Consider the following 71,045-nt stretch of genomic DNA (forward strand, 5'->3'; position numbering starts at 1 on the left):
TTTATGTATATATATTTTTTTCTCATTTATAATTTAATATTTTTTTTAATTTTAATACATTTAAATTAATAATTATAAGTGTGTTAAGATGAGTATATTAGAGAATATATTTCTAATACTCTTTTATCACAACATTATTTTTTAATAAACAATTATTTCTATGAAAAGAGAAAATTAATTTGTACATGATAAACTAATTGAAGCATGTTTTAATGGCTTAAAAGTGTTTTTACCTTTCTATTTTACCAATTGATAAATTCTTTGAAAAACAAATGAAAAAAAGTATACATCAAAGATTTTTCATTTTATAAAATACTTTAATTTAAATAAAATTGAGATGTATATTATTTTCAACGAGTATTACTATATTTCTGAAAATGTTTGACCTTTTAAGTTATTATAGTCAAACTTTGATATTGAAGTAATTAAAAATATTTAATTAAGTAATCAATTTAATTATACTTATAATCATTTTAATTAGTGTGTGATTTTAGTGTCTCCAGAAAAGTTTAATATATTTCTCCTTTTTATGACTGCTGCAATTAAATCTCTTTATCACATTCCATTTAATAAAATATATTCTTAAATTTTACGTTTTAAAATATCTTTTACCCAAGACATATAAATTAAATTTTACGTTTTAAAATCAAATTTTTACAAATTTCTCACTCAAACTTTTAAAATTCTTTTATATATTAAATTCATCCTAACCATTTGAATAAAAATATTAAGAGTTTTACACAGGAAAATATATACAAGAGGACTATATTGTTATTTATATTAATTTTAAAAATTGATAAAAATTATTATGCCTAATGTCTAAATTAAAACAAATTAAAAAGGTAATCAAATCTTAAAAAATATATGTTTTAACATCATCTGTAGTGTGTACCCTTCTTTTAGAAAAGAAATTGTCATTCTAGTTTCAAACCTTGCTCCAAATATTCCTTTTTTTTTTTGTTTATAATTATACCAAGTGTATGTTTACAAAAAATTACTTTAAAATAATTTGAACTAAACAGATGAATGTTATGAACATACTTGACTAAATTTGATTAAAAATTGTAAAAACATGAGAGAGAATGATTAAATTAAGAATGTCAATCATTAAATTAATTGTGAGGTTCACATGATTTTTAATAAAATTTAGTCTATAATTAAGATTATACTAAAAAAACTATATTACTAACATTTTTCAACATATAAATTGAAAAAGAAAATATTAATTGATTGTATCAACCTAATGGCCAGTAACATGATTTTTGCAGAGCCCATCTTAATAGACATAACATATACTATTCAACAGACCAAGCACATAAAATAACTGAGTATTAAAAGAATCAAAATAGATAATTAATCTAAGGGGAGATAAAATTAAAATATTTAAGAACTTTTTCAACATTGTGACTGGAAAATAATAATTAAAAGGAGAAAAAAAAAGTAAAAGTTGATAATCAACCTTCGTCAATGCAATAAGCTGCTTTTGGTTGTTCTGCCTCCATGACTTTGTCTCTTCACCACACTACAAATCCAACCCCCCCTTTAAAGTATGAAATAGGTAAAACAAGAGAGATGAAGAATAAAAATTAAATACTTATTTATAGTAAAATAAAAATTAAATATTTATAATCCCAAACAACACACTACTTTATTGCAGTAAAGCTATCAAATATGAATATGCAATAAAATTAATAGTTATATAGTTTATTGTAATATGTTTTTATTTAACAATAATTATATAATATTAGTCAATAATATGAGTAAATTAAAATCTCAACCATAATATTAAAATCCAACCATTATACTTACAACCGTAGAGAGTGACCCCATTTATTACAAAGACAAATCATCATAGCTTTTTAAGTATAAAACATATTAACGTTTTTTTGTTTATTTCATTTTGAAAGTTATATCAATGCCTAATCAGTAATCAAACTTTGGTAAGTATATTTAAGATGTTCATTTAACCTAATAATAAGATAAGAAAATAATAAAATATAAAAATTAGAGAATAAATAATAATATATAAGATAAGAGAAAATTATTTTTTCTGGTGTATATTAAAATAAGAAATTAAGTATATTATACTGTCCTATTCTATATACTCTTAAACTAAGTTCTCACAGAACCAAATTTACCCATGAAATAAGGATAGTATAAGTTTGTAAGATAACATTGTTATATTTTATTGATTAAATAAAAATAAGAATAAAATAAGATATGAACTTTTTTTATAATATTATTTTATAAAATGTGACAAATCTTGTTGGCATGTTAATATTAAATGATTTTTTAATCTTGTAACACACATTAAAAAACTAATAATAAATTTTTAAATAAAAATATTTTTATTTAAAAATTATCAAATGACTATTGTATACTTTTTATGATAATTTAAAATATTTAATATATTTTTTAACATACACTTAACCCATATTAGAAAAGTCAAATATTAAACTGTAAGTAATGAGTATAAAAACAATAAATATAATAAAAATACTTGGAAAGTGACAATGTTCAGTGTAATATTAATGGAAAAATTAAGTAATTTAATCAGTAGACCACAAATTTAAACGAATTTGACTTAAAAGGTTGGGAATGTTCTTATCACACAATTTGATTTGTCAAAAAAGGAACAAAGTTAGACTTTTTTTTATGTATATATTTTAAAAAGATAATCAATGCTAAAAAAAAAGGAAAAAAAGTCATTATTTTGGTCTAGATTTTTTTTAATCTAATTATCACCTCAATCTTTAAGATTAATCTAAACAAACAATGAAAAAAGAAAAGCAATAAAATAATTACCATAACGCACAATAAAGAAAAACTTTAATACATATTAAATATAAAACAACACAGGAAATTAAAAGTGATTACCAAAATCATAACAATGACATGTTAAGTATGGTATGAAATATAAATATATATTAGCAGTAGTAGGACACGACAGGTATAGTGTAAGCATCAAAGCCAAATTCAAATGCGGCTTTTGCATGCAAGATTTGGGGTTAAGAACTTAAATTAACACCATAAAAGTTAAAATGAATTAAAATAAGAAAAATGTATAAATATAAATATAAATATAAATATAAATATAATATTGCAGAAAGAACACAAATACCCATAGCTTTGGTCCACCACCAACACCACCATTCACCACCTCAATTCTTCAGCGAAGAGGGAAGGGACAAGAGAAGAAGAGAGCGTAACCCGCTAAACCCTTTACACGCAAAACAACAAACAAAATAGCCACTGCTACAGGTGCTTTTTCTTTGCTTCTGTATTTTTATTTATTTATATATTTATTTTATCTTAATTATTTTTTTTTTCAAATTTTCATTCTTTTGCCATTTTTATGGGACCCCATTTTCTCTTCTTGTTTCATCAGAACCTGGAAAATCGTTCTGGAACGTAAATGCCAGATCTTGATGGCAATTGGGTTTTTCCTCTGAAAAATCCCCATTTGCAAAAACCTTGCATTTTTTAATTTTTGGTGAAAATTTGTGGTACCCTTTTCGTTGATTGGTTCTGGGTGTTTGAGGTTTTCTGCAGTAGTCTTGGATCGGTGATTGGGAAAATCTCGAGAAGCTTTGGCCTGCACCTCGTTTTTGTGTTGTTCTTGGAACCATCCCCTAAGTTTCGTTGTTTTCAAGGAACAAAAAAAGTTGGCAAATTTCTTGGCTTTGGTTGCTGAAGATTTTTTGTTCAGAAAGAAACAAGCGTTTACGCTTCTGGGTTTGTTTCAGTTTTCTGTTTTATTCGGGTTAAATACAAAGGAGGCATAATGCCACCACTTGGTTATGCTTGATACGAGGTGCGTAAGCTTTTTGATTTCTCTCTAACATGGTCAAAATTTCTTTTCTGTTTTGTGTGTATATCTATTAGGAAATAATGGTTGCCATTGGAATGTGCATTGTCTCTTTTTGTTTTTTAGGTCTTTATTTGGAACGAAAGCTATTTTGTTTTTTCTGAAACCTGTTATGTGTTTTTGTGTACTGGGTTGAGTTTAGGTTGGTAGGGGTTTGAAAATGGCAGACACAAATTCAGTTGAGGTGATTTTGGAATTTCTGAGGAGGAATCGGTTCACACGAGCCGAGGCAGCTTTGCGCAGTGAGCTCAGTAACTGTTCTGATGTGAATGGGTTCCTTCAGAAGCTCACGTTGGAAGAAAAGGACTTGTGTGGTATGCTGCAGAAGGATAAGGGGAAGCCTGTGGTAGGGAATCAAGGATTGGATTGTCGTGACAGTGTTGAAGTTTCTAAAGAACTGATTGTGAAGGAAATAGAGTGTGGGAATGGTAGAAATGCTGCTGAAGGCAAATGTAAAACTGCTGCTCCTACTGTGGAAAGGAATAAACCTGATGAAATGGTTGGGACAAGTGATAAAAACTTCACTTTTTCCAAGAGTTCGGGGGACAATGTTCTTGATTTATACTCATGGAAGTTGAATCTCAGCAATGGTCCCGTGGAGTCTTACCAAAACGACGGTGGAAGTAGGCCTAATAATACTTCGAATGCCCCGATATCACAACAATCAAAATATCAAACAGGTGAAGGTCTTGATGCAGCAAACATTAACGCAAAATCTAAGGAGGAAAATAAGGTGTCTGTTGAAAAAACATCCTTGTGGCTTGGAAGTGATGGAAAAGTGTCTACGGAACCAAAGTATGACCTTATGCAAAACAAAGAACCTTGGGAACTTGACCGACAGCTTAAGTTTAAAAGTTCATCTCTGAAAGAGAACTTGACGGATAATGTTTTGTCAAGAACTGATGAGAATGTGAATTCATCTTCTGATCTATGGAAAGATTGTTCTGTCAAGACTGTTTTCCCTTTCTCGAAGGGGGATATGTCTACAAGTTATAATAACAGTTCAACTTATTCAGACAAAAAAGAGGAAAAGAGAAGGGCTGAAATCAGTGATGATAGGGCATCAATAAAAGAACAAGTGGATGAAGTGGGAAGAGCTCTTTACTTAGGGAAGTTGCAAGGCAGTTCTGGCAGCTTAAGTTTTCCTCTTGGACCGGAGAATCAAAAGGAAGAGTTTCCTAGGCTTCCTCCTGTAAAAATCAAGTCAGAAGATAAATTGACTCTTAATTGGGGGGAGAAGTTTGAGTGTGATGGACTGGCTGCGAAACTTGCTGGCGTTGACAACACATTACTTATTGGGTCATATCTAGATGTTCCTATTGGACAAGAAATTAAAACTACAGGTTAGTTTTTTACACATATTATTAAATTATTGAAGTGGATGCATATGCTCTCAAATGCTCTTGGCATTTTAATTAGATGTTTACTCTTTGAGCTCAAATTAGCTCTATCATTTGCTAGTTTGTTATGATGATAGTTTTGTGTGCTAAGTGGGACTTGTGTATCTTCTTTTTTACATAAGGTGTTTCAAATATTGATACATTAATTTGGCTTCTTTCTGAATATTTTTCTTAATTCTTATCTGTTTCAACTAGGAAGAATTTCCCTTTGCGTTAATTGATCATGAAAAGTAAGGCTACTAATAAAGTCAATCCTATTATTTGACCTGTTACCCACTAGAACTAACACCAGCAATTTGTGCATATTCAAAGGCTTCTATTGCTATGATATATTTATTTGTGATTTTTGTATTGATTGTGCATAGCCACATACTTTGTTCCAAAGACTTTTGACATTGACTTTTTCATGAACGTTTCAGGAATGAGGAAGGCTATTGGGGGCAGTTGGCTTTCTGTAAGTCAAGGGATTTCAGAGGATACATCTGATCTTGTATCAGGTTTTGCAACAGTCGGGGATGGGTTGAGTGAATCTGTTGATTATCCTAATGAATATTGGGACTCTGATGAATATGACGACGAGGATGATGTTGGGTACATGAGACAACCTATTGAGGATGAGGCCTGGTTTTTGGCACATGAAATTGATTACCCTAGTGACAACGAGAAGGGGACTGGGCATGGAAGTGTTCCAGATCCTCAGGAAAGAGGTCCAGCCAAAGATGAAGATGATGATCAATCTTTTGCTGAGGAGGATTCTTACTTCTCTGGTGAGCAATATCTTCAAGCAAAGAATGTTGAGCCAGTCACAGGTTCAGATGATCATATTGGTCTAACGATTAAGGAAATGTATGGAAGAACTAATGGTAATGATTTAATGGCTCAATATGATGGACAATTGATGGATGTTGAAGAACTGAATCTAATGCATATGGAATCTGTCAGACCGGGCTTTGTCACTCAGAAAAATGATCTCATCTTGCTCGGAGATGGGAAGGTTCTCAATCATAGTGGAAGGTCACGAATAGAGGACATGGAAGATGATCAGCATGGTTCAGTTAGATCAATTGGGGTGGGGATCAACAGTGATGCTGCTGATATTGGCAGTGAAGTACATGGAAGTTTGGTTGGTGGTAGTAGTGAGGGGGATTTAGAATATTACCGAGATCATGATACTACGCTTGGTGGCTCCAAACAATCTCATCATGATTTGGATAAGAATTCTATTAACAAGTCCTTCAAAAATAATAAGAAAAATGACAGGATTGAGTCAAATAAATATGTCATTGACAGTAATAGAGATGCATGCTCACAGGTAAAAACACACACTGATGCAAACTTCTCATTTCCTCAATCTTTTAGAGAGGGCCAGATGATTCAAGTTGGCTCCAGTAAGTCCCTATGGTCAAGTAATTGTAATGTAGATGAAACAGATGACTGTATTAATGCATTTGTGGGATCTGATGACATGCTTTCATCTTGGAGGCGGAAGAGTAGTGATTCTTCACCTGTTAAAAGTTGTAGGGATGAGAGTAATGCTATTGTGGTAAGATCCGCAAACTCTTCTCCAACTACAGTCTCAAATAATGGGTATACAGATAGAGAGCATGTTAAGATAGAAAAGGATGAAAAGGTTAGCATTGTAAGGGAAGATGATCTAGGTGCATCACTAGAGGATGAAGAGGCAGCTGCTGTGCAAGAGCAGGTAAGGCAAATAATGGCTCAGGAGGAGGAATTTGAAACCTTCAATCTAAAGATTGTGCACAGAAAAAACAGGCATGTCTTAGATATATCTATTTATTGATTTCATTAATTTGTAAAGTATTTGAGGAATTAGTCCTATAGCTTATTTTTTTAATATATATTACAGAAGAAATTTAAGATTATTGAAAATGCAGTAACTGCTTTGTGCATCCTTCCATTATATTACATATAATTTTTATATGTTAACAACTTTATCATTTTGTTTCACTGTATCTCTGATCACTTGTGCATTATATTAATTATTAATCTTTGGGTTGCATAACAGTCATCATTTTTAATCTTTAGACATTTTAACATTCATAATAGCAAACATAAACAAAATTTTGTGCAACTTTTGGTGCTGATAACAATAGAAAGTGAGATTACATCACCATGAAGGCTGATCTATGATTTCCTTTTTGAAATGTTCATCACTTATTACTGTTGTCATGAAATGAGCTCTGTCAAAACATCTGTGTATAATAATGTTTTCTTTGGGAATAATAACATACTTGATCATGTGATTGAGAATAATCCCATGCTTTGAACTAGTTGATAATTGTTTTAATTCTTTTATTTTTACATTTCTTGAAATGAAGAAGTAAATATACTTGAGACAGTATAACATACATGTCTTTGTTGTGATAATTCTATAAAAGATGTTGTTGAAATGATGAGATGAGATGAGATTCTTCCCCCTCCTTGTAGGTGAGTTATATGCTGATGTATAGTATATACTAAACTTTTTATGAATATTTGTGTTTTAATTTTTGGGCTATATTGGGAGTCCATGATGAGTTTGTCATTGTAGGTAATATTGTTATGTTGTAGAGTTAGTGTTCTTGTCATTGTTCTGTGTTCTTCCTCCTTTTGTCCTTGACATGCTCTCTGAACCCATGTTTTGTTACTCAGAACTGGCTTTGAAGAGGACAAGAATTTCCATGTTGTTTTAAATTCTGTAATAGCTGGGCGCTATCATGTCACTGAGTATCTGGGATCTGCTGCATTTAGCAAAGCTATACAAGCTCATGATCTGCACACTGGCATGGATGTTTGTGTTAAAATTATAAAGAACAACAAGGATTTCTTTGACCAAAGCCTTGATGAGATCAAGCTTCTCAAGTATGTCAATAAGCATGATCCTGCAGACAAGTATCACATTCTGAGACTATATGATTACTTCTATTATAGAGTAAGTGATTCTGGACGTGCTATTGATCTATTTATTAACCATTATATTTTTCTTTTAAGTTTCAGTCAATAGTTGATTTAGGCATATTTGTTTATTTCTTGTTACTTATTTATTATATTATATTTTCCCCCCTTCTCTTACTAACATGTTTCTTTTCATCATCCCATTATCTTCAAATGATTCCCACTATGTACTAACGTATTGACATGTCTTCAATATTGGCTAGTCAAAGTTATGTGCTTCTAAAAGTAACAAGGGGATGTTACGAAAGTATCTTGATTTTGTTGTATTCATTTTGATTTTCATTTATAATATTTTAAGTAAATAGATATAGTTTATTTTGGATACTAATGGTATTTATTTATTGATTCTTCTTTGTTTTTTATGTGGTAGATAATGATGCCAAATTTATTGGTTTGTGTTTAATCTTAACAACTAAAGCCACTGAACTTAATGCTTGTAACCCTGGAAGGTTTCAATGTATTCCAGGATATGTTATAATTATAACTATTCACACTGGTGTCATATTTAAAATATTAAATTTCATCTGACTTTTTAAACTATAGTAAAAGTGATGTCGAGAAATATCTGTTAACTAGTGATCATCTGACTTTACTACTCTTTATTCCTTTCCGTTGTACTGCAGGAACATTTGTTAATAGTATGTGAACTACTTAAAGCCAACTTATATGAGTTTCATAAATTTAATCGAGAATCAGGGGGGGAAGTGTACTTCACGATGCCAAGATTGCAGGTTTGTGATGTGCAGTTTATACTGTGATCTTTAGTTTTCATCCTTTCTGCTATTTTACTAGTGTCATTATAAACTTTTCTCAACTTATCCTTGCAGTCAATTACCATTCAATGTTTGGAAGCACTTCAGTTTTTGCATAGCCTTGGACTAATACATTGTGACTTGAAGCCAGAGAATATATTGGTTAAAAGCTATAGCAGATGTGAGGTGAAGGTCATTGATCTTGGAAGTAGTTGTTTTGAGACGGATCACCTTTGCTCATATGTCCAGTCCAGGTCTTATCGTGCTCCTGAGGTTATCTTGGGGCTTCCATATGACAAGAAAATTGATATCTGGTCACTTGGATGCATCTTGGCAGAACTTTGTACTGGCAATGTAAGATCAATAGATGGTTGATTTCTTTATAGTATCATTGTTAGATAAACTTGATCAAGTATCTTTTAGATGTGAAAAGTGATTTGATACGTCATGTGCATTGACTTTTAACTTTTCCATTTAAGTTTTTCACTTTTTTATGTGACACTCAACTATGCATGATGTAGGTCCTCTTCCAAAATGACTCCCCCGCAACATTACTTGCTCGGGTGATTGGGATCATTGGCCCAATTGATCAAAGTTTGCTTGCTAAAGGACGGGATACTCATAAGTACTTCTCAAAAAATCATATGCTTTATGAACGGAATCAGGTACAGATTTTATTTCTAATTTTCTTAGTATATGAAATGGACTAACGAGCAATATGAAATCTTGATGTGTAGTTTGATTTCATTTGCTTGTCTTTAAAACTAGAGGTTCCTAAAATTTCTAAAATTTGAGCATTTTCATTCATTCATATTTATATCAGATATTTTTTATGGAAGACAGACATATTGGCTTGCTGCACTTTAACCACTCAATATTTTAGTTCTTATCTTGTTATTATGAAATTGCTACATTACCTCAGCATTTTACTTTCTTGAATTAATTTATAATAATAATATGCAGGAAAGCAACAGGTTAGAATACCTGATTCCGAAAAAGACATCTTTGAGGCATAGATTGCCAATGGGGGACCAAGGCTTCATTGATTTTGTAGCTCATTTGCTTGAGGTTAACCCGAAGAAACGGCCTTCTGCATCTGATGCCCTGAAGCACCCGTGGTTATCATACCCTTATGAACCAATATCATCTTGAAGTATTTGGAGATTTTTCTCTTGGTGATGTTGTCAATATTACCCTAACCTGGGTAAGATAAATTGTTAAAATGGAAGGGCACCACCATACATACTGCTTTTCATTATCTATTTTAGAGATGATATGGAAAGAGTTGTGCACTTTCACATTCCTGCATAATGCATTGAAAGGTGTTTAGTTTTGTGGGTGTATGTTTCCCTTCCCTCTCCAAATTGTATTCTAGTTAACCGTCGTCAAGGATGTAATTTTAGCATGAATGGTGTAATGTTATGCTGTTGATTTCTTTGCTTTGTTTGGTCAGTTGCAAAGGGAAAATCCTTGAAATCTTGGTTGTACATGATGTGGGATGATTCTTTTAGTCTTCATAGTAGTATTTTGTGAAGTAGCTTTTTATCAGATTTTGTATGGGGTTTGATACCACTCTTGGAAGTACCAGTTACAGCAAGGCTTGTGACTGTGTGAAACTCACTTAGCACGTGGCTTTGTGCAAAATTGCTCTCCTTTTTGGTTGGAAGCAACCAAATTGTAACTTGATGGTGTAGTGGAGCTTCATTTGGTAGTGTAGTATCAAATTGATTCAACAAAAGTGTGGTCTTTTGGATGGCACCTTTGGCATGTGGTTATCAAATATTTGGGCCTTTGTGCATCTAGAATTTATGAATTTGCTGTGTCTATTTCTTCTCTTATTCCATTATTGCACCCAGTTATCTAGTGGTCTTTATCAACGTTATTTTCCACGTAAATATTATTTACAATCATGGCTGTGATACCTTGGTGTGGAAAAGCAATAGTTACTTTCCATAATTTTGAAATATACTCAATTTTCTAATTAAAGAAGACTCCTGATATTTGCAATAACTACAAGGACAAAATTTAAATGCAGTACTATAGGTACTGGTGGTGCTATTTTGCAATTAGAATTATGTTAAAAAAGAATTAGTTACGAATAGATTGGAAATTCAAGGGTTGATTCTTGTGTTTGACTATTAAGAGTAAGTCATGATGTTGATGCTATGTTAAATAAAAATGTTTAACTAAAATTTTAGGTTTTTATTTAGCTTTAGCTTCGAAGTATTTTAATAGGAAAATGAGAAGCCAAATGTTGCCTTAGAAAAAATGATTTTATACATAGAATAGAATACATACTTAATCCGTTATTGAAAATATATATTTCAAAATAAAATATTAGTCTTATTCAAGGTTGAAGAATTAGTTGATAAAATATGAATAAGATATTCGGCTTAAAAGATTTGAATTGATTTATTCTATGTTTTAACAACTTATTAACATTTAAATGAGAGTTTTAAAATAAAAGCAACTATTTTCTTTTAAAATTTAATGAACACATATATAGTTACCTCGTCTTATGACATATTTGCCCTACCATGCTACTTTCTTCTTAACAGTGTAGATTAATTTTAAAATTAAACATAGTCTTTTTTACAAATAGCATATGGAATTTAAAATTTCGAAATATATTGAACATAATTCTAAAAATAAATTCCAAAACTAATAAAAAAGGGAATAGAAATAACAATTCGTTTGTTTTAACGGTAAAAAAAGTGGTAGTGGGCTAGCGTTGGTCCTGAACAGGGCCCAATTGACCCATGTAGAATCCAACACTCCTACTACACATTGCTTGCAGCATTTTGTTTTAGAACACAACCATAAGTGCTGACTAGAAAAAAAAAAAAAAGAACATTAGTTATTCTTTGCTCTTAGCCTTCCCATTTTTCAAAATGGAGGATAAACCGCCGCTGCCGGCCGAAAGACCGGTGGCGCCGCCTTCCACCGGCGAAACAAAACCTTCTTTGTTTCCTCTTTTTCCCCTAACAGACTCCTCCTCTCTTCAAACCTCCACCACTGCTTCGGCTCCTCAATGGCTCTCTAACTCCAGCTTCACCACCGATATCTCCGTCATAAACGACGCCGTCACCTCACAACTCAACCGCGAAGCCACTCAATCACCACTGCAAAACCATGACGAAGACGACGAAGAAAAGAATCGAGCTCAGGTGAAGCACCTTGCTTCTTCCTACGAGATTCTGGAATCTTCCGAATCCGATGGAGACGGAGGAGAGAGGGAGAAGAAGGAGAAGAGGAGGAGAAGGAAGAAGAAGCGGAAGCGCAATCGTTCCTCGGAGAGAGGAGGATTCGACGGTTTTGGTTCGAGGAAGTCGCGCGTTCGAGCTTGGGCTGATTCGGAGGCCAACGTTACCAAGGATTATTACTTCGATTCTCATGGAGATCGCGATAATCTGGCGTTTGGATGCATCTACAGGTATTTTTGGATTGAGTTGAATTTAATGATTGCTCATTTCAATTTGCAAGTATTTTTGTTAAGATTGTGAAGGGTTAATGTTTGTGAGTGTGTTAAATCGTGGAGATTGTGTGGTAAAAGTTTTGGTGCTGTTAGGGCTATTGATGCATTAATTTGGATTTAGGATCCTAATGAAGCGTTCTGCGAGCATTTTTTTTCTTTGTGATGGACAATATTTGGTTTTGTTGACGAAGTATACGGGTTTGAGATTTAGGGTTTAGGACATATGAACTATGATTTCTTGTGTATTTGGTTCTGTTGACTACACAGAGAGAAACTGGTTTTATAATATATGTTACCAATATTACTCTTATATCAGAACTTGTTGGCCACTAGTGACTTCTTAGTTTGCTTGGTATATATTCATTTACATCTGTGAAGAATTGATCTTTTCATGATTTTTAGCCAGTTTGGAAGTTTCTCCATGGGGACTAACGGGAGTTCGGGTAGAGGATCCGAGTTAATGTACCCATGAAAATAAAATAAAATTAGTTGTTAGAGTAGAGAAAGAAATGAGGTAGGCAATCTAAATTTCGTTGTTGTTCTCTTAAATTTCAGAAATGTAATGATGAAACTGATGTGACACAGTGACAGCAAAGGTAATTTAGTTCCAGCTGAACTTTGGCTTTTTATTCTCAGGTGTCCCTGTCCTTACAAAACGGTTATGGCCTTATGGGTTCTTGTTATTTTGTTTCATTAGTAATGAATGATGACAATTTTTATGAATACCATGCAGAATGGACATTGCCCGGTACAAACCTTACAATCCTATGAAACTGTCTGGGCTACATGTTAAAGGTTTGTATTGGTGGAATCGGAGTGGTTCACTTTGGGAAAGAGATGGTGATGTTGATGCATTGGATGGTAAAATGAAATCTGCTAGTCGTTACTGGTCTGGAAAGTATATGGCTTTGGAACGACATAAGAGCTTTAAGCGTATTCGTCTTATTGCTCCAAAATTGTCTAATGTCACTATGCAAGATGAATTCATACCTTTGTCAGATGCTGGGACATCTCATGAAGCTGTTGACAGTGATTCTGTCACTAAAACTTCAGCATTACTTGAAGAATCTTGGGAAGATGAAATGTTAAACAAAACAAGGGAGTTCAACAAACTAACAAGGGAACACCCCCATGATGAAAAAGTTTGGTTGGCTTTTGCAGAGTTCCAAGATAGGGTTGCAGGGATGCAACGGCAGAAAGGTGCTCGCTTGCAAACTCTTGAAAAGAAGATTAGCATTCTGGAGAAGGCAGTTGAGCTTAATCCAAATAATGAAGAACTATTGCTTTGTCTTTTGAAAGCTTATCAAATGAGAGACAGCTCAGATGTGCTACTTGGGAGATGGGAAAAGATACTTTTGCAACACTCTGGAAGTTATAAGTTATGGATCGAATTCTTGCGCATTGTTCAGAGAAATTTCTCCAGATTTAAGGTTTCAGAGGTTAGGAAGATGTATGCACATGCAATTGAAGCTCTATCTGCTTCATGCAGCAAGCACTCTAGGCAGGTTCTCAATTTTTTATGCTTTATCCTCTTTATTTTGTGCTCAAGAACGAATATTAGTCCATCTATTTTAAATGTATTATCTGGTTTGCACAGGTGATTTTATTTTCTAGAAAGGGAATATGATCAGATCCCCTAATTTGGATGCATGATAGTAGAATAGGGAGACAGAAAAGAGGGAGGGATGCTGTTCCTTGAGCAACCGTTTTTCATTCTTTCTTTTTTCTCCCTTCCCTCTTGAAGTGGTTGGAAGGAGATGGAATAAATAGGCTGATGATGAAATCTTATGTACTGTCATTTTTATGTAGGGGTGTATGAACAAACAAAGTTGAACCATCCTTTCATTTTTCTTACATTTTTGAGGTGAATAAATTAGTTACTTATATATGAGGTGTCATGAAGTTGATATTCTTGAGAATTTAACAACTTCCCATCATTTGCATGACTGTTTTCACTTATTAATTTCACATGTCATGTGAATATTTTGGAAGATCCGGGAACTGTTTTTAAAAAAGAAGAAAATTTGTTTTTAGCAGGTTCTTCAAGCTGCTGATCCTTCTTCAACGGATCCTCTACTTGTTCAGCTAGAACTTGGTCTTGTGGATATATTTCTTAGTCTTTGCAGATTTGAATGGCAGGCTGGTTATCGAGAATTGGCCACTGCTTTATTTCAGGCTGAAATTGAGTTTAGTTTGTTTTGTCCTCCTTTGCTGCTCACAGAACAGAGTAAGCATAGACTGTTTGAGCATTTTTGGAATAGTGATGGTGCTAGAATTGGAGAAGAAGGGGCTCTTGGTTGGTCCACATGGTTGGAGAAAGAGGAGGAAACTAGGCAACAAGTTATGAAAGAGGAGCTCTCACAGGAAAATGAAGGTGGTGGTTGGACTGGTTGGTCAGAACCATTGTCTAAAGATAAAGAGAGTGTTGCCAATGTTGAAAGTGAAATCAACAATGATTTGGTTATGGAAGATAATCAAGATGATGATGATACTGAAGATGTTGAGCCAGAAGTTGATACTGATAATTTACTGAAGATGCTAGGAGTTGATATCAGTGCTGGGGATGGTGCTGAGGTTAATGAAGCTTCGACTTGGATCAAATGGGCAGAAGAAGAGTCTTCTAGAGATTGTTATCAGTGGATGCCAGTTCGTAGGGAATCAGGTAGGAGTTTCTCTCTATGCATTCACAACTATGCTTCTGTCTGAATGGATTTGTGTGTGTGTGTATGATAAGAACCTTATGAGAACTACACTACAAAAGCTAGCCATTATAGTTAGAGAGCCCAAGACCTTATAAACCCGACACTAAATCCCATACTTCTACTGTTGAGACTCTTGTCCCATACCTAATTGGATCCTGTGTAATGGGCTTTTCTTGAATTTTGCTGTATTGCTTTCAAATGCAATACAATTTCATTGCAAACAAGCTGCTTATACAAGTGTACTGATTAACCATAAACAGATATGTCATCTGCTGCTAGTGAAGCACACAAAACAGATGAGGATGAGCAGCTTTTGAGAGTTGTATTGTATGAAGATGTGAATGAATACATGTTCTCCCTGAGCACGATGGAGGCTCGACTATCTTTGGTGTCTCAATTCATTGATTTCTATGGTGGGAAGTTGTCTCAAACGTAAGTTTTCTGGTAATGATGCACTTTCCTGCACCCCATGTTGATATCATTAATTGTAGTGGGAATCAGTTTTCAAAAGCTGGGAAGGATGTGCTATAGTATATTAACTAACTAGGAGTCCCATGTGCCATGCTGGTGAAATTTTCAAAGATTAACATGATTTCTTTACTTTTCACATCCGATAGATAATAGATATGCATGTCATAACCACATGTTTTGCTCTAGATACAATCATTAATGGCTCTGTCCTTCCTTGGTGCCTTATGGCTTATTTGTGTTATAATGTGTTGATGCAGTTTTTTTTATCTCATCTTTCTTTTGTAGGTTTTGCTCAAACAGTCCAACTTGGGCAGAGAATATCCTTAGCTTGGAGGATCTGCCAGATTCTATGTTAGATAAGTTGAAATGGATCCATGGAGTTTTGACAAAAACACAGAACAGTCCAACTGGTTCCAGTTTTGAATTCCTATCAGGAAGTTTCTCGAGGAATGCTGATATTATGAAATTTATACGAAATGCTGTCTTACTCTGTTTAACTGTTTTTCCACGTAATTACATCCTTGAAGAAGCTGTTCTCATTTCTGAAGAGCTTTATGTTACAAATATGAATTCTTCTAACTGTGTGGTTGCACCATGTCAAGCTTTAGCAAAGTCTCTTTTAAAAAGTGATCGACAGGTATTCATTTTCTGTGCTGTCTCTCTTACTCCTTTCTGTAACATATATAAATGTCTTTTTTTAACAAAAGAACTGTAGTATCTAGAACTAGATGGTAGCTTGCTGCTATTCTCTCATTTGTTTAAATGATTGAACAACTATTTTCATTAGAGTAACATTTGCATTTGATTCTATTAGTCTTATCTTTTATTTGCTGTTGTAATTTGTAGGCTTCTCATATTATTTCTGACTTCTTGTTATTTTGGTTATTGTAGGATGTATTGCTATGTGGTGTATATGCACGAAGAGAGGCTAATTATGGTAACATTGATCATGCAAGAAAAGTGTTTGACATGGCATTGTTATCTGTAGAAGGGCTTCCTGTGGTATGTACTGGTTTCCTGCTTCAATGTATCTTTCCTTTTTCCGAGAGGTTTTGGTTAACTCTTTTAGTGGCAATTTCAAACTTCTGGTACCTTTTGTTTGGAGCACAACTCTTGAACTTTTAAGAAGGTTTCTTTTGCACAACACTTGATTTGTGATATTAGGCATTTTGCATCTATTTGGTTTTAAAAGCACATGGCCTTAATAGGTATTTCTAACAGATCTCTCACAAATCTTATAATTGAACTAAATAAAGCACAAACAAATGGCCCCTTTCCTGATGTTTTATTCCTTTTCATAATTGCATTTTTTTTTTAAACTTGAGTAGGAACTGCGGTCCAGTGCTCCTCTTCTATATTTCTGGTATGCTGAGGTGGAGCTTGCACATACATCTGATAATGATTGTGAATCTTCATATCGTGCAATACATATATTATCATGCTTAGGAAGTGGAACCAAATACAACCCATTTAAAAGTCAAGCATCAAGTTTGCAACTGCTTAGAGCACATCAGGGATTTAAAGAAAAACTTAGAACAGTATGGTCATCTTGGGTTCGTGGTATAATAAATGACCAATCTGTGGCTCTAATATGCTCTGCTGCATTGTTTGAGGAGCTAACCACTGGATGGGATGCTGGCATTGAAGTTTTGGATCAAGCTTTTTCAATGGTGCTTCCAGGTTATGTCTCTTCAGTAATTGATTTTCTTTTTAGAAAAGATAAGACCTGTAAGACAAGTATGCTTTTGTTTTAAAATTCCAGTAGACATTCTTAATTGACTTTTCTAACATTACTCAATCTGCCCCCAACCATCTTCTTTTGTCACTTGTTGATAAATGTAAGTTTACTAAGCAGAAATTCAAAACTTCAAGTGAAGCTTATACTGTTGTTTGTGACGATTAAGTGAAAAAAATTTAGGTGGTTGATGAAATTTAATGTTTACTATCATGAAGTATGTTAAACTTGTATTGATCTCAATAATTATGATTTAAATTGGAATAAGTTATCTCACCTTCCATAGGGATACAGCTAGGAATGGGTATCTGTTGTATCTTGATGACGCATGCCTATTTCTCCTAATATTGTATGATTTCAGTTTGACCTGTGGACATACAGGTAAATGTGTATTACATGCTTTTGATGAAAAGGAATTTAGTGTGGTTGCAATTGAAACATGGTCTTTAATTACTAATATTTGCACTGGCTTGTAAACACACATGAAGTTTACAATACAATGTACTACAATGCTCTGTTTCATTATCTTTGTAGAAGCAATTTTCCATGTGAACAGTTTCTGTTGATGCATAACTGTTGATTTTGTTACTTATCTTGTCTATCTGAATGCTTGCAACATGCAGAAAGGAGAAGTCACAGCTATCAGCTTGAATTTTTGTTTGACTATTACATAAAGATGCTTCAGAGACAATCAAGTCTGATGAAAGTTTGGGAGTCTATCTTGCTCGGCATCCAGATTTATCCCTTCAGTTCTGAACTTCTAAAAGGTGTAGTGGAGGTCGGCCATCTTTACACAACATCTAATAAATTGCGGCGGTTTCTAGATGACTGTTGTTACAAGTATGTTCCTTATCCATACATATAGCTTCATGATCTTGTCATGGCTTGAAAAGACTGAAATTTCAAGACAACATTGGAAAGGTTGAAAAAGGTTTTAAAATGGTGTCTTACCAGAGTCAACTAGCTTGAGTTAATTGTCATTTCTCAGATAATTTGAAGACCATTAGTGAAAATTTGTAACTTTTATTCCACAACTAAAATTAAATTTAAAGTTCTTTTTACTGGTGTAATATATGATGAAAAATTGTTAAAAACGAATGATATCTGTTTCTAATAGGGAGGAGAATAAAGGGTGGAGAGTATATTCTAGAAGAAACAAGCAGGTAGAAGACCAGTGAGTTAGTTACAGCAGTTCGGAGGTTAGGGGACCATTCTGAGAAAAAATGTGGGGTGGGGGGTAGGAGGGGGTGATTGTTATTGAAGACTGATACATTCTCGGTGAGGTGTATTTCTCCTGTCAGAGGACACTTCCTCTTGTAAACTTACATTCTGAATAAAATCCTTTCATTCCGTTTTCTTTTGTTCTGTCTTGCACTATTCTGCATGCCCATAATCACAGAATCTAACAGTTTCCAAGACTATTCTGTGTATGAATTTGATGGTAAACAAAAACTTTTTTTTTTTTTCATGTCATATTTTGTTTTGACCAAGCAGAAGGAACTGTAGCCTCTTTTAAGGCAGATTGCTTTGTCTTTTCTACCTAAAACATTTGATGGAAATGAGAAATTTGTTTCATTACTCAAAATGTTTAGTTTTTCACTTTCAAGCATTATCTTGATGTTCCAAGAACATTGTAAATATGTTGCAACAAGCCCAAGTGGAGTGCTTAAAACCATGATAAGATTGTACTTGTACATCAAGAAGAGAAATGAAATGTCCTAGCTTTATAAATAAAAAGTGCTGTTTCTAAATTTACTTGACTCCTATCTGTTACTACTTATCTTTTTCTTTCCCACTTTGTTTTAAATTCCAAATGTTCCTGTTATTTTCTATAAGCAAATTCTCAAATATAAACTATGCAATAATTTCTTCTTTTATGGTACACTTTCAGGAAACCATCTGTAGTTCTCTGCCTTTTTGCCTTGTCATACGAAATGTCTAGAGGTGGGTCACACCACAGAATCCGTGGAATGTTTGAGAAGGCATTGGGTAATGACAGGCTTTGCAGCTCAGTTATACTTTGGCGTTGCTACATTGTATTTGAGATGGAAATGGCACATGATCCTTCTGCTGCTCGACGTGTTTTCTTCCGGGCTATCCATGCCTGCCCCTGGTAAGAACTATGTTTTATATGGGTGAATGATATTTCCTTAAAGGTAAATTGATTTTGCCATAGTTGAGGTAGAAAGAAATATCAAATTTTAGAGATGGAGTGTTGTGGACTACAGTTTTAACCCAGAAGTCACTTGCAGTCCATTATGGATGTGGTGGGGACTTGGATTTCTAGTTCTAATGCTCACAAAATGTTCCCTGTCCCCAAAAATTTAGCAAAAACAATTATTGCAAGGTATAGACAAGGACTATGTGAGTGGACACATTAACAATTCTATGAAGAATCCCTCTTGATTTAGTTTTTCTTATTTCTACAAAAATATTAGAAGGTAAAACTTTGTTCAAAGAGGGGGTCTGTAGGAACAGCTGCATCATTGCATCCTTCCAAACCATCATAACCAATTCTCTCCATCCTCATCTCTTTCCTTTCGTCCAACCTAGTGTGTTAAGAACAGAGCAATTGCAAGTATTGTTTAGTCTCCAACATTTAAACATACTTAAATATGGGGAGAGGGAGTTTTGTTTCCAGCTTGCAATTCATTCTTTCCAGTGATCCTTTACCGACAATGGAGTGAATTTGGGCCATTTGGCTTGCACCACTAAAAAATTATCTGGTTTGTGCTTTCAAGTGATGATGTATAAAATAATGAGAACAATAAGGTCAAAGAAGACTTGGTTGTGAACATTTTATTGTAGGAATAAGGAAAATAACTTGCTTAAAGTTGGGTGGTGACATATTCTGTATGCTCACAGTTAGGTTAATCCAAAATGGAAGTGCTCCAAGCCACATATGCCAGTGTCTCATCGTGCTTATTTCTGAGTAGGCAGATGATAAGTCCAATAAGTCTGTGGATGGGTTTCTGAGTATTGGGCCACCAAGGCCTGAGGTCTAGAAGGTGTATACTAGAACAAAAAAGGCACAGGAGGATGGAAATGCCAAAGTGGCAAAAATTAATTAGGAGAATTTGTTAGAATATTTGGAGGTATATAGATGGGGGGGATAGCAGAGGAGGCTTTTCTGTTAGTGGATTATTGCCACAGTGAGACTTTGCTGTGATTACTTGTTTCAGAGCTTTTGCTCTGGTGTATGTGCAAAATACTGTTGCTTGATCTTTTGAGTCTAGTTTTGGGCTCTTTATTTGATATTGTATTCAATGTTATCATTCAATGTTATCAATGACGTATGGTGGGTCATGGCAGAAATCCAAAAAACTGCCATAAAATTATGGCGGCCATCATGGTGGGTTATGACGGCTATAATAAATATATAAAAAATATTATATATAGGTAATAAAAAATTATAGAAAAAAAAAAATTAACTCAAAACACAAGTAGCTTCACCCATAATTCAATACATAATAAACATTTTTTAATTTTTTTTTTATGTTATCTTTTCTTCCGCCATTTTGTTTAGGGTTCTAATAAAAATGTTTACTTTTCTTTTCTGTCCCACAGTTTTTAGGGTTTTATAAGAGTAAAAGACTTTTTCCTTTTAAAAAAATTTAGCTTTCCCTTTTTGCCCTATGTTTTAAGGTTTTTTTAAGGGTAAAATAGTCTTATCACACTACTTCCCTAATCCTTTTTTCTTTCTCCACTTCTGTTCGAGCTATCTTCTCCAATATCCATCTCTCTCTCTCTTAGTGAGCCGTCTCTATCTTTGGTTTGGGGTGGCTCCCTTCCCTCGTTGGGAGGACTAGTTGTTGGAAATAGAAGTTGAAGTTGCTGGATATGAAGGACCAGTCGCCAGAAATGGAGGTTGAGGTTGCCGGAAATGGAGGAAAAGTCGCTAGAGATGAAGAACAAAACAATGGCACCTAGCAGAACAAATAACAGATTAGAGAAGAAAGAGATCGGAGAAGATGAGTGAAGAGCGACATCGGAGACGAGCAGAGATAAGAGAGAAGAGATAGATCTGAAACGAGGGAGAAGGGTTTTCGAGTGACAAAGAGGGACTTACCTTAGGTTTTCCTGAGTGGGTCAGCCTTTGGATTGGGTCAGGTTTGGGCCCAAACCTCACAAACCGCCATTTTTTGAGGTTTTCTGCCATGGCTGCCGTTACCGTCATGTGTAACGGCTGCCATGACGCCGCCACGTAGCCATGAAACGAAAGTGGTGTAATGGTGGGGTTAAAAATTGCCACTGCAATCTGCCATGACACCACCATGACCGCCATTTAACAACACTGATTGTATTCGATTCAGCTAATTGAGTTCTTATCAGCAAAGTTCTATTTTAAAATGGTGCTTAATGTGCTGAAACTGGTAAGGCACCATAACAATTTCCAATTGAATTTTGCATCGCATAGCTATTTGAACATTCCATAGTAGAATTTTATCCCTCCAAAATGTATAATACCAAGTAGATTCCAATCTAGTGTCATATCTGTCTGTTAGCATGTTGTGTACTGGTCCTGTTATCTTATAGCCTACTTGCATAAGAAAGAAAATTTGGTTTGGTAGATTAAATCACAAATTCATGGGTTCCTATAACATGGTGCTAAGTGCGAAAAATAAACAGATGCTTAATATGCTTAATGGTCTGTTCACCTTATCTACAAGACTTCAACTTTGTCTTGGAATCTGTTGTGCCTAGAAACAGTACTATTTGGAATATTCTGGAACTAAACCCTTCCCAATAATGTAATGCAGATACAGTAGACCTAAAAGGGAAATTTTCCACTCAGGAATATTATGTGATGATATTTTGAACTCTCAATTTACCCTTGCAGATCTGATACTTATTTTTGTGTGTATACATATTTGTTCCTATTGTTGATGTTATTGTTATCATTATTATTAATGTCAATGTGCATACCAGGTCAAAAAGGCTTTGGTTGGACGGCTTCCTCAAGCTAAATTCTGTTCTTACTGCAAAAGAGCTGTCTGATCTACAGGAAGTTATGCGGGATAAGGAACTGAATCTGAGAACTGACATTTATGAGATCCTTTTGCAAGAATCATGACATTTTGCTTTCCCAAAACTGCCAGAATCTGACCGTAGCAAACATTGTTAGTAGAGTGTTTGATGCACTCGGCTAAACAATATTGTGTGAATTAGCTGTTTTTATTATGTTTACATGCATGGTTATAGCTTGTAGAATCGATACAATTGTAAAAGTACTTGTAAATTTTTTATTTTTTTATTTTTTTTTGGGGGGGGGGGTGTTGATCCTTGGGGACATCCGAATGTGCAACGTATTTGTAAATATATACTTGGAATACAAAGAAAAAGTAAAAATCAGGAACTTCAGGTGGCCCAGATGATTTGTTTCAGTTTTTTTTAATGATGAAGAAGCACTTATTTTAAATTTTTTTACTGTCCTTGTTTTAATTTTTGAAGAAAGCACCTCAGATTTCTGCTTATTTAGAATCTATTTTATCTTTTAGAAAAACATTTGTAATTAAATAATATTTTGTTATAATGTCAACTTGATGAAAAATAGCTATTTCTTGCATGCATTACACATGTTTTCTCCAACAAGTAATCATTCTCGAAATCGATAATTACAGAATGTTTGAAAAGCCAGTGTTAAGGAATAATGAGACATGTAAAGCTCTTAATAATGAAAGAAAAATAAAAAATCTTACAAATTTGTTAACGTAAACAAAATTGATAAAGAATGAAATATTCTTAAACGTTGTCTTGTAATTATTTTATTCAAGATTAAACAAGTATAAAATTATGTTTTATGTTAAAAATATGTTTATTTCTAAAAGTAAATTCACATATATTAATGGTTAAATTGAGTGATATGATAGATATGACTACAAAATAATTTCTCTAATAGAGGTAGAGCATGACAACCAATTTTTAATACCATGATTAACATTGGGGTGCGCTTTTTTTAAAAATAAAATAAATAAAAAATATTTTAAAAAAGTATGAAACATGTACTAATTACTTTTAATATATAAATTATATCTGAAAAGATTTATAATTTATATATAAATTATACAAAAGTTGGATGATTTGCTATTGAATATGTATCGGGTTAAAGTTAAACACATCTGTACTTAAATTTAACTAGAATGACTTATAATTTACATATATCTTACACTATTTTTGTGCAATTTATACACTAAACATGAAATACCATTGTACTAATAATTGAGCATGAATGTACATGAGCATAGTTTAAGGAATTTGGACTTTGAATTTTTTTTTAAATTTTAATGTTTTTTCAACTTTAAAAAAAATTTGTGGATGTTTTTTTATAGTATTTTTACGTTTATTCCTTATGATTTTTTGTATTTTGGTATGATTCTTGTCTGTAACTTGAGTGCATACTAATAGGATATCAAAAGTAATGACATTAGATTTAATTGATGCATTTTGTTTATTATTTAAAAATTCACTTACATTAAAAATCCTTTAATAATGTCTTTTTGTATTAGTATGATATTACAACATTCTTATACAATTTATATTTTAAATTCTAAATAAGTTTAATTGAATAAATCTTTAAAAAGTATATGAAATAAATATATAATTTGTATAAATAAGAATTTTGTATAAAATATTATGGTCTTCAAGAAAGATTGAACATAATCTTGCTATGCCGTTTTGAGCAATTTATATTCTATTTTCATACGAGAATTTGTAAGACACACCAATATTAAGTAGTTTATATTATATTTTTATATGAGCATTAATAAAAGATGACATGTTTTGAAATTTTTTAAAGAATATAACATTTTTTTTATATATAAAAAAGATGCTTGCGGTTGTTGGAGAGTAAGAAATTATTATGACACAATGTACTCATATTGTTGTTGACGTGCATTGCCAGCTAATAAAAATTTAACAAAATTTGACCTCTAGTTTTCCAATTCCTTCTCTTATTTCTAACATTAGTCCACTCATCATTTTGGTTCCCAGCTAAGTTTTATTATTTTAGACTAGGGAGGGAGACACATAACAAAGGGCATCACATTCTACACCTGTTCATAAATATTCTCTGTTCATATCTTATCTCCATCTTTGTTCAATTAAGCCGTATTTTTCGTAACACTGAGTTATGATAATGAATTTATAGGGCTTTGTGGTACCTATTCATAGGTCTTTAATTGTTTATTAATAGGTTGGGTTGATGATAGTAATACCATTAAAAAAATAGTATTTAATTCTTGCAAGAGAATGTTTGTTAGCAAATGCTAAGCCATAAATTCAGCTTGAAGTCAACTCTTGGGAGCTTAACATACGCATTGAGTATTCAGTTTATTAATTTGTTTCATTAGTTTAATAACACAGGTGGAACTCTGACATTTGGATATGTTTGAAGCTAAGGGAATGACAAACACAAGGGATTGAAACGAAACTATTATTTATTTGGTTTCAACTTTAGGACTAAGATTAAGTATTTAAAAGTAGTAATTATTTTACAGAAAAGGAAGTATTTATTACTCTTTTGTATTACTAATATAATAAATATTTTTTTATTAAGTTTTACTATTTTTAGATACTTAAATTCTGCCATAAAAGTTGACGTTATTACATCGTTTTTTATTTTCTTGGCTAAGGCTTCAAACATATTCCTACATTGAAAACATTACACAAGTCTGAGAGATAACAGTTCATCTAACAATACTTTGTTTCTCATTCCTTTTGGATTTGCAACAGTGGAACGAGGATTTTAACTCAATAAAGTACCCTCCTTCACAATAGAAAAAATTCAAGCACTTGAAACCTGGAAACAGAAAGAAAAAGAAATGGTTAATCTAATATTTCAACTGCAAACATATTTGCTTTGATGATAAACTTTTTATACTCTTATACTTTCTTTTATGGCCATTAAATCAAATAATCAGAATAAATGTAAGTAGAGACATTATTTTTATCAGGGAATAACATATCTCTATTGACCTGTTCTTCCAACATTGTCCACTGCACATCTTCATTGATCAAATATTGGCCACCACTTTGTTTGCATTTCATTTGCCAATGGTTGTTTTTTTTTTTAAAGTACAACTTAACACTTTGAAGTTGTTCACTGCTAAATGACAACCTATAATATCTTAATCCCAGTTCAAATTGGAAGATACAGCATAAAGGAACAAAATACCCTTTAGTGCAAACCCAATCAACAATTGAATAATGAATAATTAACTTGAAAATAAACTTTGCTGGCTGGTCAACTATATCTGTATGCATATCACTAATGAAGCCTATGATGGCATCACTATATATAATCAAAACATACTTAGGCTAAGCACAAAAGTCTAGCTAGTTACCAACTTCTCCTTTTCATAACCCTTTTTTCACAACCATCCATGACAAGCCCTCCAAGTCTTGTTTTAACCATAGCACTTTGTGTGCTAACATTCTTAAAGCCTTCTCTTGCTGTATTTGTAAGCATTGATTGTGGATCCTCTGAATCTTTCACTGATGAAAACAATATAAAATGGACTGGAGATGATGCATACATTAAACATGGAGAGTCTCAACAGATCTATTTAGGTTCTGACCCATTGAGCACTTTGAGGGTTTTCACAACTCATAAGAAGAATTGTTATTCCATCAAAGTTGGAAATGGTGAAAAAATTCTTACTAGAGCAAGCTTTTACTATGGGAATTATGACAATAAATTCTCTCCCCCCATCTTTGATCTTCAATTTGATGGTAACTACTGGGCCACTGTGAACACCTCAAGTTATTATTATGTTGATTATGAAGCAATATATGTAACAAAGGGAAACTTCACCAGCATATGTGTTGCTCAAACAAAGCCTAACCAATTTCCCTTCATATCATCCCTTGAAGTGCGTAGCTTGGACCCTACAATGTATAGCCATGTTGATTCCAATCATGCATTGATTTTGCAATGGAGATATGCTTTTGGAGGAAATCAAACTATCAGGTATTCAAATTAAAGTACTAATAAAGCACGCAATATGTTTTTCCTTCTTTATACTATTCTACAATTGTTAAGGCTTGAATCTCCTTAATCAATATAAGAATTCACTTTTCTATTGAATAACTTATATGATTGTTGAATTTATTAATTCAACCAGTGGATTATATTTTTTGACTTTTTATGAGATAAAATTAGTCAAAAAGTTTCCATATGATTAGAAAATTAACTGGTATTTTTATGCATTAATTTATTTTAACATATAGTATATTTTCTTAAGTAAACAAAATGTTCACTTATAGTTTATACATGAATGTGCATTTATCTAAAACATGGTGCTTGACATTATTGTTGTTGCATCAACTGGAATATGCTAGGTACCCAGATGACATTTTTGATCGAATATGGATGCCATCATTTGGTATATTGCTTTCTGAAATCAAAAGTGAGGCATCTGGCTTTGACATTAGTACAGCAGAAGATCATCCACCAAGTGCTGCTCTGAAAAATGCTATTATTTCCTCAAGCACTAGAGAATACATACAGTTTATCAATTATCTTCCAACAAAGGAACTCCCTATATATATCACTACTTACTTCTCAGAAGTGATGAAAAGTGCAGTTGGCAAAAGATCCATTCAGATGTACATAGACAACAAGCCCTTTTCAAGTCCCATAGTTCCTCCTTTTGGAAGTGTACAAGAAGTTTACATCACCAATATGACAGCTTCAGCAAACACTTCGTTTATTTTGCAGGCTTCAGACTCTTCAACCCTTCCTCCTATACTCAATGCTCTTGAAGTTTATACATTAAGTGACAAATTAACTGCAGGAACTGATAGCAGAGATGGTAAATGTGTTATAATATATATATATATATATATATATATATATATATATATATATATATATATATATATATATATATTGATGTTTAAGATTAAAGGTTAATTTAAAGTCTTGTCAATTTAGAAGTTGCCTAACTTTTTAGAAATGTTTTAAATAGAAGATTTTAAGGGTTAAATATATTTTTGGTACCTCAAAATATATTAAAATTTGATTTTAGTCCTTGTAAAATTATTTTTTTGGTTTTAGTTCCAATTTTTAAACAATATTAATTTTGATTTGTAGTCATTGTTAAATGATGGTGTGACTAATTCAGATGTTGCTATGCATTAATTTTTGAAGCCTGTGTTGCTTTTTTGTAAAGTCAAGTCAATTAGAGCTATCAAAATCAATAATTTAAAAAATGTAGGAATTAAAACAAAAAAAATTAATTTATTGGGACTAAAATCAAAATCTGGTGATTTTTGAGAGACCAAAAATATATTTAATCCAACTCTAAAAGTTATCATGAATTTATATATTTATTTTTCTATTAACTTTGTATTCACACTTCTGCTCGTGTTTTCTTTTGGCAATTTAGTGGAAGGTTTATTACAACTGCAGATGGCATTTGAAGTGCTTGTGGAGTGGAGTGGAGACCCTTGTCTACCATATCCATATAACTGGGATTGGATACAATGTACCACTGATGTCAAACCTCGTGTAATAGCATTGTAAGTTGATATCATTTTTTCCAATTAAAGTTTGGAAATTTTATATACTATAGGCTAATATTTTTTTGTACATATATATATGATTGAAAAACATAGGTATCTTACTGGTTATGCTCTGCAAGGCATACTTCCAGATTTCAGTTCCATGAATGCACTTGAAACCATGTAAGACACTTACAAAACCAAGAAGCATGCCTTGTTCCTTAATTTTCTTCTGAAATGATAAGCCAATGGCTTTCTAATTACTTAGTAAATTAACCTTTTCTCATTTGCAGTGATTTTCACAACAATACCATAGAAGGCGCCATTCCCCATTTTCTAGGCCTATTGCCAAATCTTAAGACATTGTAAGTTTCAATTTTATATACATTTTGTTTCAACAAATGCAACACATGATTTCAGCTCTATACATTGAAAATTTTTCCATGCTTTGTGCAGGAATTTATCTTACAATAGGTTCAATGGCTCCATACCCACATCTCTAAAGAATAAGAACATAGAACTTGAGTAAGTTTAAGTTTTCTCTGCTTTTTGGATAATGAGCAGCTAGAGTAGAACTTAACCAAACACTGACCAGTGCCCTAACAGTACTATTTAAGAAATCTAAAATTTTTTAACAAAAATGTCATTAATATATACACCTATTGTGATTTTCAATAACTTTTTTATATTTTAATTCCTCAAGACCCTTTGAACATATTTTCTTTCTGGTTAGTAAACCTTTGTTTTCTACTCTCTTGTGTCACTAAACTACTCCTTTTAAAAGTGCTGAAGCTATTGGAGTTGTTAGATGATAATTAATCTCATAGTTATTTTAACTGTTAGTTAACAAAATTTATCCCAAATAAACAAGGATATTATTAAAAAAAATCAATATTTTTTAATATTATAAAATAATAAATAATTTAAAACAAATAAAAAGTGTTAATGACACTTAATATAAAATAGAAGAAATAACAACTTTTCTATGGTGTAAGTTTTCTAACTTTTATATGCCAATTAATTTTAGTACAACAAATAATTGCCTCTCGGGAATGAAGTGTCAACCTCTCAGTGATTCTTCAAATATCCTACCATTATCGCCACCATCACCACCTCAACTTGGTTCGGGCGATGAACCAAATAACCCATCACCACAATCAGAACTTCGTGCAGGGGATGAACCCTTGGGAGGTGGAAGCATTAAGATTAGCGATCTAAACATAGCATTCATAGTAGCTATGCAAACTTTGCTACCACTGCTCTTCATGAAATTTGTGTGAATGGGAAAGTTTTGTTTGATCTTTTACAATGATCATCATGAAATTATTTAGCAAGTCTCGTAATGTATGTCTATTCTAATTTTGTTTCCAACTAATTTATTTTTATAAATTATCACATGTATTTGATTGATTCTATGATTGTACAAGTGATCAGTGTGCCATAAGTTATGGTCACATTGAATAAATTGTGTCAACAATTTTACATGAAATTTGAAGTGTCTCTTACCTATTTTTAAGTGTTCATATATAATTGAAAAGTAAGCATTTGATCATAAAATTAACTTTCCTACCATTGTTTTTCATGAAATTTATATGACAAGCAATGTTTTTTCCCCCTAATCTTTTGCAATGATTATCATGGAGATAAAATAAACTTTCAGAGTGCATCTTCTACTACTGCACTTTAGTGTATGTGTGGGAATGATTGAATAATTTTTGCAAGTGTTTTGCGTTTTGCCATTTGTGCCACAAGTTGTGTTCACATGGATCGAATCGACTATGTTAACGATTTGAAATTGTTAATTATTTTAAATTTTATTTTAATGTTATTCTTTTTATTAAACTCCTGTGACTTATACTCTCAACTTAATGGCAATGGTGAAATCATTAAGAAATTTTTTTTATGTATTTAAAAGTTTTATTTTATATAAATGAACAAAAATCATGTGGAAGTTACTCTTTACCTTTCTCACCCAAAGTGGTGAGATTATTATAAATTAATTGATTATTTCTTGTTTCTTTACTTAAATATTTATTAAAATAATATAAAAATAAAAAGTAATCATGTTGAAAACACCAACCCACCTCATTTTATTAATGGGTTACCATGTTAGCACGAGTGTAAATAAGTTGCATTACCTTAATTAATTAGGGGGTTGAGATTTGGGTATGGGTTTTGAGTTTCTCATAAATTTTCATTTTTTATTTTATCTTTGTTTAGTTATTATTGAAAATTTTATCCAAATCCAACATTAATTAAGTTGTTTATCTAAATACATCATTAAATTTTGGGTAAATTCATCTTAATTATTGTCAAGAGTTATATATAAGCCTACAAACAGTATCAAATATCAAGAAGCATCATGTGTTTTAATTAATTGTCGCGAATAAGATATGATCAGAAAACCAAGAATAGTCAACAATGTAAAAGTAGAGTGAGATATTATTAAAATGTGAATCATTTCTTTTCTGTCATCTCCTTCACTTTGAATATTTTGAGGGATAGATCCTAATTACATACGTGCAGGGAAGGTTAAGTACATAGACATAGTAAATTAATAACCAAATCTTATCCCATTATATAGGTTAAAACAGTGATGAAATCATCATGCCCATTGTTATGGAGTTGCATAAATATAAAGATACACATATTTAGATGACATTTTGGTTTTGATGCTACCAGGAATGATTTCAGGGCTCAACATCCCACAATTCATCCAATGACTTGTAAGGCCCATTTTCTGAAACAAACATCTCTCCACTGAACATCCTATGCTGTGGAATCTGGCTGAATTTCTCTGATTCCTCTTGGCTCAGTTCCCAATCAAATATTTGAATGTTTTGTTTCATCCTCTCCTTGTTGAAGCTTTTCGCAATGGCACTTGCCCCTTGCTCATATATCCATCTTAGTGCTATCTGCATGACATTGGTATTGTCCTTGATGAATTTAGTTAAAATTTGTTTATGAATCTCCAATTATGAAAAATATTACGGTTTTGTTAACTTCAGTTTCGAAGACTGAATTTAAGTATCTAAAAGTAGTAAATTGTTATTGTAGAATTGAAATGTTATACACTTGCACTTCATGTATGTATTTGGCAAATTGTTTCTCCCCATTTGAGCTGTTGCTTTTTGGAATGATGAAGGCCAAAAACAATCATGTACAACTATCTAAACTTGTGCTGTGCACAGGTTCATCAAGCATAGTATGTGGAAGATTTCAAATGACTTTTTCTGAAAGTTATTGTTCACATCAAACAAGAAAATATACAATTGTAAAAGGAAATGGACCTTTTTGTTTAGCCCTTTATTTAAATTTAAAACTTCATGGTCCAAAAGTAAAGTTATCATGGGGGGTAGTTAAGATTGAGATAGAAAGAGCACCTGAGCCACGCTCTTCTGTCTTGCAGAAGCAATTTGCATAAGAATTGGGTTCTCCATCACTGCATTTGAACCATAAGAATTTTTGTAAGCTCCTAGTGGTGACCATGCACTCACATGGATTCCTTTTTGCTTGCAGAATTCTCTAAGTTTTCCCTGCTGCCATGATGGGCTCATTTCCACCTAAAACCAATTGAATAAAATCAACAACGAAGTGCTTCATCACCGGTCAATTGCCAAATCTGCATACCTGATTCACAGCAGGAGGAATGGATGCAATTTCTAAGAGCTGAGTGAGCTTTTTGATGCCAAAGTTGCTGACACCAATAGACTTGGCTAACCCCAATCTGTAACACTCTTCCATAGCTTCCCATGTTCCTTTCATGTCAAAGGGAATCACATTCTCCTTTACCATATTTTCATACCCTTTAGCTTCAGGTTTCATCCTCACTGGCCAATGAATCAAATAGAGATCTACATACTCCAACCCCAACTTCCTAGACAGTTTTCAAGGAAACTTAGAACATAAGCAACCAGAGAAATAGTATAGAAGGAGAATATATATACTTTGAAAAAAAAATTTACAACTATAACTTGTCTTTTTGCTTTTTGGGTACATTTTTTGGATGTGTGTATACAGAAGAGATGACAAGTAACTGAGAGATAGAAAAACGTATATACGGTGTCATATAAGGTGTCAATTTTAAGCTGTTCAATTAACACAACAGATATATACTTACTGCAGTGAGGTCTTGAGAGCTGGAAGAACAAGATCATGGTGAGAATCAGTGGTCCATAGTTTTGAAGTGATGAATATTTCGTCACGGCGCTTTATAAGGCCTAGCTCTAAAGCCTTTGACACAGCTTTGCCTAGAGCCTCCTCGCTTTCATACAAAGAAGCAGAATCAAAGTGTCTATAACCAACTTCAAAGGCATCGATAATGATGGAGGTGAGAGCTTCTTGTGGTGGTTGAGGAAGTGATGCGGTTCCTAGGCCTATCAGTGGCATCTTGTGCCCTGAGTTTAGCATCACTTCTGGGATTTTCTTTGCTTCCATATTGTCTGTTGGGTTTGGTTTGTGTTGAATGTTATTAGAATATATGAAAGTTTTCTTTTTTCTTTTATGTTCAGTAACAAGATGAAATATATTGTGGTTATGTGGTTGTTTGTATTCACATGTCAAGCTAAGTCTTTGAATAGATCAAGGAATTTTACCTTTGGGCAGGCCGTTCTGCATAATTTTACTGATTTTCCCTTTCCATTCTTGGCCCCACTTTTTTTTCTTTTCTTTTTTAGGTTCAATTTTTTTATTCACAAAATATTTGATGCAATATGATAAAAGGCCGGTCAATGACTTGATAAACAGGTTAATTAATTATGGTTATGTCTGGTTTGTCCGGCCATTAAATTTCTACCTGTCATGCACGAAGGACTTGGTAACAACTAATTCGGTTTTTATGATGTAGACCTAAGAGAAAATCAATGAATAATTAGAGCATGTTTGATTTTCATTTTAAAAATAATTTTTAGTTTTTAAAAATAAAATGTAGTATAAATTTACACTATATTTTATTTTTAAAAACTAAAAACTGTTTTTAAAAAAGAAATCAAACATGCTCTAATTTTTTTTTAATTGTAGCACTTAATGTTATCGATGCTTTAGATTTTATATCTTATGATTTCCAATACAAACTTCTTTTATATAGGTTCTTATTGTGTCTTTAAATTTACCAAACTCATTAAATCAGTGCCATGCCGTCTAGGAACAACAATGAGGTGGAAAAAAAAAGAAAAAGAAAACTTAGTCTATAGGTGTTTTATAAGTTCAAAAATTAACTCATCTCATAATTAGATCTAGGATATCAAATTGATAACAATTGGCAACTAAGTTGCGAATCCAAACTTACAGATATAACGAGTATTCATTTTCCTCTGCATAATAGCCAAGGCTTGCAGGAAATTGATTCTTCCCACTTTCTGAATGAGATAAAAAGGAAAACTAACTGTCTTAGTGGAAAGTATGAAACTGAAAAATGAAATAGCATAGCTTTGTGCCTTTTTTGGTCAACAACATAGTTTTGTGTGAATTTTGCTATTTGAACAAGAATTTGTCAGGGGTCGCCATCCCAAAGCTCTTCCAAGGACTTGTAAGGCCCATTTTTAGATATAAACATTTCTGCTTTGTACAGCCTGTTCTGTGGAATCTTGCTGATTTTGTTTGATTCCTCTTGGCTCAGTTCCTAAGTAAATATGTCAAGGTTTTGTTTCATCCTCTCCTTGTTAAAGCTTTTTACAATGACACTTGCCCCTTGCTCATATATCCATCTTAGTGCTATCTGTATAATCTCCATGTTAGAGATGAACTCTTAGTATAACAGTGTCATCTCAATATAGTGCACTTACATATGTTAGGACAACTAATATTCAGTCTCAATCTCTCAAGACTTAAAAACAATTTCTGGCTAAATTTGTCCAAATACATACTAGAAAATATAATCAATATTCATGTATTGTTGAATATTATTAAGAAAGGACTTGTTGTGTTCCTTTGAATTGGGAGTTTCAATCATCATTGTTTTTAATAGACAAAATCCTCTCTGATTTATATTCCAAAGCCATTTTACCCTCATCTAAGAACAATGGAACGATCAATACTCTTGGAGATTGCAAAAGGTAACTCTAGTTAACCTTATTAAAATCTTTTTGGCAGAAAGATAATAGAGTGTTACTGAAAACAGTTTTAAATGAAATATTAAGCTGCACCTGAGCTACTCCCTTCTTTCTAGCCTCAGCAATTTCCTGAAGAATTGGGTTCTCCATCACTGCAGGTGAACCCCAAAATACATTTTAAGCTCCTAGTGGTGACCATGCACTCACATGGATTCCTTTCTGTTCGCAAAATTCTCTGATTTTCCCTTGATGCCATGATGGGTTCATTTCCACCTAAAAGCCAAATAAGAGACATATCAACTATGAAGCTTTGAGTGTCTTACAACACTTATGGCATAATGAATCAATTATTGCAAAATTTTTGTACCTGATTAACTGCAGGAGGAATATTGGCATTTTCTAGGAGTGAGATGAGCTTTTCGATGCCAAAGTTGCTAACACCAATAGACCTGGCTAAGCCTAATCTATAACAATCTTCCATAGCTTCCCATGTTCCTTTTATGTCAAAGGGAATCACATCCTCTCCAGTAAAGTTGAAGCCTTCAACACCTTGTTTCAACCTCACTGGCCAATGAATCAAATAGAGATCCACATACTCCAACTTCAGCTTTCTAAGCAATTCCAACCCCAAAAAACAAATAAAAAAATCAATTTTATTAACTTCAGCACTTAGGAATGATTTTGAACATAAAAAAAACAATGATCTTTTGTAAAAAAAAATAACATTTATTACACTTTTACATTGTCAATGTAGTGAATACATTCTTATCTAATAAAAAAATTGTTACTTTTGGTGGCTAAGGATAACATTTTCCACAAAAAATTAAAGGAAGAGGCACAAGTGTAAATGAACATAAAAAAGAGAATTGTGCTCACAGGAGAGGGGTCTTGAGAGCTGGGAGAACAAGGTCATGGTGAGCATCGGTGTTCCATAACTTTGAAGTAATGAACACTTCGTCACGATTCTTTATAAGGCCAAGCTCCAAAGCCTTTGACACGGCTTGGCCTAGAGGTTCTTCTGTATCATAGATAGCAGCAGTGTCAAAGTGCCTGTAGCCTATGTCAATAGCATCAACCAAAATTGAGGTTAGAGCTTCGTGTGATGGAAGAGGTTTTGTTGCAGTTCCAAGGCCTATCATGGGCATCTTTTTCCCTGAATTTAGTACTAACTCTGGTACTTCCTTTTCTTCCATGTTTTCTTGTGTTAGACACAATTGTATCGTGTGTTAACTTTGAGACTTGATTTGTGGCTATGTTGTGTCCATGCGTTAGGTTTGCTTTATCCTCTAATGACATATCCTTGTGGATACGAGTGTAAGTAACTTAGAGCTTAAACTTGAGTTGCACAACTCACCCTACATATGAATATATGTTTTTGTAGAGGGGATTTAGCTGTCACCACTCTCCAACATGCCCCAAGTAACTAAGAAATATCCATGAACAGTTGCAAGGAATATTTGTGCAGTATGATGGTGATCAAAGAGTAATGTTGGTGAGTGATGACAACAACAATGCTTGATGCTTTTGGTGGAAAGGAGGGAAGGGTATGTAATATATATTAATAAATCTGAACTACACAATTATACATAGATAATTAAAATTAAAAGATCTTTAAAGTCATGTGATCACTTAAAAAGTTATGTGAATTTTTAAAATTATCACATAATTTTTATATTTTAATCACGACTATTCACAATAAGATCTAATGGTTAAGATTTCTTCACGCAAAAAGAGCATTCTCATTTGATATGTCTTCCTCAGTTGATGTTTTTTTTCCAAATAAAAAAAAGCCAAACATGTTACAACCACAAAGTGATGTGACATCATTTACAAGTTCTTGTTTGTGAGTTCTCTTTCGAAACCCAAGATTATTTATCATACGGATATGCACTGGAATATTTGTTTTATTCGGAGTTGGAACAAATATGCAGAGTCGCAGAGCTTTCACTCATTGAGGCATGAGACATGACCATGACGAGGTTAAATTTGAATGAAAGAGGTACCACAGCCTCACTCTTCTCACAAAATTGCTACTCTTATTCAACTTAAGACACTTCTCAAGGTCTCAAACAAGGGCACTTCTGAAGTAAATACTGAGACTAGCGAGGTCTTTATTGATAACAGAGGATATGAGTATTTGAATTTTCTTAGAGAAGAGAAAGAACAAAGGATGGACACTATTAGTATCTTTTCTTTAATGGATTTCTTTCTACACTTCAAAACAGAGAATATAATATCAATATATATAATCTCACAACAGACTCTTTAAATTTGCTCACTAAATATACTAATAACAACAATACAAATGCTATAAATGACATTTAAAACAGGAATTAAAAGATAGTAACTCTTGACCATTCAAATTCCTGCTGAAAAACGTCCCCTAAAAACTGATGATTTTTTAGTTTAATGGTCAACATTTATATGAAAATAAAACCAACCGTGATTGTTCATGCTAATAATAATAACAACAGCACAAGACAGGCTAATAATATGGAATTCAAATCTTGTTTTTATTTCTTAGGTGCATTTGGAAGAACTTATAGAGAACCTATGAAAATTGCTTATGACTGTCATAAGTTCTTTTCAGCCTATTATAATAAGCTTCTTGATATAATTTATCAAAATAAGTTGTTGAACACAATAAAAGCTGATTGAATAATCGTTTAATTAAGTTGTTATTGAAATACACCATTAGTTTATATCCTTAAATATAGTTTGAACATTGAATAATTTTTCAAACGTCTCCATCCCAAAGTTCTTCTAAGGTCTTGCAAGACCCATTTTCAGACAGCCAAATGTCCCCTATGTATTGCCTGCGCTGTGGAATCTGACTAATCCTCCCCAAATCTTCTTCACTCAGCTCAAAGTTAAATATGTCCAGATTCTGTTTCATTCTTTCTTTGTTGAAGCTTTTAGCCATGGCACTTGACCCTTGTTGGTACACCCACCTAAGTGCAACCTGAAATAACAATGTGAACATGAACACTTTAGTTATTGGCTAAATGTTCTAAGGGTTGAACAAGACAAGAACCATTATGTCAGCTGCTTAGCTTGCTTACTTGGTTGGAGATTTTTTTTACTGACCAATTTGACCACTCTATGGTTGATAACAGTGTTACTATATACAAAATTGGTCCTGTGAAGTGTGTACTCAATGAAAAGAGAAATATTTTTTTTGTCCTCCTAAATAAATACTTATAAAAGTATTGAAACGAGTTCATATACAATTTGATTGCAGAAAGTGACAACTTTTGTTACTTTGGTGACTAGGTCCACGAAAGTGTTTATTAGTCCTTTGGTCGAAGAAATTGCTTACAATCTAACAACCTTGTACTAGTAGATTATGCTTGCAAGCAAGTTGACACTTTTGAGGACCAAATTATATAAATAAACTTTAGAGACCAAAGCAATACTAGCCATTATTAAGTCAGATTGAAATGGTTAGTATCCTAGGCATGTTATGACAGCACAACAGATAAGTATTGGGGTAATATATCCTATTCATTATTTTAAATTTTAACAAATAAAATGATTAAATTTTCTAACTAATTAGCCAAAATGATTCTTTTAAATAGTAAAAATGTTTTATGGTTCTTAAAATGCTATTAGCCTTTTCTATTGCAGGTGTTTGATTGTTTTTAAGTCATAAACAGTGCCTTTTCTTTCTTCTAAAAGTTATTAGTTAATTTTTTTAGAATATGTAAATTATTGAAAGTTGCAGTTGATGAACAAGTGTTTTTTGTTCATAATTTAAACCTGAGCTATGGTCTTCCCTTTTGCCGTTGCTATGTCTTGGAGGATTTGATTCTCCATGACAGCTCCTGAACCCCAAAATATCTTATAAGCTCCAAGAGGTGACCAAGCACTAACATGAATTCCTTTCTCCTTGCAGAACTCCCTGAGCCTTCCTTGCTGCCATGATGGGTTCATTTCCACCTGAAAAAACCATAATTTCACATCACAATCATGAGTAACAAGAGTTCCAAGATCATCATAATAACAGTATACAAAATCAAATACATCTCTTGAGTAATCACATTATGATACCTGATTAACTGCTGGAGGAATGGTGGCTATTTCCAATAGTTTGGTGAGCTTTTTGGTACCATAGTTGCATATGCCAATAGACTTTGCTAAGCCCAACTTGTAACACTCTTCCATGGCTTTCCATGTCCCTTCTATATCAAAAGGAAGCAAATCTTCCTTGGAAAAAACAACTGGGTTTTCAAGATCATGCCTCAGCCTCACTGGCCAATGAATCAGATAAAGATCCACGTATTCCATTCCCAGCTTTCTAAACAACATTGTATAGCACATAAAGTACTTAAACAACATTAATAGTTAAGAAAACAGATGAACAATTGTTAACTTCAATTCTTAAGATTAATTTAAAGTATCTAATAGTTTCCACTGAAATTAGCAATTTTTTTTATTAAAAATGAACACAATTCTTAAACTTTTATATTTTTAATATAATAACTATTTTCTCTCTCACTAAAAACTTACTAATTTTTACATACTTAAATCTAGTCCATAACAAAACCAAAAAAGTAATTAAAAAAAAAAAGTGAGCACAAACACACTATGAAAATCATTAAAAACAATTTAAGGAAGGAGATTGTAGTTACTTTAATGTGGTCTTTAGAGCTGGAACAATAAGATCACGATGTGCATGTGTGTTCCATGGCTTTGAAGTGATGAAAACTTCATCTCTACTCATTATAAGGCCAATTTCTATGGCTTTGGTCACAGCAAGGCCTATGGCTTCTTCTGTACCATACACAGAAGCAGTGTCAAAGTGGCGATAACCAACTTCAATGGCATCAACAAAGATTGAAGCAAGTGTGTCATCTGATGGACGATTCTCTACTGAAGTTCCCATCCCTATCACTGGCATTTTCTGTCCTGAATTTAGCAACACATATGGAACTTCTTTTGCTGCCATGTTTTCTCTTTCTTTCTCTCTGGCTTTGTCACAAAATGTGATTATGAATTGAGGCATCATATCTTTTAAAGTGGTCAAGTTTTGTCTTAATATCAAAGGAAATTTATATATTAAAAGTAAATAACTAATTTATTAAAATTTATAAAATTTAGTTATATGTTATAAATTTATATTATAAATTTAAAATATTTATAAAATGGTGAAATTAATATTTTATCTATTAAATGAATTAATATATTTACTTATATGAATAATATGTAAATGTTTTGTTAACGTAAATTTCATAATAAATAAAGATAAAAAAAAATTAATATACCTAAAATGATTATTTGTTTGGAGTTTATGATTTAGAATAAAATATTGATAGTTATTTTTTATAACTAAAATCAAAGTTAATAGTATTAAGATACTGATTAAAAATTTAAAAATATTTTATTAAAATTATCATTGATTTAGTTTTAACATAGTCCGTATTGCATTTTTAGTGTAATTTAATAAAAAATATTAATTATTTTTTTAATCACTATATTTGTTATAAAAATACTAATTAATGAGAATTCTTAATACGAGGTGTAATAACATTAAATACATTCTATTAAATATTTTAATTATTTTAAAATAGATATTAATTTTTTAATATTCTTAAATAATAACTAATTTTTAATAAAATTAATTTATTTTAAAATTTTATTATTAAGCACTTATGAATACACCATAAAAAATCTTAATTTTGAAAAATGCAAGGTAAGAGATAATATGGGAAGGAGGTGGCTATGTTTTGCCCAACCATGTCCACTCCTTGTGCCATTTGGTTTTAGATTATTGGCCCATAGTTTGGGCTATGTTTCATGTGAATACAAAGTCACAATTGATTGAAGACAATTGTTGTGCATCAAACCACTCTTGTACTGCCACCACCATTTGCTTTAAGAAAAAGGTTACTATCAATTATCAAGAACAAAAAAGGTTACTATCACACTTTTTAATAATTTTTAAAGATATTTTAATCATTGATTAAAAAATTTATTAAAAATTAAATGATTTTATTTTTTTCTCCCTTTGATTCATCTTCTAACACTTGGACATGCCCATGTGAATAAAGTATGATATTTCTCTTATAAATGAATTTTTAAATTTGGACCCAAAAAATTTAACTTTTCTAATCGGCAAGAAAGCTAGGTTATCAATTTTATAAACGGTTAACTTCAAAGAATAAGTTAAATAATTGTGGCAATTGATGAGAGAATAAAGAGACTATTTATAACCATATTAAAAAATAGTTACTATTTATTTTCTTGAGTTTCTTCTAATAAATAATACTTAAGACTTAGTTTTTTAATACAATTTAAAAGAGCTGATATTGTATATGAAGGAAGAAATAATAATATTCCTGAAATTAAAGTCTTCTCAACCCCAAAGATCTTCCACAGTTTTGTAAGGTCCAATTTCAGAGACAAAACGTTCTCCATTGAAACCCCTATGTTGTGGTATTTGCTTTGTCTTCTCCAAATCATCCTCACTCAGCTCCCAATCAAATATGTTGAGATTTTCTCTCATTCTCTTTGGGTTGAAGCTCTTCACAATTGGAGTAGCACCTTGCTCTACTATCCATCTCAATGCAACCTGCAATAGTAGTGTAATGCTTTGTTTGGATAGAAAAAAAAAAAATACTAATAACAATATCATTTTGTTTGTTTAGTAGAGGAAAAAAAGAAAGAGGAAGAAAAAAAATTTTAATTTTTTTATAATTTCCTTCCTTTCATATTTTTTTCCTTCTTGCTTTTCTTTTATTCAGGGTAAAGAAATGTTTAAAAGAATTCAATTATTTGTTAAAAATGATTTTATTTAAGCAATTAAAACAACTTATACCAGTTTATTTTTCAATTAATTTATAAAGTATAAAACATTTTTCTCAAACTCCCATTGAGAGAATTGACCTGTGCCACAGTCTTGTCTACTGTGAAAGCAATGTCCTTCAGAATTGGACTGCTCATGACAGCAAGGGAACCCCACACAGCTCCATTAGCTCCCAAAGGGCCCCATGCACTCACGTGAATCCCTTTCTCTTTGCAGAACCCTCTCAGATTTTCTTGTTGCCATGCTGCGTTCATTTCCACCTGCAAATTTTATGTTTAGGCCAATAACAATATTAAAGGTTGAATTTTCATATGTATGTTAGTGTTTTTGACAGAAAACAATGGTTGGTACTTTACATTGTTGAAATGTAATGGAGTTAAATGAAATGACATTTAATTATATTATTTGGATTGTTTATGATTTGTAACTGCAATTGTATTTCCAACATCAATAATTGCATTTGTTCATGATTTAATTAGTGATCAAAATGCAATTATAACTCAATTCAAAGTATTGTATATTGTTTAAAATATGATGAAATAATGTATGATGGAAATGCATATTCTATTCTGACTTAAAAATGCTATTAATAGAGGAATTGAATTCACTTATTTTTAGAAGTAAAGAAACTTAATTAACTTTAAGAAAATGAGAATCAAAATTAAATATAATGTAAATTAAAAAGACTAAAAATAAAAAGTCTACAATTTAAATAGGTCACTATCTAAGGAAAATTAAGGAATAAAAATTAAAAATTTATCAACATCTTTATAAAAGATATACAAAACATTTTTATTTTTTTTGTAAAAAATATGTGTATAATTTTATTTTTTGTCTGCAAAATAAAATATAAATAACAAATGGGGCGTTTTCAAGGTGACAGTTGGCCCAGGTCATGTAAAGAGAGATTCTACTGGCTATAAGCCCATGACAAATGGACCTTTCTCTAAGCCCAGTTACCTCATTCTCAAAAGGGCTTGACCAAAAACAAAAGGACTAAACATATGTCTTACACTATTCACTCTCCTACCCAAAAATCTAAACATGTTTGACCATATTAATTACATGAATTTTGAATTATCTTATGTTATTTAATGACATGACATGATTATATTAAAAAAATATTTTTTATTGAATAAGAATTTATTATATCTGGTTAATTCTTCTTAACACGATGACATTATGTTTAACAATGTAAGAGTTAATTATGTAACAAATGAAGTGTCCTTGTAACTTAAGAATACCTGAACAAGAGCAGGAGGAATAATTGCATTTTGTAGAAGTTCTGAAAGCTTTTTCACACCAAAATTGCTAACACCAATAGACTTAGCCAAGCCCAATTTAAAGCATTGTTCCATGTCTTCCCATGTCCCTTTCATGTCAAAAGGAAGAATGTCGTCTTTGTTGTAAATAGTCCCTTTAACTTCTTGTCTCAACCTTACAGGAAAATGGATTAGATATAGATCCACATACTCTAGCCCCAACCTCCTATTAAAATGCAAAAATAAAAATTAAAAATTAGACTTTTAAACACATGTAATGAACCAAAAATGAAGAGAATTCAAAAGGGAAAGATATGTAACAATTAAATAAATGGATGATTGAATTACTCTAATGAACTCTTTAGTGCTGGGACCACAAGGCCAGGATGAGCATCAATACACCATAACTTAGTAGTGACAAAAATTTCACTACGACTTTGAATAAGACCTTGCTCAAGTGCTAGTGCTATTGCTTTGCCAAGAGTTTCCTCAGAACCATAATAAGCTGCAGTGTCAAAATGCCTATAGCCAACTTGAATGGCTTCAGTGAATGCATTGATGAGTTCATGAGGTGGTGGTAATGGCACAGTTCCAGTGCCAAAACCCAACATGGGCATCTTGTGGCCTGAATTTAGCACCACTTCTGGAACTATATCTGGTTTCATTGCTAACTATGAATTGGTATCAAAGAGATAGAGCTTATATATATATAATGTGGCAAATTTGTACCTGTGTTCTTCTTGAGGCTTAGTGAGGTCCACTTAATAGTATGACTAGTTCTGCTAATACATTGATTACTGCATTAACATTGTGCGTTAATTTAATCCCCTTTGTCTTAAATGTCAAATTCAATTGCTTAAAAGGATATGCTTTGATAAAATTATTTAATGATAAGTATTACTCAGTACTTATACTAATATAAAATACAAAAAAATAGTTTCTATTAAATGCGTGTATAACTGTTCATGAATATAAACGTTTCATTTTATTTAATAAAAAAAAATGGGTGTAATAAATACATGAATTTTGACAGTAGTATAAGGGTTTAAATTTAGTGGATTTGCTCATTTATTAATTAATATTTTACGTAGGAAATAAATACATTCATGAAAAAAATATTTAATTTATTAAGACTAATAAACAATACTTATTTTATCTGTAGAAATAGTTATTTAAAGTGTTATGGATTTGAGATGATAATTATTTTAGAGGAATATTGAAAAAATAATTAATGCTACCTCGAAATTGTAAAGTGACTATTATTTTAAAAGAGAAAAATTAATTATATGTCAATAATTTTTATTCTAAAAATACTTATAATATTAAATAGTCAAATTAGCCAAATGAATGAATGCATCAGCTTTTTATAGATAAAGAGTGCATACTTTATTAACATAAATTTTATAATAAATAAAAATATAAAAAAACTTAAAAATATAAGAAAAAAATATTAATTTAAGAGTGAAAAAAAAGAATATCACTCATAATTCTTATAGTTTTTCATAAATTTTAGTTAGAAATTGGAGCGTGTTACAAAAAGTATTAGAAAGTGTTTATTAACATTAATTTTTTTTATATGTAAAATAAAAAAATATTGCTAATTATGTTTTTTTATGAATAGGAACAAATGTAGTATTATGAATGGGCACAAGTCCAAAATCCTTATGCATTGAATTGTGTATGAAATTAATAAATACATTGATTTGGTTGGATAAATAAATACAAATGCATTATTGATTTCTTTTAGGGATGTTCGACCTATATTAAAATTTATTTTCAATAGTTATTAAATTTAAATATATATAAAAAATAAGAGATATATAAAAATTTAATTTTTATTATATATATTTTATAATATTTAACTTGATAGTTCAACTCGTCATGCCTTAACCTAACTCGCTCAAATGTAGATTAAGTGAGACTGATTAAACATGTTCAAAATCTCTAACATGTCATAAAACAAAATGACTGTTAAGCAAATCAACCAAACATATCGAAATACATGTTTATCTTTATATTGATGTCAAAGCTACAATTTATAACATGCAATTGAACTCAAACTTTCTTATTTTTAAGACGTAGTTTCAAACACATAAGAAAAGAAGAAATATCATATTAAAAAACCTCTATAATAAATTTGACTTAAAAGAACATATTTATAGTTAAATTTTAATTGGGCAAAACCATAATATACACTTAAAATTAAATAAAGAATGAGATTATCATTGTTTTCGAGGAGATCTTACATCTTCTGGCTCAATTTCTTAGGTATAACTAATGTGTTTATTGGGAAACTTTAATTAAATTTAAAAATAAAACTTACATATTGTTTTACATTCACTTTAATAAAATTTTGTATTTAATATTATTATAAATTCTTAAGATAAAACTCAAATTTTGATTGATAAATAGCATCAATTGTAATTAAGTTTTGTCCTCAATTTAATCAATTTTAAGATGAAATTTATCACAATATTAAGAGGTTTTTTATGCTACAGCTAGAAGCAATTTTGCTGAAAGTAGTAATTTATCAATGTTGTCTAACGTATTTTGGTTTTTGTAAATTTAAAACTACAATCATCTATCAAAATATACAAAATTGATTCATAATGAGCATTCAAACAGGCTCTGAAGCTTATAGCTTAATTGTCACTTCCATTTGGCAAGCAACTTGGGTGTTAGAAAGTCTTACATAATCTATCTCAGTTACATGCATTTTCTGTTCAAAAACCATTTTCTGTTCATGTTACATGCATATTAAAATGAATAGCTTTGAAAGGGAGTAAAACAGAATGAAGAAAGAAGAGAATAGTCAAACAGAAAGTACAGTTCCCATAAGAGTTTATAATAATTTAGTTCAAAACTTCGTATATTTATAATATTCGAAAAAAGAAGACGAGGTAAAGTAGGAAAATGTTGTATGAACACTCAAAAAATAGACATCTAAAAGTGCCTTCTATGTTTTATGATGTATTTTTAAATTACGTGTGTATAAAAATGATAAAAGTGAGAGATCAAAACAGTTGTACAAAATAATAGTGTCAATTTTTAGTGATTCAAATAAGAGAACTAATAATCAAATTGTGAGCTTGTACAAAACAATTTAGATTAATTTTAAGTTAATAGATTTTTGAATTTTGACAAAATCTGTCATCAGAAATCACACCTCGCCATCCCAGAGATCTTCCAAAGATTTGTAAGGTCCATCTTCAGTTACAAATTCTCTTGCTAAAAGGGCCCTACGTTGTGGTATTTGCTTAATCTTCACCAAATCAGCTTCACTCAGCTTCCAATCAAATATTTGAAGATTTTCTTTCATTCTTACTTTGTTGAAGCTCTTCACTACTGGAGTGACACCTTGTTCCAATATCCATCTCAATGCAATCTACAATACCAATAAAACTCAGAGTTTATAGTTGATAAAATTACATGTTTTTTTTAAGAGTTAGATTAGTTGGTACAGAACTTCCAAGTGTCATTAGAACTTCTTTCTTTTCATCTGCTCAAAACATTCTATAATAACATAGTGAAGTGAATGGAGCACAAGAAATTCTGTATACCCAAATTTGATTTGATTTTCTGACCAACAAAGAAAGAAAGCCAAATTCTCGTAGCTAATAACTTGTTCTGTTCAGCTTAAATTCATAAAATATTCGCTCATTTTTTAAAACAGTTTTATTTACCTTATCGGTTAAAGCTGGATTTAAGTATTCAATTGTAGTAAACTTTTATTGACAAAATAAACCATTTATTATACTTTTGTATTTCTAATACAATAAATATTTCTTTTTTCCAATACCAATTTTTACTACTTTTAAATGCTTATATTCAATTCTGAAGCCTAAAGGCAACAAAACCGTGTTTTAAAAGCTTCCTCAAGAAGCTGGAATTTAATAAATGATTATTTCTATTAAATAAACTGAACCAAACATACACTAAATTTCTAAATTATTTGGCTTGGAAGGAAATCAAAAGCAAAGAAATCCCAAAGAGGAAATTCACCTGAGGCACACTCTTGCCTGTTGTAATTGCAATATCTTTCAGGACAGGACTCTCCATCACAGCAAGGGTACCCCATGAAGCACCATTAGCTCCCAAAGGGGACCATGCACTCAAGTGAATTCCTTTCTCCTGGCAGAATTTTAGCAGATTCCCCTGCTGCCATGCTACATTCATTTCAACCTGTAAGCAGTTATGTTCTTGGATTACTGAGAATGACAGAGCTCTTTAGCTATAAATATGGAGTTATACTAGTTCCTAAGGTAACTAAACAATAAGGATATATGTGTATGAACCTGACCAAGAAAATATTGAATTTGGAATTTCATACATGCACATGTAAACAAGTAGGGATGTTACCCTTAAATGATCCAGAGCTAATGAAGCAGCACCGAGAAATGCAGTTAATTCATATACATTACAACAACCAAAAGATAGGTGTGACCACAACACTACTCAAGAAGCTTTAGTTAAAGCTATACATACTATGCTCCTCTTGTATTCTATTATATCTTATAGCTCACTTTCTCAAAGGAAACTAAAACATTTTTAAGTCCAAATATAGATCAATCATTTAATAAAATGTCAAATTGAATGCTAAAGACAACCGCTCTCAAAAAAAAAATGTAGCAGCACAAATGAAAACCAGTTCATATATATAAAAAAGAATAGATGTGACTATAACATTACTAGATTTAGTTAAGTCATCCATGATATTCTCCAAAGATTCTATCATATCTGATATCTCACTTTCTCAGAAGAAATTAAAACATTTTCATAAGTCAAAATATAGATCATTCATTAAATAAATGCTCCATAGAAGACTAAAGACCACTCTCAACAAAATATTAAGTTCAAATCTCCAATTTCTTCATCATCAAAAGAAAAAATAGGAAGCATATAAAATTTTACCAACATTATTGCAAATTGATAATGCTCACTCATACATAACCAGGTAGATGTGTACCTGATTAAGTGCAGGGGTAATAGTCGCATTTTGCTGAAGTTCTGAAAGCTTCATCACTCCAAAATTGCTGACACCAATAGACTTAGCTAAGCCTAATTTAGAGCACTCTTCCATGGCTCCCCATGTTCCTTTTGTGTCAAAAGGAAGTACATCCCCTTTTGAAATATTCCCTTCAATTCCTTGTCTCAACCTCACTGGAAAATGGATTAGGTAAAGATCCACATACTCAAGTCCCAATCTCCTATAAAATGTCCAAAACCAAACCAGAAAGCAACAAGTCAAGAGTAACACTAATAACTACATAGATCCAGTTTAGATAAACTCCTAAATAAGCACTTACATGAAAACAAAACAAAGAAATAAAATTATGCACATTAGTTTTTAAAGAAGTTGTATAAAAAAGCTTATAAAAAAACTAATGTTCATAAGTTGATTTTAACTTACAAGAGCAGTTTAATTGATCTTACCTTCTTATTTTCTTTTCTTATAAGTACTTACTATAAAGTTTATCCTAAGTTGACTACAGTAAAACAAATGCAAATTTTGATGTCAATCAGAAAATTGAATGATATAATTACTGCAGTGATTTCTTGAGTGCTGGGAGGACAAGGTTAGGATGTGCATCAGTACACCATAGCTTGGTGGTGACAAAGATCTCACCACGATTCTTAATGAGACCTTGGTGCTGCGCTTGTGCTAGTGCTATGCCCAGCGCCTCCTCAGAGCCATATAAAGCTGCAGTGTCGAAATGGCGGTAGCCAGCTTCGATGGCGGCAATGAAAACAGGAATGAGTTCATCATGTGGTGGGAGAGGCACAGCTGCAGTGCCAAAGCCAAGCATGGCCATGCTGTGGCCAGAGTTTAGCACCACTTCTGGAACTACCTTTGGTCCCATCAATCTATGTATTGTCTTCTTTGATCCTATATGTTGTCATGAAACAACATCAACAAAGGATGTAATTTAAGGGTGCTGGAAAGAACTTGACTATACTTATTTAAATTTATTTTATCATATAAGACCATAAAAGAGGTGTATAACCTGTTTGGACGAGTATATAATTTTCATAAATTTTTTTTAGCTTATCAGTATGGCTTATTATAATAAGTCATTTTCTGCTCATTCCAATAAATTCTATGACTAAATTTAAGTCTTAATGTGATAGAAACTTACTGAATAAGCAGTTATCCAAACTCCACACCAAATTTATAAAAGCAGCAAAAGATTTTTTTATAAATTATTCAAATAAATCTTTGGATCAAATTCATCAAAATAATATCAACATGGAATGGAAGATAAACTTATAAATATACACTAGCTTTCAATGAGATAAACAGCATAAATTTAGGAGCAAAGAAGTGAAACAAGAGTTACTGAAATAAGATAAACCTAATGAGATGAAATGGTTGGAGTGATGGGAATTTGAGAAAAGAATTGAAATGCTTTGTTTGAAGATACTATATGGTACCTAATGGAATGGAAGCCTCTGAGACTAACTTGGTTCTGTGGATAAGCGAAAGAGAAAGTAATGAATGATGTGGCGTTTGAGTCTAAAAAGTAACAGAGCCTTTACCAACAGCAATTCAGCCTCCTCCACTCACTTCAAATGACAGCTTGGCTGAGATATAGCCATCTATCAGTTAAATATTAATTATTTTAATATAAAAATAATGTTTAAATATTTCTAATAATTCTAAGAATCTCTTAAATGTGTTTTTTTTATAAGAAAAAAATTATAAATTCTTTAAAATTTTCATAAACTCATATTTCTAAATCTTTTAAATTGGAGATTTTTTTTTTATTAACTTCTCCTTTACCTCTGAGACCTTTCCCTTCTTTTTAACTTCTTAACAAAGCTTAAATAGTGTTTGTCTTTTTGTCAAAATTGTTCTATGATGTCTTGCAAGAGATTATTTGGAATCTTCATAATTGAAAAAAATAATGAAACTTTTAGTGTTCATGCAAGATTTTTTGTATTCCAATTACTAAGAAAATTGGCTTATATAAGATATGTAGTTCTCATGCCTCTTTGTTCTTGCTTATCCTTTATTAGTGTACGTAGAATGTACTTGATCTTAATTATGTCTATATTTCATTTTGATTTTGCTTTTTACAGTGGAATGGAATCTGTAAACATGAATTTAGTACATAATTAGTAGCGTCAAAATAAACATACATTAACATGTATTTTAATACAAAACTAAACATGTTCTTGTATCTTAACTATTCGTTGTTAACTTGACCTCCCATATTCACGGACTCAATTAATTAGTTGTGTTAGACATTATTGTTGGAGCTCGATTAGAAATTCAAAGTCCTATCCTAAGAATACAATTAATATTTTATTAAATAAGAATGTTAATAATATTTTCTTTAATATACTTTTTATTATTAGCTAAAATTTATTAAAAATTATAAAAGAAAAAGAAAAAAACATAAATTTAAGAATTATAAAGAGTTAGACTTGTATTTTTATATTTTTTTATAAATTTTAGTCAATAATATAATATGCATTAAAAAAATATTTCTTACAGTAATTATAGGCTACAATAAAATATCTTAGACATATTCATTTGAACAGATAATTTTTCTGATTATTAAATATAACTACATTCTTAAATATGTAAATCTGAAATTACAAATTATGTTGAAACAACTTCACACTAATTAATTCTCAGTAGTAGATATGTAATTATTTTGTTCTTATTTTTAAATATTATTATATTTTAATCCTTTTTATAATTTATTAAAAATTAAATAAAAATATCAAACAAAGAATTTTCAAATGATCCTAAAGGATAATTGTCCCATTCAAACCGATTGAAAACAACTAAATAAAAAACTAGCAAATAATTGTTAGAAAATTTATCATGTGGTGTAGTGGAATTAATACAGATGCAATTGAACCTATTAGCCTATTATGACTCACGTTGAATCTAATCATATCCTCTCATAAACTTGTGTACAAAGACAAATAATGTTTTGAGCATAGCACAAAATAAATAACAAAGTCAAGGCCAAAAGACATGAACTGTAAGGAATTTAGTTGTTTTTGCTTCGATTAATGGAAGAAATGAATGAAACTATAGTCATTGAAATGAATGCGAGAACAAGAAAAGCAGAAGCAACAATCCCTCTAATAAAAAACTTGTCATATGTGGATCTTATTGGGTCATCCTCTGAAGCCCCTGCAGCATCAGCTGCATCATCAATGAACTTTTTCAATTCCACAGACAATGCAAAACCAGCACCAATGCCTGTGGCCAGAAGTAGACTAGTGATCTGCAATTTCATTCAATTCACATGGATATGTATATTAATATAACATGTATCAAAGAAAGGGAAAAATAACGTTAATATATAACATTAAAAAAATTCCATTTTTAGCAAAAATCATGGTTTTATGTCTCAAGACATATGATACTCTAGTTTTGATAAATAACAAACATTAACATGATTAGATGAATCTTGTGGAGTATGCTAATGTAATAATAAAATGGCAGGACCTTGTCTCCATAGAAGTCAAATTCTGCTAAGAATCCATTGCGTATCAACCTTCTCTGTTGTACTGCATAATATATGGCAAATGGTAGCTGCACTACACAATATGCACAAGCAGCTGCTGTAATCGCCACCATATAGCTGCAGTTTAACATATACAAACTTTTAATAATTAAGGTCTTTTCTACTCACTTATTTTCTTTTCCAAATGTAAAATATCAAAAAGCATCATCAAATCAAACGTATAAACAGTTCTTCCATGTACAGAATTATTAGACATATGTTAAGAAGCATTAATACACCTCATTAAATATTTTAAATTGTCATAAAAAGTATGCATTGAATTTTTAATGATTTTGAAATAATATAAAAAAAAAAACCTGTTGTGTTTATCACTTATGGACACTAGCTTGAATGGTTTCTTACCTGTATGAAGTGTAATCTTGATATTTTAGCTTTCCACCTTCATCAAATGTGACATTGTTGGTAACAAGTAAGGCCATAGTTGCTACCGAGGTTGCAAGAGTAACAATCCTCAGCACAAGCATCGAGTTAACCACAGGTTTGGTCACCATTTTTACTTCAAATGTCTTTTTCACTTACATTCATGTGTACCAAAAGTAACACCCCTTTTTTATACGCAAAACAAAAAGAGACGACTCTGTTTCTTTCTCTGTTCTCCATCGTTACCTCCAATGGCATTGGTTTTAATTAAAAAAGAAAAACATGTTTTGTATTTGTTTCTAATATTTGGATGAATGTTGGAGGCATGGAGCTAAGAGCAATGCTAATGCAACGTTCGAATAATCACCCCTTTGCAGGAATAATTATATATATGACTTATATTTAGAAAGAGAAAACATTAAACATATTTTTAAGGTTTTCGCTTTTATTCATAAAAACTAACTATAAATTTCTTAAAACACATGAAAGATATAAAAGTAACACATTCTAATGGCAATTATGATTTTCTTTTATTAAAAAAATACTTTTTCTTTTTTAAAAATCCTGAAACAAAATTGGGTGGATATTCTTCTTAGAAGAGCCATGAGATTTTAAGAAATAGTAAATTATATTAATTTGTTTGATCTTAAATTAAGTTTCGACATTTCCTTCTATACTTGCAAGCTGTACTGGTCAAAAAGTGGCCCTATTATGGATTTGTCATTCATGTGACTCTGCTAATAAAGACTTTGAAACTGACAATGGCTTAGGTTTAAAGCTTAAATTATTCACAATTTCGGGCTTTAGTAATTATACTAATCTTTCTTGAGATTAATGTCAAACACGTTATCATTCATTTTATAGATTTATTTGTTAAGATTTTGCTAAGCATTGACTTAAGGATATTGGTAAAAAAAATTAATAAATAGTAAATTTGCATTAAAAATCATGTTTAAAAGCATTAGAAGTCACAATAATGGATGCATGTTTATGCTTTCTTAATAAGATGTGTACGCATAGTGAATTTTTATTAAAAATTATGTTTATGTTCTTACTTTATTATTTTAAAGAACAGTACGTACAAAAAAAATGCGTAAAATTCTTTATAAACAAAAGATATTAATATGTAAAAATAATATATAAAGTAAATATAATAAGTATAAGCTTTGAATTAAGAATTATATGATAAAAACAATCTTTGGTACTTTTTCGATGTTTCTGAGCAGTTTTTAATGGAAGCTCCTTGGGTTTGTCACACTGGCAGCATCTTACCATAAAAATATTTGCTTCCTTGACCAAAAAGTCTCAGTTTTTGAATAATTTCACAGCAAACTATTCATTTAGTTTTAAGCTTTGGTCATTTCAATTAGTATTTTCAAGGTAGTTGTTAAGAAATTAATAAATAAATAAATTCAATTAAAAATTACATTAATGATATATTAAAAATAATGTTAAAATTGTATTATTATAATACTTTATAATAAAAATATCACATTTTATTTCTTAAAATTCTAGTTAGTATTTGTTTCATTTTATTTTTTACAATAAACATGGGTGTGATGTGATTACCATTTTTCTATTACATGATTTTTTGCCTCATTTTTTTAAATATGTTCTATATAAATGATGTTGTGTGGTGATTGATGGTTACCTGTTTTCTATTCCCTTTATTCACTCTAAGTAGATAAGAAAGTGTAAATTGTGTTTTGGCATTTATCAAACAGTTCATAACTTTGAAAGAGATAGTTTACAAGGTTGTTTGTTCAATCTATTAATACCTTCATACTCTTACATCTATTCCGAATTATCTCCATTTTAAAAATTTATTATTGAATAAATTTTAATATTTAAGATGATCAAATTCTCGTATTCAGCATGGTCTTAGCAAAGAATGACATTTTAAGAATATCTGAGGACAATATTAGAAGAAAGATAAAACATAAATTGAATTATCTTGAAAATAAAAAAATAAAAACAATAATTTCACTTTAATTTTTTTAAAAATAAAAACAAGAATTTGACCTTAACTTTAACCGCTACTTGTTGGTAGGACTAGCGTTGTTAAAACGCATTATTATAATGAATATAAAAATTAAAAACTAACATAACATTTTTAATACTTTAGTAACTAAAATATCTTATCCTAACTATTTTAGGGATCAAAATAAAAGTTTAATAAAAAATTATATTTAAAAAATCTTCAACAAAAATTATAATCAAATATATCTTTTTTTATAAAAAAAAATTAACTCTTAGACAAAATTTTAAATTTCAAATGTATTTAAGACAATAAAAAAAAGAATTTAAATCATAGTATTCTCACTGTTAACATTCAATTACATACATAGTGTATAAGATTATGAATTTAAGTCTTGATGATTACAAAATAATTAGTTTTTAACTTTATAAAAGTTTTTTTTAACTGTCATTTTGAATTAAAAAGGATTAAAGTAGATATATTTTATAGAAATACAAATTATTAAAATTTCAATAATTAAAAAATATGACTCATACAATCCTGAGCATTTGTTAAAAAAAAATCAATTTTATTATTTATTAAATCCTTAAGCATACTTGTTAGCAAAACTGAAAAATAAAAGCAATTATTGGTGCAAAGAATTATTGGACAGAATTTTATGTGATATAGAGTTTATAAAATGAACAGAAATGATGTTCTGAGCACAGGCACAGCTCAAATAAATAACAAAACAAGAAGAAGAGAAGAAGAAAACATTGAACTAAAAATAAATGATTGATTAATTATATTATCCATTAAGGCTTTATTAAGAGTGGTGTGAATGTTGAATTCAATACATTGATTATGTTGGCAAGAAAATAATAGGTATCATTTAAAGATGCCTTTGCTTCGGCTTCGATTAATGGAGGAAATGATTGAAACAATGGCCATAGAAAGGAATGCAACAAGGAGAATAGAAGAAGCGATGATCCCACGAATGAAAAAACTGTCGTATGTGGATCTTGTTGGGTCTTTCTTTGAAGTGCCCGCAGCATTGAATAAATCATCAAAGAAATTCTTGAATTCAAGTGATACTGCATACCCAACACCAACTCCTGTTCCCAGAACCATACTAATTACCTGCAATTTCATATACCTTCCATTCAGTTCACATCGTTATATATATATAACATGAATCAATGAAAGGAAAATTAAAATTTATAAAAATGTGAGAGAGAATAATTAGATTAAGAGAGACTTGTATAATTTTTTAGTTTTTAATATATTCTAATCAATAATTAAGAGTGTTTTAAAACTAGTGTATTAAAGAGTTGCTAATATTTTTCATAGTCTTATATTTTGTTTTTATGTGGCAAATTTTGAATCAATTTCAAGATCAAGACATACTTTTTACATTAATGGAAAATGTACAGGATCCTAATATAATATCCCAATCCAGGGCTGGCCTAATCTCAAAGCAAGTAAAGTTCCGGTTTTAAAGAATATTTTTATTTATTAGTAATATTTTAAATAATAATAAAAATAATTTGATAACTAATATAAATTTACTAAAACTAATAAAATATTGAACCCCTAAATAAAGGCCATGGTTAGACTTCAATTCTGTCACACTTTTCCATTATATATACTTTGGTGAAAACAATTTGACTCCATTTAATTTGCTTAGAAGGAAACTCATGACTTATATATATACTATGCTAAGAGTGTTACAAGTTTGCTCATAAAACATGCATATATAGCAGGAATATAAAAATATTCGACTCAAAATATGGGACAATTTCATGTAATTGAGATGATTTTTCTCTAACAATAAAAAAAAATCCATTCTTTTAACTGTGGCAATTTTGTAACTTATTTTCCAATAGTTTTTCATTATTTTGGTGTTCCTTCATTTATAATCTTGAATATTGTGTATGAGTATGTATCATGATTTATATCAGCACAGGTAATTTAAAATACAGGTGATAAATAATAAATTTGCAGGACCTTGTCTCCATAGAAGTCAAATTCTGGCAAAAATTCACTGCGTATCAACCTCTTCTGTTGTACTGCATAATACATGGCAAATGGTAGCTGCACCAAACAATATGCACCAGCAATTGCTGCAACCACCACCTCATACCTGCAGTTTTGACATGAGATTCATATTTTTTGTGTGACACAAAATCTTAAAATTAATCAAAATATTAACAACTTGGTGCCTTCATAATGAAACATTTATTCCATACACAAATATAGGATCTTAAATAGAAGAGCAAGATCGAAGTTTTATTAATTGTGATAGATTATGAAAATGATTATTCAATATGTTAAAATAAGTGTCACTGATGTACTAGTATTTTTATTTTTTTCTAAATCTTGTATATTTTTTTTATTAGAATCAATTTTGTTGTGTCGAAATTCTCTTTTTAAGTATTTAATACAACTGTATTTATTGAAACTTGAACTTTAAGTTTGAATAATCTTTCATCAGTTAATTCATGTGATCAGTTTTACTAGTAATTTTTTTAACACACTTTTGGAATTATAAACTGAAATTTCTTGAAATTTAAAATACAATTAATTTCATTCATTAACTAAAAATTATTTGTTATTTACACCCCTTGTATGGTTATTAATGAACACTAGCTAGCTTGAATGATTAATTTCTTACCTGTATGAATTGAAATCTTGAAACCTTAGCTTTGTGCCATCATCAAATTTGACCTTGTTAGAAGCCAATAAGGCCACAGTTACCGCTGAGGCTGCAAGAGCAACTATCCTGAGCAAAAGCATTGAGTTGGCCACAGGTTTGGACACCATGTTTGCTTCAATGGTCTTTTCTTCAAACTCTCTCTTCTTACAATATTCTTGTGTACCAAAAGAAACCCATTTTATACACAAAACAAATATGCATGACTTTGTGTGTTTCTCTGTCTTTTAATCGATAGATACAATGACATTTGTTTTAATCTACAAAAGCGCGTTTCTTATTTTCTTCTGCACCCTCATTTGGATGAACGTTGGAGCAAAGAGCAATGCTTTCATAATACATCTTCAATTAAGCACCCTTTTGCATAAATAAATTTTAATTGTTTATCTCTTAGAAGAAGAAGCTTATGATAAAGTTTTTATTTTCGAAACCAATTTTTTTAGCATGACAAAATCACTAAAACTGATTTTATTTATTTATTTTTATTTTATTGAAAAAGCTTACACAATGTTATTATAAAATTTTTAAACATGTAATTTAAATAAAAATTACTCTTTCTTTAAAAAAAAATACAAAGAAAAATGATCATACTCTTGTTGAAATAAACCTAGAGAATTTAAATAAATAGTAGAAACATTCTATTTGTTTGTTTGATCTCGAATAAAGTTTTGACATTTCTTTTTAACTCCTATGTTTAGTGAGCTCAAGGTGCCCTTAATTTGGATTTGTCTCTTCTATAATATAGGACACTGGTACAGATTTTGAAAATGACAATGGCTTAGGTTTGTACCTTAAATTATTCATATACGGCCGGCTTCATGGTGTCAATGTGTCATTAAATTAGATTATTTGATTGATCATTTGAAAAAATTCGCAAAAAGTATTATTTAGTTTGGTAATTTTTTTTTTTTACATATAAAAGCTTCAGAACTTATACTTAAAAGCTATCAATTCATTTTTTTCTTAATAATTAATTATTTTTAATAAAACAAACTATTATACAGAAATTTATTTATCTTTTGTAATTTAATCCTTTAAATTCTTTATTTAATCAATTTATTTAAACTTATAACATTTTTATTTCACTTTTAAATTTTTTTAAAGTTATATTTTTCAACAAATTAAAACAAATATTGTTCCTATTTTTCTCCACTCTCTACCCATAAGTGCTGTGAGTAGTGATTGTCTTAATTGGCCTTGATTTGAGTAGTCACTTGTAGAACTGCCAAATACTTTGAAAATGACAATAGAAGATTGGTGGATTAAATTATAATCAATTGTCGGTTTCAAGGTTTAAATTATTAACAAAAGAACAGCTTTATTCCCCCCTTAAATAATGCTTGCATAATTTAAAGGGTTGGGATAATGATAAAAGACTTTATTGAATTCATATATGTAAATTTTATTGCTCCAATATATGTGAACTAAGCCACCACCACCCTCCAAAAACAAAAATGAAAATCCATTAAAGCATTATATATCATATTAAGGGTTTGAAATTTTGGGTCTAAGATTGGGTCGTTAACAAGCATGTAAATAATTAACATGGTAAGCTTAAGAGGACCAAACCCAAATAAGAAATCTTTGGTTTGGGTATACAATTGAACCAACTCATTGGACTAAAGCCCAAAGGACCAATTGCCAATGAAAACTTGGACCATAAGAAAAATAAACATGCTGGATCGAATGTAGAAAAATAAATCTAGAATCCAAATCCAAATCCAAATGAAAAATCATTGACAAAAAAAAAAAATCAGAAAAATAAGTGCAAAAGCATGACTATTTTGATCGGATTAGGGAAGACAGAAAGAAAGAAAGAAAGAAAAATCATATTCCCAAATTTCCTTAGCACTAATTTTGCTTGGAGCCACATTGGTCTTTGAACCATCATTAAGAGGCAATTCAAGATTGATTACCTTATGAGTATAATATTCTTTCTTGTTGGCCATTAGAGATGTAAACATTGGTACCTGAGCCGAGATATTGGAGATTTGGACCAATTTTTAAGATAGATAATCCAAATTTTCAAAAAGTGTATATGTTGGTCATAAATATATTATTAAGAGGACAACTTGTTAGCTGAACAAATGGACTAATTCGATCTCAAATTAAAGTGCTTTATAGAAAAGCTGTTTTGCTAAATGCCTTTCTGCGCCTAATTATTTTTATTTTACTGATATCTGCATTTGCGAATATATCTCAACAACTGTTTTTGCTTCATTGAGTTAGTTATATTACTTTCTGTGTAAGCATTGATTAACAAGATCGTGACCCAATTCCAAGCATTGTGTCATCCACTAACTCGTGTATAAATAATTAATTTTAATTAAGCATCATTTATATGAAAAGAGAGAGAGAGAGAAGCAACATATGCAAAGCATTTTTCCTTCAATGTGAATCCATGAAAATTCAACTAAAATGTGTTAGAGGAAATGATAAGGTTTTTTTCAAGAAATAATATACATATTTTATTTAGATCATACTAGTTTTCAGCTATGCTAACAAGAGTTATAGTTTACCTAATCACCCTCTACCCCTGGTAAATAAACATTTCACATTTGAATCCAGGAATCTCCATGTATGAGTTATCTGTAAATTTTATGTATTTATTTATTCAAATTTGGACCCAGCTCTAATCCTTAATTAATGTAATTATTCTCTCACCCTTTTTTCGACCAAGCAGATACTACTCCGAACTATGCATAACATAAAAAAAATGTCACATTGTTTAATAGGACTTATAAAATTTATAAATATTATTATACATATGGATGGACAAATTAAGGATCATATATTTACTCAAATTACTTAGTGCACATTGACACAATACATATTACTTCGTACACAGATGTTAAATGATGTGTGCCTATAAGAGGAGCACGATTTCTTTTACATCATAAACAAATATATATATATATATATATAAGGTACTTATGCATTTAGCACTATTAATTCTGCACAAATCAACATTCATGCACTTTTAAATACATGCACTCGTTGAAGTCTCCTCAATTATCACAGCTGATTAAAATGTGAGACAAATTATAAATACGACGATTTATATATATATATATATATAATTTTATTTTTTCATTCTTTTATCTTTTCTTTCTCTCTTCCTTGTAAAACTAACAATATGCTGCTATAACATTTCCACCGTATAAAAATGTAAAAAATAAATAAATACTTTTGTTCAAAGCATTATATTTAGAACAACCTCCTCTTAATATAAATTATTCATGTGTGTACACATATCTTACATTACATAATTTAGCATTTTTTTTCTGCAATATGAGCTGTAAGTATTTATATACAAACAGATTTAGTTTGAGAGCTGAAGTGTTTAGTTTTCTTTAACATATATAGTACCCCCAAAAGGACTTACCTAGAGCAATGAACGATGATGATAGTTCCTGAGTATTTATCTCCAAAGATAGATTGGTCCATGACAGGGGAGTTTCATCTTATTTTTACTGTATATGCAAAACTAAGGCTACAATGCATAATTTGAACATTGTTTTCTTTTATAAAAGTATGGGACTTTTTTGATCTTTTGGATTTGATGCTTTGACTTTTGGACTAGCACAAGCAAACTGCTCTTTTTGGATTTAAAGATAGGTATCCCCCACTCACATGGTTTGTTTCATGAGTTATCACTATTCACCTTGCAAGAGAAAATTCTGTGAGAGGGTTGTGGATCAAAAGAGATGCCTAAAAATTAAAAAGGGCCCCAACACCCAAATTGATTATTAGGGTTTGTTGGCTAAACTTTTTCCTCATACATTAGACAACTTTACCATATCAAGACTTCTGAAAATCCACACCTAAAAAATTTTACACATAGCACAACAAATTCATGAAACCTTTAGATCCTTCCTTGCAAAGCATACGTCAATTCGTGGAAGCTTTTGTGTTGTAAATAACACCTTCGTTATCTTTATTCTTTCTATTGTGTGTGACATGTTACCACTTATAACTTCTTTTTGGTTACTTTTTGTTTGTTTTACTTTCCCAAAATGCTTTGAGACACAAGAAAGCATGGAAATTCCATGCACCTGGGTTGCCACGTCATCATTCATGCAAAGCTACACCCATTTGTTGATGCACTCATGGGTGATCATAAGCCCATACTTTTAGGGCTTTTGTCTTTCATGTGAGATGATCCAGCCACCATCATGGTTGAAGGTGATGGAGAGGCACATGGAAACTAAAAGGTCATCTTCCCAAAAAAGAGTACACATTACAACCAAAAAGAAAAAGAGAAAAGGGATGAAAAGAAGATAGAAAAAAATTAAGGAGAAAAAAAAGGTTAAAACAGCCCACGCTCCCCTGTCCTACTAGATAATGCTCTCCTTCAACACTCTCATTCAAGATCTTATTTATTTCTCCTCGTTGGGAAGAATAAAGGAATCAAACATTGCCCTGTCCCTGAGTTGGGTGTATCGGTTTGTGTTATAGAGACATTTAGATAGTGAAAGGAAGAGAAAAGATGTAATGAATGAATAAGGGTAGTGTGATTAATGTAAAGGCATAAAGGAATCAAATAGACCAAAACCAACCATAGTAGGAAAAATCCAAGTAGAGGCTAGCTTTTTTAACACAAGTGACAAATTAATATTTCCAAGGAATTCACTGGAATTCTATTGATATATGTATATATGTCTCTTTCTATTTGACATATCTCCATTAACGGGAAGAAATCATTCCTAAGCTTATCTAATTACAACCTGCTTCGTTTATGACTTGTTATTTTCATCATTGTATTCTTAAAACATTGGCCCTCATTACTGTTGGCTTCCACAAAGATGCATCATTTTAATATTTTGCTAGCTAGCTAGGGTTCTTCTGGATAAAAAGTTGAATCATGTGCTCATCACAGCTGCTTCGTCCCACCATTATTCCTAAATGCCCCTCCACAATTAAAAGGGATATCAATAAGAATAGTTACCGAAATTCCATTTGGTTAATTTTCTTAACGAATTTTTTTTCAATTTTTTTAGTGTTTCATTCTGCTACTGGAAAACAACACAATCAATTTTTTTTAGATATATAATGATATACAAAAGTAACAACGGTTTTTAACCCTATGACTTTATGTAAAACAATGAAGTTAACCATTTAACCTAAATCTAAATCTTAACTAGTAATATTTTATTAAAAATAAAATATTTATTACATTAGAGGTATAAAAATATAACAAATTTATTTTTTAATAAAATCTTTCTGTTATTAAATTCTTAAACTTATCTTTAATATTAAGGTTAAAAAATTTGTGCATGTGTGCACATTAAGAGAAACATTTATGTTTATATGTTAATAATATGAAATATTATATTACTATTTAACATACTGATGATATATAATAAAAGTTCAATTGCAGTTTAATAAAAATTATATGCCAACGCTAAGCTTAGTATGAGTAATATTTATAGCGTAGCACCAGAAGAAAGAGGGAGGAAAAGTGCATTGCTTTTTCTTTTTCTTTTCTTTTTTTACGTTGACTGGGAACATAAAGTAAAATATATTCAGAAGTACTAATAATGTCAAAATAAGTTTTTACCATTATCGTAGACAAAGTAAATTTTTTTGTGTTTGTGATAAGGCAAAATATATAATTAAGATTAAATTAATTGTTCATGAATACTACCATCTGTCCTTGTCACACTTCCTTGAAAAGAGAACTATCATTATCTTAAGCCTAATTAATTAGCTTCCTAAAGCAAAGCCTACTTAATTAGACTTCCGTGCACTAATTAAGACCCTTTAGCTACAACATGGATCAATTCGTAGCATGTGGATATTAATTAAATCAAGTGAGTTGAATGAAAAAGCTTGTGCTTCCTGTATATATGAAGAAAATGCAAAAATTAGCCACAATCACAAACAGGCATTCATCATTATTAGGACATAGACAAGAACTAAATGGCCGTGACCCAACATCTCACACCTCCCTTAGCCACCTTGTCCATGGGGTTTATGATACGATGATGAACAAGATATGTTTGTCTTGTGCAAAGTGATTTAAAGATCCAAGATCATTGTATGGAATTCAGAGAAGTCCCATATATTTGTCCATATATTTCAAACAATTAAATGAAACAAAAAAAGGGGATAGCAATGGGCAGCTGGTAATTATTATCAAACATGGAAACATGAGAAGACAAGTGGCTTCAAATCAGGACAACCTTACAGGAAGAAACAATGATATAATACACACAACAGAGTAATAATAATTAATGAAAAAAGAAAAACTATTAGAGGCCCCTTCAACCCTCATTGAGACAAAGACAATTTAAAAATATAATACATTGAAAAGATCTCACCCCCACTCAAATTCATTGTGAACCCCACCACACCCTTATTTCTACCCATTCATTTTGTGGCTACTATTATCATTCAACCCAGTGATGATGACCGGTCAAAACTTGATTGATCAACTAAAGAAAGAAAACATATACATGCAATCAAAAGGTAAAATCTAAAGAAATTTGATCATGCATGTCTCCCTCCTTTTCTTAAAAAAATATTCTCATGGAGGTCATTAGTCTTTTCATCAATCACAATTTTTCATGATAATCAGTAATAACATAACAATTATGACGCTTCTTAATTTTCATTAGTGTCTCTTCTTTTTCCTGAAATGGTGACTATAGCTAATTGCCTCGTAAACAAAGTTCAGAGTCAAACAACTTTTCCCTACGCGGAGTATATATGGCCCACTTTTTTTCATTTTAATTTAATATGAAAGATATATATACATTTACGTTCACCATTTATTTTTTTGAAACAAATTTCCATACGTTGAAAATAAAATCAAATGTCATAGAATATATATATATATATATATATATATATATATATATATATATTAAGGGTAAACAAGAAAAAGAAATATTTTAGGTATTTTATTGCATATCCTATATATATTCCTATATGTTGCCCATAGATGAAGATGCACTAATGGCAGTGAGAATTTATATTTGTCTCGATCTGGAAAATTGAATGTTTGGGCCAGGTGTTCTGACTTATTTAAAGAAAATAAGTTATTCTAGATTGCGGTAGTCCCGATTATATATATATATATATATATATAATATCAGATAATAGATACTTTGTTTCTTTGTAATCTCACGTCAATTTCATAATAGTGTTATTATCCACTTGATTAGATAGTGAACTGTTATGCATTGGGAAACTAGATTATACCAAGCTGATTCATCCTTTGCGATATTCTTTATGATTAGACCATATTGTCTTTCTCGTTCAAAAGTAGTAGTATAGCTAGATACCTAATGCCCTAATTCTTCTAATTACTTCAAAACAAATTCTTCAATATTCATGATGATGTCTTTTCCAATTATTTCAGTGACCAAACTCATCACCAATATTGGTCTGGATAGAATCATGCAATGTCTACCTACTTGATCAAATTATTTTATTTGTTTTATTCTCTTGACATTCACTTTGATGTGCTGCATTAGCTACGCTCAACTATCAACTCACAACTGTATATTCCATCCAAATATTATATTTATTCTCAAAATTAATTACAAAAACGTGGGTAACATTGATCCAAAGATGCTTCATAATAATTATAAATAATTTTTTATGCAAAATTAAAACAAACAAAGCATTATCATGATTAATTTGTTGCTCCTACCCACAATCGCTCTCCCTATAAATATGCATGGAAATTTCAAGGGAAAATAATATATATTTTTTATTATGTTTAAACGATAGGAATATACGTACTATATATAGTATCTCGTCTATTTTTAATATTATATATAAGGTCATTTATTTAATATATTATTTTTATTACTACAAATATGTATTAATTTCTTATCAATATTTATATTTAATCATCATATATATTTCTTAATACTACAAAATGAATAAAATTAAAACAAATTAAATATCATCAGACCCCAAAAATTATCATTATTAAAATTGATAATAAAAATACTCAAATAAATACTAATAAATTACTTATTTATTTTGTAGGAATAACAACACATAAAATAACAATTTTCGTGAATAATTTAATAAATGGTTAAAAAACTATACAGCTGAATACAGAGAATAAAAAATTCAGAAACTTAAATAAAAATAAAAAATAAATAAACAGCATTACATAGCATACTTCTAGTAATTAAAGAAGATAAAAATAAAAGGTAACATATTAAATATCCTATCAAACACATTCTAAGATAATCTATGCTGCTTATCAGCCAAAGATGAAAGTTGCTACTGTTACAATAATTAAAGCAATTACTATAGGATTTCTCTAAGTTCACTATTGTTCTTCCCATAGCAAAGTATAATCACACCAATATCGTATTTATTGATAGTCTAGGCAATTAGTAAAAGTTGTCAATAATGGCTAACTCTCTTGTATAATAAGTATTTATCCAAACTGGTCAATGATTCAAATTCTCACTTATTGTTAATTTTAGGGTGAGGTAAATGTAAATTTTTTGAGTATTTTTTAGTTTAACAAAAACATTCTTAAAATAACGTATATACCACCCTATTCTCCCAAAACTTCTATAGAAAAAAAAAAAAAAAGGGTCATGAATTCTAAATTATCAATTTTTTGACACTTTTGGTATACAAATAAAATTGAAATTTACTTTAAAAAATGTATGATTTTTTTTTTTCATGTAGCTCATGGATGTATGCCTACTTAACAGGGTTCTTATAAAAAAAATTATTACGAGACAAAAATGTTTAACTCCATGTTGGATTGGAGGCCAAGAGGAATAATTATTGTGTCAATGATTGCATAATTTACTATATATGACAATGATAAGGGACTTTTCTCATAAGGTTGATATTGGCAACCATAAAGAGATTACAAACCAATTAATGTTTTATTTACTAATATATAATTTGTAAGTAATAAAGGTTGTCTGCATCTTTTCATTTGCACATAGAGATGACATTATGAAAACAGCAAAACAATAGATGTATTACAACATCCCAGCAGTTTGAAAATTTAATAGGCTATCCTTGGATTTGTTATGATCCATGATGCAATTCATGATATAGGTTATGCGTTGAAGGGTTTATCTTTCACAAATTCATGATTGTTGGTAATATTTTTAGTTTTGTTATATATGATAGTTTATTTTTTTTAACATGAAATAATAAATTTTAATGATCAAATATTTAAAAAGACAGATCAAATAAAAATTATAATTTCTTTGAAGTCCAAAACTTTATTAATTATGGAATAAGCACATTTATTTTTTTTGAAATAATGTCACAAGGTGACATGATCAACGAGAGAGAGAGCAGCTAAACTTTTCCTTAAATTTGATCACACTTAACAAAATGCATACATTTGAATGTCTCAAGTTTCGTCTTTGTTCTCTATATATTAAAGTGGAAAATGTTTTAGTTGATAGGTTAATCTGCACATTATTTATCAACCTCCAAAACAGTTATTACAATTATTATTACTCATTTTAAAATAATATTATTTATTAATAAATAAAAATTATCAAAATTAAAGTTGTCTTTGTCACTTAAATCTTGTTTGTAAAAATTTAACTGATAATGTAAATTGGTATAAAATATCAATATATATTACTAACATATTTAATGTTAATATAACATATCATTTTGTTAAAATATATTGTTAATATTTATATTAATAATTTAATTTTTAAAATAAAATTTTATTAAAAAATAATGCTAACACTTAATAATTAATTAATGACAATTTTTATAATGACTCTTTAAACATATATAAAAAGCAACACCCATGATGATCAATAATACTGTTTGGTAGCAAAAGAATAATACGAATAAATATACAAATTATTTTCCATGGTTTTCGTTAAATGCACAAGTTTCCTTTTTATTATTTAACTTTCATATAATCAATAAAAAAAATGTCCACCTGTATTCGTGCAAAATTCATGTCGTTGATCTTCTTACTGAATAGCAGAACTCTACTCAATAATATGAAGAAAAAAAATAAATATATATATATATATATATATATATTACTCTTTAATATATATTTTTTATGATTAATTAATTTCTTAATATAATAAATTTATTAGATAAATATTTTAAATTTTAAAAAATAATTAATTACATATAGTGTAATAAAAATGTATATTACTAACACTTTTAAAATAAATAAATATGTGCAATCTATATAGGTTCATGACTGTCTTGAATTTTCAATGTAAGTAATACCAAAATAAATTATTATAGTTTAATATTTATATTTACAAATTATTTTTGTAATTATAATAAAACAAAAATAATAATTTTTACATTTTAGAAAATTATTATCTTATGCATTCTTATAATCTATCTTTTTATATATAAAAAATCTAAACAAAACGGGCCATAGAAGTCCGTCCATGACATAATACAACGACATTCGTACAGCAAACGTTACGTTGGGTAAGGGGAAAAAAATTGAATATACATCTTTGCTATACATTACATAGAAGTACAAATAACACGTTACAAATTCACTTTTAGAAATAAAAGATCACTTGTGCAGCTTAAATTGCTCTTAAAGTTATAATGCGTGAAATGTTTAGTCCTTAAAGTCGATATTATTAATTAATTTAATTACTAAAGTTGACATTATCAATTGATTTCCCCTTTTAATTAACAATTATTATTAATTTAACTTATAAAGTTAATCATCATTACTCGATTTAATTCTTAATGTTAGACTAACAATTATCAAAGTTAAAATCAAATTTATAAATCTTAACGTGACTCACTAAAATTATCAACATTGCTCATTAGTTATAAAGCTTTTTTGGGTCACATTTTTAACAAGTACTTTAATCATCGTCATAATTTCGAACACTAATTTGATATCTTAATCGAGATTTTTCATTAACGTGAGGAAGGCAGGGAAGTGAAAGCTTAGATATCTGGCCTTTTAGGGGCAAACCCTTTTGTCATAAACTCAATGATCTAGACCTGAAGGATCCATGGAGGTGTCCCTTGCTTCTTAATCTGATATTCTTAAGACTCAATTAATGATAAAAATTTTCCACCTTACAACAAAAAATGAACGAGGCAGAAGAGCTTCATATCAATCTATTTTGGTTTTGATTGCAACATGTGGGCACCATGTATTAGTTCAGCAAGCTAGACACTCATATGTATATCTTCTGATACGGCAAGACAAATGAAAGACACCAATGAAACTAGAACAAAAAGAAGAAGACATTGAGACCATTATTAACTCAAATTATCGACAAAAATGTAACATTACGTAGCCCAATTCACCATCTACCTGGAAAATGGAAATCGAGCACACACATGTGGTTCTGAAATGAAAAAAGTGAATCTGAATTATTTACAATATTGAGTAAAAATAAAAAAGGAATTACGATATATGATGTATGCGAGGTAGATATTATAAGGTTGGGAACGTGAGGCAATGATTTATTCAACTTAGTATAGGAGAAAAGGTGAGTGCAAGGCATGGAGTAGTGGGTTTGGACACAATAGTAGATAGTGTACTGTGTGAAATATTCGGTTTATGTGGAAGAGAAAAAGGCAAATAGAACCGCGAGGGGGGGGGGGCTCGCCACTGCCACTCACTGCTTTCAAAGATATTGATGTCGGTAACGCACTCTACACTCCCACGTGTGCTACAAACTATGTCCCTTCCTTTATTATTATTATATTTAATACACCAAACTTTTCTACTATTTATGCCATTATATACATATATCTGTGTAGAATATTTTGGGTTGTTTCTTGTGTTAAATGTAAGAGGGAATGAAATTGTCCTCTTCTAAGAATATACATAAATATGAGATAATATGTTGTTCTAGTCTAAGGTAAAAGAAAAAGTGACTGATGAATAGTAAGGACTGATATTTGTGACTTCTTGTCCAATGTATAACCATTAATTCTTGTTCCACTTGATCCATTCCAGGAGTTTTTAAATCTACATAATTGATAATACAGTTTCATTCAATTCAATTAACCCAAATATTAATGATTTAAAAGTGGTCTAGTGTTTGGTTTTTGAGTGATTTAACTGTGGTATTATGTATATAATAATCATTCTGCATATAAATAACCCAACAACGAAAACTTATACAAGTTTTATATAATAAAACAAAAATATATTAAATTTTGAATAAAATAAAATAATATATATATATATATATATATATATAAACCAATTAATCGAAAGTATATGTTGGTGGTGAGCCTAACAACTAATGATAAAATTATCATTAACCTACTTATATTTTGTCAATATTTATTCAAAATATAAACTGCTGCTAATCATTAATAACAATATAAAAAAAGCAGAAGCAAAATGATCAACCTTGAACTATCTTGATGATTATCCCCGATCTAGGGTAAGAAGTTCTTGTCAAAATCATTGTCAGTGGGCGGCCAACAGACACGGCCCTTAGTTTTGGCTTGTCTTAATGCAAGCTTGCATGTCATCTTGTATGGCTATTCATCAGTTTCTGCATATCCATAATTAAACTGTTTATCACACTCCAAACAAGACACATTGTCCGAAATTAATGACCAAAACATGCAATTCTTTTTCTTTTTGGCCTTATCAAAATTATTTTTTATTTCAAAAAATGTTGGTAAAAGTCTGTTCACATGAAATTTTAATTACCGAGTCATCACACCATCCATGGTTAAAAGACATTAATACACTGCTTAATAATGTCTTGAGAATACCATCCATTTATATATATCATCATCACTTATTGAGAACTTTAATGCGCATTAATTAAACGAATTATTACCAGTTTTCCAGTTAGAAATTTCTATCATTAAGCTAGATTAGGGTGTGTGTAAGGATAGAAGGCTTTTTGTTGAAAAAAAAATTGTATAATTTCAAGTTTCTAATCTTGATTATTTCACAAATTTTCCACCCTCTACTGAATAATATTTTAAAACATTTCGAACTATTTCTTTATGGTATTTTGTTAATGAAAGTATTTATTTTCAAATAATATAAACAAAATATATTATCTTAAAATTGTCCTTGTTCAATTAACATGTGTAACAAGTAACTGATTTTATCGTAATCATATCTGAAGTCAATTATACACTTAATTAATTGTTAAACAATCATTACTCATAGCTAAACAAATAATCAGTTCATTAAATATTCCCTATTTCTTTATTCCTTTTATGGTAGCATCGTTGGTAGGGACTCAAATAGAAAATATCAAATGATATGAATTTAATCATAAGTTTTTAAAATATATAAACATAAAAGTTAGTAATATAAAAATTGCTAAAATAAATTTAAATAAAATATTTAAAATTTGCATCATATTATTTAGTATTATTAAACTTAATTCCACTTCCAACTATTTTAATTTTGAAAATATGTTTTTCCTTTTCCCCATTTTAACTTACGATTATTACCAAATTTATTTATTAAAAATAAATACATTATAAAAATATAAAATATGTTATAATAAAGTATAAAAGGAAATATATTATAAGTTGTGAATTGGTTTATAATTTACAAAAACTAAACACGGCAGTAAGATCTGTCTTTTGTTTCTTAATCAAACAGTTTAATTAATGTAAAATTAATTACACGGGATCATTAAAAAAAATTCTGCATACAAGATTTTGTCATCGATGTAGGAGCATATTATTATATGTACACAAAACTTGAATGAAATATGAAAATATTATCTGCATTCGATACTGGCATCATAAGAAATAACATTAAAGATTTGGATAAGAAGAACGAGGGTGTGTTTGTTTGTCTGTAAGTATATATATTATGTCTGTATGGTACAGACCTACAAATACAAACAAATACATAAAGGACAAATAAGCATCGGGGAATAGTGAATAGTGTGGTAAGGGCACCCAACAACTCTGCGTACCCATGACGAAATTATTAAGCAGACAAAGATACCATTATTCACCCAACATTCATACCCTCCCCATATCCCAATATCTGATCCAATTTACACAATCATATGATCTTATTTTATAATTTCTTAACCCATCATATGTATATGGCGAGGAAACCCAACCTCACTTTGATGTTTTATTTTATATTACATCATACATATAATCAAGTATCTTTGTGCATATGGTATGGATTGGAGGGCACAGCTGAGTAAACAAGTTCATGGAGAGAATATAAATAATCTAAAACTTTCTAGACACTACAGTTGTAAAATTCTTATGACAGGTGACATTGATTAAGGGATGGAGTGATCGATTTGGTAAGATAAATAAGTCAAATAAATACTACAAATAGATTATTCAATTCTTCAGTTTTTTTAAAAGCTATCGACATCTTCAAGCAATACCAAACTTATTAGCAACCCAAATCAATAGCCTTTTAATTAATCCTACCTGTCAAACCAATCCTAGCTTTCAACTATGATAGATAAAGATGAGTTTTCAAAGATTCGGTAACTGTGGCAATGAATAAAGTCTGAGCTGTGTGGCATATTTATGTTATCATGCCATGCGAGAAATTATTCCAGTAACTTTTTTTTTATTGGGTATATGCATTTTGTGTCTGTGATGAATGTTAACAAAAAGATATCATAAAACGATGGCACAGAATTATTTATTTGTAATATGTATCATATTATTAACATTTTTAGCATAGACCAACCATATTTATATTAATGGTTCCATTTTTATTAGATACTAAAGTCTATATCAATGGAGACAAGTTTAATGACTAGCTGTTAGTATATGATTTTTTTTAAAAGTATGAACCCTAGAATATTTTATTCTAACTGCACCCAAGTGTTGTTTAGTTGCTCCTTAATTTCATCATTCAAAGGATCAACTCTATTAGAATTATGTGTGAACGGAGTAGCATATACTAAGTTCAATTAACTAATTAACTTTAGAACTAATATTCATATTTAGTATAATTGAAATTATTTGTAAAAATGATTTATATTTTTATATTTTTAATTTATTTTAAAGATTAAATATAATTTAACAAAATAAATTATTTTTAACTCGATCTAATAAATTTATAATATAAATTATCATTTAAAAATTAATAAATAAATGCGTCTATAAATATGTGTATCCAAACGTGCTCTTTACCATCTTAATCCATCAGGTGTACTATCCATGAGATAAGTTGAGTTCGACTAATTAAGTTAATTTATTTGATCAAATCATAAACATTTGATAAATGAACGTAATATAATAATTTATAATATTTTATTAAAATGAGATGTCTAAACTTATAGCTTATTATTATTTCATACTTATCGTTAATATTTGATGAAGTCTCTTTGATATTTTCTATTTAATTTGATTTTAATGTAATACTTTATCTTTAAATAAAAATTTAAAATTAACAAAAAAAAACTTAAAATATTATATTCATATAAAATTGTAAATTTTTTCAACAAAATAAAATTTGAGTTTATTTAAATTTTGTTGGAACATCTCTTTTATATTTTATATATTTATTAACTTAACTTATCAGCCAATTTTACTAAAAA

At 30.4% G+C, this 71,045-nt stretch overlaps 8 protein-coding genes and 1 pseudogene across 12 annotated transcripts; 3 read left to right on the forward strand and 6 right to left on the reverse strand.

Annotated features, from left to right (window-relative positions):
* The first annotated feature begins 3,127 nt into the window (after positions 1-3,127).
* Positions 3,128-10,815, forward strand: LOC113867376. Of its 2 annotated transcripts, XM_027502660.1 has the most exons (10): positions 3,128-3,261; positions 3,542-3,814; positions 4,011-5,211; positions 5,688-6,498; positions 6,565-7,041; positions 7,921-8,200; positions 8,847-8,954; positions 9,051-9,329; positions 9,497-9,640; positions 9,939-10,785. In XM_027502660.1, the coding sequence occupies exons 3-10, from the start codon at positions 4,029-4,031 to the stop codon at positions 10,125-10,127; spliced, it is 3,471 nt and encodes a 1,156-aa protein (XP_027358461.1). In that variant the 5' UTR covers positions 3,128-3,261; positions 3,542-3,814; positions 4,011-4,028; the 3' UTR covers positions 10,128-10,785. The 2 variants fall into 2 exon arrangements, with proteins under 2 accessions (XP_027358461.1, XP_027358460.1); XM_027502659.1 differs by having other exon boundaries at positions 5,688-7,041; positions 9,939-10,815.
* Positions 10,816-11,729: 914 nt separating this feature from the next.
* Positions 11,730-22,773, forward strand: LOC113867486 (protein NRDE2 homolog). Of its 2 annotated transcripts, XM_027502848.1 has the most exons (11): positions 12,300-12,408; positions 13,006-13,046; positions 13,184-13,955; positions 14,488-15,112; positions 15,413-15,584; positions 15,909-16,260; positions 16,515-16,625; positions 16,952-17,303; positions 17,982-18,198; positions 19,250-19,471; positions 22,288-22,773. In XM_027502848.1, the coding sequence occupies exons 3-11, from the start codon at positions 13,185-13,187 to the stop codon at positions 22,430-22,432; spliced, it is 2,967 nt and encodes a 988-aa protein (XP_027358649.1). In that variant the 5' UTR covers positions 12,300-12,408; positions 13,006-13,046; position 13,184; the 3' UTR covers positions 22,433-22,773. The 2 variants fall into 2 exon arrangements, with proteins under 2 accessions (XP_027358648.1, XP_027358649.1); XM_027502847.1 differs by lacking the exon at positions 13,006-13,046 and having other exon boundaries at positions 11,730-12,408.
* Positions 22,774-25,739: 2,966 nt separating this feature from the next.
* LOC113866738 (uncharacterized protein At1g24485-like) lies at positions 25,740-29,141 on the forward strand. Its single transcript, XM_027501540.1, has 7 exons — positions 25,740-26,326; positions 26,698-27,170; positions 27,747-27,879; positions 27,976-28,044; positions 28,155-28,226; positions 28,318-28,386; positions 28,889-29,141. The coding sequence occupies exons 1-7, from the start codon at positions 25,740-25,742 to the stop codon at positions 29,139-29,141; spliced, it is 1,656 nt and encodes a 551-aa protein (XP_027357341.1).
* Positions 29,142-30,551: 1,410 nt separating this feature from the next.
* LOC113866739 (methylecgonone reductase-like) lies at positions 30,552-32,298 on the reverse strand. Its single transcript, XM_027501541.1, has 4 exons — positions 31,982-32,298; positions 31,492-31,738; positions 31,245-31,424; positions 30,552-30,776 (listed from the first exon to the last, which is right to left on the reverse strand). Exons 1-4 carry the CDS (start codon positions 32,296-32,298, stop codon positions 30,552-30,554), a joined length of 969 nt encoding a protein of 322 aa, XP_027357342.1.
* A 704-nt stretch (positions 32,299-33,002) lies between these two features.
* Positions 33,003-38,902, reverse strand: LOC113867180 (annotated as a pseudogene).
* Positions 38,903-40,266: 1,364 nt separating this feature from the next.
* Positions 40,267-42,643, reverse strand: LOC113866740 (methylecgonone reductase-like). Its single transcript, XM_027501543.1, has 4 exons — positions 42,327-42,643; positions 41,961-42,204; positions 40,797-40,976; positions 40,267-40,482 (listed from the first exon to the last, which is right to left on the reverse strand). The coding sequence occupies exons 1-4, from the start codon at positions 42,641-42,643 to the stop codon at positions 40,267-40,269; spliced, it is 957 nt and encodes a 318-aa protein (XP_027357344.1).
* Positions 42,644-44,958: 2,315 nt separating this feature from the next.
* Positions 44,959-48,487, reverse strand: LOC113867270 (methylecgonone reductase-like). 3 transcript variants are annotated; one of them, XM_027502470.1, is made up of 5 exons: positions 48,411-48,487; positions 47,605-47,865; positions 46,945-47,138; positions 45,981-46,160; positions 44,959-45,363 (listed from the first exon to the last, which is right to left on the reverse strand). In XM_027502470.1, the coding sequence occupies exons 2-5, from the start codon at positions 47,837-47,839 to the stop codon at positions 45,139-45,141; spliced, it is 834 nt and encodes a 277-aa protein (XP_027358271.1). In that variant the 5' UTR covers positions 47,840-47,865; positions 48,411-48,487; the 3' UTR covers positions 44,959-45,138. The 3 variants fall into 3 exon arrangements, with proteins under 3 accessions (XP_027358271.1, XP_027358269.1, XP_027358270.1); XM_027502468.1 differs by having other exon boundaries at positions 45,017-45,363; positions 46,945-47,185; positions 47,523-47,865; XM_027502469.1 differs by having other exon boundaries at positions 45,017-45,363; positions 46,945-47,185; positions 47,523-47,865; positions 48,332-48,481.
* A 1,497-nt stretch (positions 48,488-49,984) lies between these two features.
* On the reverse strand, positions 49,985-51,018 carry LOC113866741 (CASP-like protein 4D2). Its single transcript, XM_027501544.1, has 3 exons — positions 50,870-51,018; positions 50,449-50,584; positions 49,985-50,224 (listed from the first exon to the last, which is right to left on the reverse strand). The coding sequence occupies exons 1-3, from the start codon at positions 51,016-51,018 to the stop codon at positions 49,985-49,987; spliced, it is 525 nt and encodes a 174-aa protein (XP_027357345.1).
* Positions 51,019-53,732: 2,714 nt separating this feature from the next.
* LOC113866742 (CASP-like protein 4D1) lies at positions 53,733-55,667 on the reverse strand. Its single transcript, XM_027501545.1, has 3 exons — positions 55,519-55,667; positions 54,852-54,987; positions 53,733-53,984 (listed from the first exon to the last, which is right to left on the reverse strand). Exons 1-3 carry the CDS (start codon positions 55,665-55,667, stop codon positions 53,733-53,735), a joined length of 537 nt encoding a protein of 178 aa, XP_027357346.1.
* Between the last annotated feature and the right edge of the window lie 15,378 nt (positions 55,668-71,045).

The sequence above is a fragment of the Abrus precatorius genome, unplaced genomic scaffold (assembly GCF_003935025.1).
Source record: "Abrus precatorius isolate BTA unplaced genomic scaffold, Abrus_2018 Scaffold5, whole genome shotgun sequence".
NCBI classification, from domain to species: Eukaryota; Viridiplantae; Streptophyta; class Magnoliopsida; order Fabales; family Fabaceae; genus Abrus; species Abrus precatorius.

Bases quoted from the DNA above. Each gene is read 5' to 3' on its own strand.
- LOC113866738 (XM_027501540.1), top strand. From the start codon at position 25,740: ATGACAAGCCCTCCAAGTCTTGTTTTAACCATAGCACTTTGTGTGCTA. The intron at 26,327-26,697 runs GTATTCAAATTA...GGAATATGCTAG, and splicing joins GGAGGAAATCAAACTATCAG to GTACCCAGATGACATTTTTG. The intron at 28,045-28,154 runs GTAAGACACTTA...TCTCATTTGCAG, and splicing joins ATGAATGCACTTGAAACCAT to TGATTTTCACAACAATACCA.
- LOC113866739 (XM_027501541.1), bottom strand. From the start codon at position 32,298: ATGGAAGCAAAGAAAATCCCAGAAGTGATGCTAAACTCAGGGCACAAG. The intron at 31,739-31,981 runs GTAAGTATATAT...AAAACTGTCTAG, and splicing joins GCTCTCAAGACCTCACTGCA to GAAGTTGGGGTTGGAGTATG. The intron at 31,425-31,491 runs GTATGCAGATTT...AATTGGTTTTAG, and splicing joins TTCCTCCTGCTGTGAATCAG to GTGGAAATGAGCCCATCATG.
- LOC113867486 (XM_027502847.1), top strand. From the start codon at position 11,867: ATGGAGGATAAACCGCCGCTGCCGGCCGAAAGACCGGTGGCGCCGCCT. The intron at 13,956-14,487 runs GTTCTCAATTTT...TGTTTTTAGCAG, and splicing joins GCAGCAAGCACTCTAGGCAG to GTTCTTCAAGCTGCTGATCC. The intron at 16,261-16,514 runs GTATTCATTTTC...TGGTTATTGTAG, and splicing joins TTTTAAAAAGTGATCGACAG to GATGTATTGCTATGTGGTGT.
- LOC113867270 (XM_027502468.1), bottom strand. From the start codon at position 47,839: ATGGGACCAAAGGTAGTTCCAGAAGTGGTGCTAAACTCTGGCCACAGC. The intron at 46,161-46,944 runs GTACACATCTAC...AACTGCTTACAG, and splicing joins TTACCCCTGCACTTAATCAG to GTTGAAATGAATGTAGCATG. The intron at 45,364-45,980 runs GTGAATTTCCTC...TTGGTATTGTAG, and splicing joins CAGGCAAGAGTGTGCCTCAG to ATTGCATTGAGATGGATATT.
- LOC113867376 (XM_027502659.1), top strand. From the start codon at position 4,029: ATGGCAGACACAAATTCAGTTGAGGTGATTTTGGAATTTCTGAGGAGG. The intron at 8,201-8,846 runs GTAAGTGATTCT...GTTGTACTGCAG, and splicing joins ATGATTACTTCTATTATAGA to GAACATTTGTTAATAGTATG. The intron at 9,330-9,496 runs GTAAGATCAATA...TGCATGATGTAG, and splicing joins CAGAACTTTGTACTGGCAAT to GTCCTCTTCCAAAATGACTC.
- LOC113866742 (XM_027501545.1), bottom strand. From the start codon at position 55,667: ATGGTGTCCAAACCTGTGGCCAACTCAATGCTTTTGCTCAGGATAGTT. The intron at 54,988-55,518 runs GTAAGAAATTAA...TCAAAACTGCAG, and splicing joins CAAGATTTCAATTCATACAG to GTATGAGGTGGTGGTTGCAG. The intron at 53,985-54,851 runs GTCCTGCAAATT...ATGAAATTGCAG, and splicing joins TTGACTTCTATGGAGACAAG to GTAATTAGTATGGTTCTGGG.
- LOC113866741 (XM_027501544.1), bottom strand. From the start codon at position 51,018: ATGGTGACCAAACCTGTGGTTAACTCGATGCTTGTGCTGAGGATTGTT. The intron at 50,585-50,869 runs GTAAGAAACCAT...GTTAAACTGCAG, and splicing joins CAAGATTACACTTCATACAG to CTATATGGTGGCGATTACAG. The intron at 50,225-50,448 runs GTCCTGCCATTT...ATGAAATTGCAG, and splicing joins TTGACTTCTATGGAGACAAG to ATCACTAGTCTACTTCTGGC.
- LOC113866740 (XM_027501543.1), bottom strand. From the start codon at position 42,643: ATGAAACCAGATATAGTTCCAGAAGTGGTGCTAAATTCAGGCCACAAG. The intron at 40,977-41,960 runs GTATTCTTAAGT...TAAAATTTGCAG, and splicing joins TTCCTCCTGCTCTTGTTCAG to GTGGAAATGAACGCAGCATG. The intron at 40,483-40,796 runs GTCAATTCTCTC...CTACTATTGCAG, and splicing joins TAGACAAGACTGTGGCACAG to GTTGCATTGAGATGGATAGT.